At 47.4% G+C, this 72,089-nt stretch overlaps 1 non-coding gene and 17 pseudogenes across 1 annotated transcript; all 18 read right to left on the bottom strand.

Moving 5' to 3' along the window:
- Positions 1–25,499: 25,499 nt before the first annotated feature.
- On the bottom strand, positions 25,500–25,618 carry LOC143932304 (5S ribosomal RNA). The gene has a single exon (XR_013262897.1). It is a non-coding gene; the product is annotated as a 5S ribosomal RNA (ribosomal RNA).
- Positions 25,619–26,719: 1,101 nt separating this feature from the next.
- Positions 26,720–26,838, bottom strand: LOC143931127 (5S ribosomal RNA; annotated as a pseudogene).
- A 108-nt stretch (positions 26,839–26,946) lies between these two features.
- Positions 26,947–27,065, bottom strand: LOC143931224 (5S ribosomal RNA; annotated as a pseudogene).
- Positions 27,066–27,173: 108 nt separating this feature from the next.
- On the bottom strand, positions 27,174–27,292 carry LOC143931190 (5S ribosomal RNA; annotated as a pseudogene).
- A 7,879-nt stretch (positions 27,293–35,171) lies between these two features.
- LOC143931974 (5S ribosomal RNA) lies at positions 35,172–35,289 on the bottom strand (annotated as a pseudogene).
- A 108-nt stretch (positions 35,290–35,397) lies between these two features.
- LOC143931236 (5S ribosomal RNA) lies at positions 35,398–35,516 on the bottom strand (annotated as a pseudogene).
- Positions 35,517–35,616: 100 nt separating this feature from the next.
- On the bottom strand, positions 35,617–35,735 carry LOC143931497 (5S ribosomal RNA; annotated as a pseudogene).
- A 561-nt stretch (positions 35,736–36,296) lies between these two features.
- On the bottom strand, positions 36,297–36,405 carry LOC143931914 (5S ribosomal RNA; annotated as a pseudogene).
- Positions 36,406–36,732: 327 nt separating this feature from the next.
- On the bottom strand, positions 36,733–36,861 carry LOC143931502 (5S ribosomal RNA; annotated as a pseudogene).
- Positions 36,862–36,966: 105 nt separating this feature from the next.
- Positions 36,967–37,085, bottom strand: LOC143931981 (5S ribosomal RNA; annotated as a pseudogene).
- A 106-nt stretch (positions 37,086–37,191) lies between these two features.
- Positions 37,192–37,310, bottom strand: LOC143931651 (5S ribosomal RNA; annotated as a pseudogene).
- Positions 37,311–37,390: 80 nt separating this feature from the next.
- LOC143932123 (5S ribosomal RNA) lies at positions 37,391–37,499 on the bottom strand (annotated as a pseudogene).
- Positions 37,500–38,231: 732 nt separating this feature from the next.
- On the bottom strand, positions 38,232–38,350 carry LOC143931825 (5S ribosomal RNA; annotated as a pseudogene).
- An 84-nt stretch (positions 38,351–38,434) lies between these two features.
- On the bottom strand, positions 38,435–38,553 carry LOC143931174 (5S ribosomal RNA; annotated as a pseudogene).
- An 862-nt stretch (positions 38,554–39,415) lies between these two features.
- LOC143931324 (5S ribosomal RNA) lies at positions 39,416–39,535 on the bottom strand (annotated as a pseudogene).
- Positions 39,536–39,880: 345 nt separating this feature from the next.
- Positions 39,881–39,999, bottom strand: LOC143932259 (5S ribosomal RNA; annotated as a pseudogene).
- A 2,843-nt stretch (positions 40,000–42,842) lies between these two features.
- On the bottom strand, positions 42,843–42,961 carry LOC143932573 (5S ribosomal RNA; annotated as a pseudogene).
- Positions 42,962–43,067: 106 nt separating this feature from the next.
- LOC143931457 (5S ribosomal RNA) lies at positions 43,068–43,186 on the bottom strand (annotated as a pseudogene).
- Positions 43,187–72,089: the final 28,903 nt, after the last annotated feature.

Below are 72,089 nucleotides of genomic sequence, written 5' to 3'. Positions count from 1 at the left end.
TGTCCTCATTCCGGGCGCCATTTTCTTGGTGGTTTACAATACATGTGTATACAGCCGCCATTTTTTTGGAGCCCTAGTAGCTGAGCCTACTATACACATACACTGTTCATCATTCTACCTCAGTTGTACACACTCTATAATCCCATGAGGCCACTATAGTGTCATAGGAAGTGGCCATGTTTACTCTCATGCTAATGTGTCTCCCAAATGGGCGCGCCATTTTGTGGGTTATAATAGAATACATAGGGGGCTAATAATATGCTGATGTGTCGCCCGAACGGGCGCCGCTATTTTGTAGGTTATAATAAAATACATAAGTTAAACGGCTGGTTAATATCCTATGCAGAAAAAGAGTAATTAAAACGTATATTTTATTATAAGAAAAGATAAAATCGGGTGGAAGGACGCCAACTGAGATGCACATTACCTAAAATCACAACAAAAAAATTATATATAAAATAAAAACTCTATAAAAATCTTTATTAAAAGAGTAACAAAATAAAAATATAAAAATCACCTAATTAGAATTATTGGTATCAAAAGGGGGGGGGGGGGGGTCGGAAATACGGTTGGTGGAGATTTGTCAAATAATATATTCCAGTATCCACCATTAATCTAAAATTATTATTTGGGGGAAATATTTCAGAAAAACGGTATCCAGGTATCTACTATCACTCTAGAAATCATTAAGGAAACAGTTCAGATCGAATTCTATATTCATACCTCTAGGTGCAAAAGTGTCTAATGTAAAGATCCACCTCGACTCTAATTGGCTCAATGTCCTCACCTTGTGACCACCTCGCCAATGTTTAATATATGGCTCTATTCCCCAAAATTTCAACTCCGAGGGGTCTTTATCATGATGTAGAAGAAAGTGCTTGGACACGCTATGCTTATCATATCCCTTAAGGATATTTTGAACGTGCTCTTTAATACGCACTCTAAGTGGTCTTTTGGTCCATCCTACATACTGTAGACCACAGCTGCACTCTAAAACGTATACTGCTCCTTCTGTATTTATTTCATATGTGTCGCCCGTACTAGTCGATTTGAATTCAAATTTCTTTTCATTAGGACGTTTTGTTCTTTTACATGCATAACACCTTTTATAATTTTATATTACACTATTGATTTATGTAATTAGGCATTATACTTATCACCCTCGGAGGGTTATTTAATATAGGGACAGCGCAATACCAACGAGGCAGGATGCCCTCCGGGGGCCAGCTTAGGGGCAGCACACCGACTGAATCACACCGCAGAGCTCTGCCTGCGCAGAGCGCTTCCTCTGCACGTTATTCTAAAAGTTCTTTGGTGTGGGCCTTTTTTGAGACGAGTGCATCAGATCGCACCGCTGCTATTTGCAACATATGTCTCAAGCGTATCTCACGTGGCCAAAACATCAGCCGCTTGGGCACCACATGCTTGACCAGACATATGTTGACCTGCCATGCAGCTCGTTGGCAAGCGTACCTCAAAGACCCACACCAAAGAACAAAGCGGACCTCTCCTTGCCCCTCATCAGCTGGCATCTCCAACCCCACTAGACCTTCAGTCCTCTCTGAAACCTGCTCTGAGAGGAATGAAGGTGTAGAATTAGGTGTGTCACAGCCAAGTGCTTCCGGGAACTCTGCTAGTGGTACATCCACATCCGATTATAGCAGGCAAATGTCCCTGCCCCAGCTGCTGGACCGGCAGAAGAAGTTTACTCCCAGCCATCCACATGCCCAGCGGTTGAATGCTAGCTTGGCTAAATTGCTAGCACTTCAACTGCTGCCTTTTCAGTTGATAGACTCGGCCCCCTTCCGTGAGTTTGTACAATGTGCGGTTCCTCAGTGGCAGGTCCCCAAACGCCACTTTTTCTCATGGAAGGCGATTCCGGCTCTCTACCGGCATGTGGAAGGCAATGTCCTTGCCTCGCTGGACAGGGCGGTCAGCGGTAAGGTGCATATTACCGCTGACTCATGGTCCAGCAGGCATGGACAGGGACGTTACCTGTCTTTCACGGCCCATTGGGTCACTCTTCTGGCTGCTGGGAAGGATGCAGGACAAGGTGCAGTAGTGTTGGAGGTTGTTCCGCCACCACGCCTCCAAAATGCTACTATTGGTTGTGACACACCTCTCTCCTCCACCCCCTCCTCTTCTTCTTCCTCCATGGCCTCTTCCAGTGCTCTGTCCTCAGAACCAGCGGTGCTCCGTAGGCGTTGCAGGGGCAACGCAAGTACGCAGGCAAAACGATGCCATGCCGTGCTTGCGCTGGTTTGTTTGGGGGACAGGAGCCACACTGGGGCGGATGTTTTGTCAGCTCTGCAGGGGCAGGCCGAGAGGTGGTTGACGCCACGCCAGCTTAAGCCAGGAATGGTGGTTTGCGACAATGGCACCAACCTCCTCTCCGCCCTCCGACAGGGACAACTGACCCATGTGCCCTGTGTAGCTCACGTCCTTAACCTGGTGGTGCAGCGGTTCTTGGGCAGGTACCCCGGCTTACATGATGTCCTGAAGCAGGCCAGGAAAGTCTGTGTGCATTTCCGCCGATCATTTAATGCCTGTGCTCGGCTGGCTGAGCTCCAAAAGGAGTTGAACCTGCCCAAGAACCGCCTTATATGTGACATGCCCACTAGATGGAACTCAACATTGGCCATGCTGCAGCGGCTGCACACGCAGCAGAGGGCCATAAATGAGTACCTGTGCGACTACGGCACCAGGACAGGGTCAGGGGAGCTTGGTTTTTTCTCACCACGCCAGTGGGGCATGATCAGGGATGCATGCACTGTCCTGTCACCGTTTGAGGAGGCCACAAGGATGGTGAGCAGTGACAGTGCATGCATCAGTGACACTGTACCTCTTGTCCACCTCTTGGAGCATACGCTGTGTGGAATAATGGACAGGGCACTTGAGGCAGAACAGAGGCAGGAAGAGGAGGACTTCCTTGCCTCTCAAGGCCCCCTTTATCCAGACAGTGTTCCTGCTGTGCCACCCATCACACAGGAAGAGGGTGAGGAGGAGGAAGAGGAGGAGGAGGATGATTGTGTCAGCATGGAGGTGGAGGCTGGCACTCAGCATCAGCATCAGCAGCAGCAGTCTTATAGGGATGATTTACAGTCCCAAGAAACACGTGGATTTGTACGTGGCTGGGAGGAGGTAGCTGCGGATCATGTTGTCCTTAGTGACCCAGAGGACTCCGGACCGAATGCCTCAGCTAACCTATGCTGCATGGCCTCCCTGATCCTGCAAAGCCTGCGGAAGGATCCTCGTATTCTTCGGATCAAGGAGAGGGACCATTACTGGCTGGCCACTCTCCTTGATCCACGGTACAAGGGTAAGGTTGCCGACCTTATCTTGCCATCGCAGAGGGAGCAGAGGATGAGACATCTCCGGGAGGCCTTGCAGAAAGCTCTGTGCAACGCGTTCCCAGAGACTGGGAGGTCACAAACTCCTGGTTCTGGACAACGTGTTGCTGAGGCATCAGTCAGAGGGAGCGGTGGAGAAGGTGGCCGTCTGACTGATGCTTTCAGACAATTTTTTAGTCCGCAGCCCCAAGGTAGGATTGGTTCCAGCACCCATCGCCAGCGTCTAATTTACATGGTGCAGGAATACCTAGGGGCAAGGTCAGACTTGGACACCTTTCCCACCGAAAATCCTCTGGCTTACTGGGTCTTGAGGATGAATCACTGGCCAGAGCTTGCACAGTATGCAATTGAAATACTGGCCGGTTCTGCATCCAGCGTTCTTTCGGAACGCACCTTCAGTGCTGCTGGTGGCTTTGTTACCGATCACAGGGTGCGCCTGTCCACCGAATCAGTTGATCGACTGACCTTCATCAAGATGAATCAGTCTTGGATCACCCACAGCTACCAAGCACCTGAAGCTGATGTAACCGAATAATTTTTTTTTAAATATCACATCCCTTCAAGACTGCCTATGCTGATGCTGAGTGACTGTCCTGTTATGTTGATTGTCTATCCTCTTCCTCCTCCGCTGATATGTTGGAAGAACATTTTTGGTTCTGGGTGATGCCAGCAGCCCAATTTTTCTGCCCCTGTTTAACAGGGGCGTTTAAGTACAATTTTTGATGCAATGCTTTGCAGCAGGGCTAATTCCTGCAATAAAACTAGAGTATATGGCAGAGGTTGCAGTGTGATGGCACCAGCACCAGTGTCTAAGGCCCAATTTTTCTGCCCCTGTTTAACAGGGGCGTTTAAGTACAATTTTTGATGCAATGCTTTGCAGCAGGGCTAATTCCTGCAATAAAACTAGAGTATATGGCAGAGGTTGCAGTGTGATGGCACCAGCACCAGTGTCTAAGGCCCAATTTTTCTGCCCCTGTTTAACAGGGGCGTTTAAGTACAATTTTTGATGCAATGCTTTGCAGCAGGGCTAATTCCTGCAATAAAACTAGAGTATATGGCAGAGGTTGCAGTGTGATGGCACCAGTGCCTAAGGCCCAATTTTTCTGCCCCTGTTTAACAGGGACATGTAATTACAATTCTTGATATAATCGTTCACAGCAGGGCGCTCCAGCGCCCACCAAGAGTCACTTTGAGGGCTTACAATGTTGTGGCAAAACCAACACCTTGTTCCGCCATTTCTGCAGAGCATATAGCCCCTACTTTCAAACATCCAACTTACAAACATCTCCTACTTGCAAACGCAAGGAGACAGCAGAAAGTGAGATGAAAAAAGATGGACGACAAAACAAATTATACAGGGGTGATAACCCTTCCCTATGTTTTCCAAAAAGCTTAAAAAATGTTTTTTTGACTGGAGCTACACTTTAAAAATGTACCAGTTGAAAATTACAAACAGATTCAACTTAACACAACAAACCTACACAGTCCCTGTCTTGTTTGCACCGCCTGTATACTGCTGTTCTGAGTATATAGGGCCTGGGGGCCACACGCATTTCCTTTTTTTAATATGGGTACAGGGTTCCCCTTAATATGCGTACAAGACCCAAATAGGCTGGTAATGGGCAGGGAGGGCTACCCATGCCATTTTTCTGAATGATTTTCAACCATATTGCAGGAACCAGATATAACATTAAAACCGCAAGCAGTTTTAAATGGTGTTATTTCCGTTTAATGTCATCTTGTGCAGGGACTGTTCTAAACACGGGAAACACGTGGCACTTCACAGGCATACTACAGACACCCCCCAGGCACCATATTTAAAGGAATATTTCACTTTTTTTTTTAACTTTAATCGTCATTAAAATCAGTGCTCCCGCCAAAACGGCCGTTTTTAAAACTTTATTTTGCATTGACCCATGTCCCCTGAGGCAGGAGTCAGGTCCCCAAACCCTTTTTAGGACAATATCTTGTATATTAGCCGTTAAAATTAGCACTTTCCATTTCGAACGTTCGAGTCCCATAGACTTCAATGGGGTTCTAACGTTCGTAACGAACGTGGGGTCCGTTCGAAAGTTCTGGTGCGAACCGAACCGGGGGGGTGTTCGGCTCATACCTATTCAAGATGCCCTTGTATGAGCAGGAAAAATTCCGTTGCCAAGTCTCCAGGTTCCAAGATTGGGCTAAATCATCTTCCTAGGCCAGCATGTATGAGGTTTTGGACTGTTTGCCTGAAAGTGCCCTGTAAATCAGTGAGATCCCACCCCTCTGCTCGATGCCCCGCCACACCATTGTTCATAAGGGGTAATTTGCGGGCCATCCGGGAGGGATCTGCATTTTTTGTGAAGGAACGCGGAAATCTGTGTGAATCTAAAGAATTCAGACCTGGGCATATCCAGTTTACTCACACAAAATGCTTTCGTTAGAGGGCCTAAAGGTCTGAGAAAGTGTCCTATTCTGTAGAGCCCTTTGTCCAGCCACCACTGGAATGCTCTGATATCTAGGCCTAGGTAGAAATCTGGGTTGTGAAATAAGTGTTTCAAGGGTTCTAAGGGGGAGATTAGGTGTGTTACTTTTTAGGGAGTCCCACAAAGTAAATGAGTGGGACGAGGGGGGCGTGACCGGAAGTCGACGGGAGCGGACGTGCTGTGCCAGAGCTCCGACACAGCCGCCGCTTCATCCGCCAGCATCGGGATGATATCCGAGCGGGGAGAGAGCCCTGGACTCCCCCCGCTGAGTGCCAGAGCCCTCCCGCTCCATCCCGGGAGGTTTTTGTGACTTTTCTCGGCCGATCGAGCCCCATCCGGGCTCGCGGCCTACTTTCGCCCGCCGGACCGCCACCGCCATCTTGGGGCCTACCCTATACCTGGACCTCCACGCCATCCCGGGGACCCTGCAAGGAAACTGAAGTCCCTCTGCGGCCACCGGGGATTGCGGCGACCGGCGGGGGTGACTTGAACCGCCCCTGAAGGCTCCGGCCATGCTGAGGCCTACTGCGGAGCCTCTTCCACACGAGGCCGGCCGCCATCTTTAGGCCTCGAGCCTACTCGACCTAACTGCCTAGCGGAGGTGCTGGTGACTGCCGTGGAAGGGGGCTGCATCTACCCTCATCCCCCATCTGTTGTGCAACCTGCCAGAGGTCCCTGGAGGAATCCGAGCTGCTCTTTCCCACTGTGCTAGCCTCCACCTGGACTCAAAGATACAAGAAGCAGTGCTCTGCCATCTTATCAGGTACCTTTCTGCTACCACCCCCTCCACCATCCCCCCCCCCTGTGCCCCTGTCCCCCCCACGTCCACCTGGGCTGACTGTTGTGCCCCCACCCCCCCCGAATCTCCCTACATCTCCCTTGCCCCCCCCTTCCACTCCTGTGCCTACTGGCACAAGCCTATTGACTGCCAGAACATGTGAGCACCCCTTTGCTATGGCAACCATGTAATTTTGGGGCCATGCCCCCACCTCCGCCTTCCTGAGGCTCCTTCTCGCAAATTTCAGCTTTACTACCTCCGGGAGCCGCATCCACACCCCCTCAGCCCGGCCGTGCACCCCATGGGGAAGATAGGAGATCAAAGAAAGTCCTACGCTTCTGTGCTTCTCCCCCAAACTTCATCCACCATGGACCGTTATCTACATAAGTCCATCCCCTCCTCCCAAATGGAGGGAGACCCTGCATTAGACCCTTCAGCCCGCCATGAACCTGATTTGAACTGTCCGGACGCTCCCTCACCCACTCTTGACCAGGGGTCCCCTACTTTGCTGACGGCAGATGTCCTGGACGCTAAGCTCCAATCCCTGCTGAAAGCTATCACTCACTCCATAACTCAGGAAATTGGGAAACAGGCCAAGGAGCTGAGGGGTGAGATTGACCAACTGGGCGGCCGCACGGACACCCTAGAGACTAAGTTTGATGAACTGGTCCAATATGTTCAAGTGTTAGAGGACGATAACGCCGCTGTTAAACACTCTGTTTCTCAACTCCAAACACATCAAGAAGACCTCGAGAATCGTGAACGCAGGCAGAACCTGCGGATTAGAGGCATTCCTGAAGTGGTGGAAGACAGGGATCTCCGTTCCTACCTTCTCAGCCTGTTTAACGTGGTGGCCCCCCAAATTTCAGATATTGATTGGCGACTAGACAGGGCCCATAGATCGCTGGTGCCTAAACCCCCTGCAGGTGCTAACCCGAGAGACGTGGTGGTTCGGTTCCACTACTTTGACAGTAAAGAAGCACTTACACTTGCCACTCGTAACCAATCTAAGCTGGACTTTAAAGGTGCCAAAATTCTAATCTTCAATGATCTCTCACCAATCCCCTTGGCACGACGAAGAAGTCTGCGTCCCTTGACGCTTCATCTCCAAACCCACAAGGTTCCATACAGATGGGGTTTCCCCTTTCGCCTCTCAGTGACTCGAGAAGGCACTCAGTTCTCTCTTCGTGACCTACATGAAAGCGACGCCTTCCTGCATAGCCTTGGACTCCCCCCTCTCCCAGACGAAGAACCTACTCCGCTTCCCTCTACACCTCGGCCGTCCGCACTTCCTGCCCGGATATGGACCCCAGTTCGACCAAAGCCTTCTAGATCCAACCTCACCCCTCAACGGAGACCTTCCTTCAGACCCCTGACTTGAGGGACACTGCATCGGATCAAGTCTGAGCTTACCTACCCCCCTGGATGGGGCCTTGTTGGATTTTCCATGGTGCAGTTTTATGTTATTATGCCATGGCGGATCCCCCACACTTATTCCCCGACACCCATGGGGTGCACTGTTTATTGTTTAATGCTCTTTTTTCCACTGTTTGCAACTTCAGTATATTGCTTTTTGTCTGTTATGTTATTATCCATCCTGTTGCTACGTTTGCTTTTTGAAAGGTGGCTGAATTAATTTTTCCAGCTATGGAAGGCGTGGGGTGGCCTATGGGCTCCTCATCCCCCCTACATTAGGTGGTCCTCGTGACCCCTGTTTTGGTCCCGGGCTCGGACCTGGGCTTCCTGGAGGTTATGTTCCTCCGGGTTTCTCTACGGATGTCGTTTTTATTTTTGGTTTTTCTTTTTTTTTGTTGTTTCTTTTTTTGTGGCTACTGCCCATGCAGTCTCCCCATAGGCTGCTACTTTTTGTTGTTTTTTTTTCTTAACGTTTTTGGTTTTTGTCTACAGCCTTTTTCCGGTGATTCACATATCCTTGTGACACCGTTTATCTGTACACGAGTTTCTTCTGGGAAGTTCTTTTTTGTCAGGCCTCGGTCTCCTTTGGTTTCCTTGGTGACCGACTGCCACAATTTTCTAGATATATGTCAATGTCGATATTATTGTCGCACCACTATCTACCAAACTGTCAGGCTCTCCCTTTTTCTCTCCCCTGGTTTCTTTTTCTCCTTTTGCCTTCTCCTCCCTACTGCCTGGGACTCAACTTCCACTGACTGTTCTATGCTTCTTTCTCTGCTTTTTCACCTATCTCCTTTGATATGTCGTTGAAGTTTTTTACCTGTAATGTGAAAGGTTTAAACTCTGTTCGGAAGAGGTGGTTGGCTCTGAAAGAGTTTAAAGCTTCTAAAGCGGACGTGATACTGATCCAGGAGACACACTTCCGTCCTGGGGGTTCCCTTAAATTTGCCAGCAAAACATTTCCGACCTCCTTTCTGGCTTCGGATCCGTCTGGCAAGGCGGGCGTGGCGATCCTGATTGGCCGCTTCTGCCCGTTGCGAATTCAATCTTCTTACCTGGACCCCCAGGGCAGATTTATTATTCTGGATTGCATGTTTCAGTCTCAACCTGTCACGATCCTAAATGTATATGCTCCCAATTCTGGTCAAGTTCGCTTTCTCAATGCTGTTTTTGTCATGTTAGATAAGTATGCACACCCTTTCACAGTGATTGGTGGAGATTTTAATATGGTTATGTCCCCAGGTAAAGACAGACATGTTTTGTTCCTCACTAAGACCCCCTCCAATGCGGACGCCCTCTCCAAATCGTTCCGCAGACTTATTAGGGCCCGACGTTTATTAGATATATGGCGAATTAAACATCCTACTCAGAAACACTATACTTTCTACTCCCACCCCCACAAACTCTTCTCTAGATTAGATCACTTTTTCATCTCCACACCCCTCTTGACAGCTGCAGTATCCTCAGAAATTAATCCTGTCCCATGGTCGGATCATTCCTCTGTCCATTTAGAACTCTCCCTATCCTCGGCCTTCCCCCGCTCCTGTCACTGGCGGCTAAATGAGACCCTCCTACGTAACCCTGAGACTAAAGCTCAACTGACCACATGCCTTAATGAGTATTTTGAGCTTAACGCTGGCTCCGTCTCTGAGCCCTCGACACTGTGGGAGGCGCATAAACCTGTATTCAGGGGGCATTGTATTGCAATAAGCTCCCGACTCAAAAAAGACGCCACACACCAAAGAGCCTCGGCTCTTCTCAAGCTTCGTAAAGCTGAAGACCGTTTGTTCTCCTCTCCCACGGTGTCAGGGCTTCGGACTGTTGTCTACCTACGCAACTTCCTTAGATCACTTGATATGCAGAAGATAGACAAATCCCTCCTATGGTCAAAACAGAAGTTTTACGAGTACTCTAACAAACCCCACCGAATACTAGTAAACAAACTTAAACCTCAACCTTTCCAAGCCTATCCTGACTCCCTTAAACAACCCGACGGTTCCTCCACTTACTGCCCTCTCACAATGTCTAAGACGTTTGGTAACTTCTACCATAAGCTGTATAACTGTCTACTCGCTGATGATCAATACACTTTCACCCAGGAGAAGTTTAACTCCTTCGTGGAATCACTGCCCCTCCCCCAGCTTTCCCCTGACCACCTCCCGTCTTTAAACTCTCCTATCTCCCCTGAGGAACTAGCTGCGGTTGTGGAGCATCTTCCCACCCAAAAAGCTCCTGGCCCCGATGGCCTACCTTACTCCTACTACAAAACTTTCCTTCCATTGCTGAGTCCGCACCTTCTTTCCCTATTCTCCTTCTTATTGAAAGGCACCATTCCTGACCCCCAGTTTCTCCATGCTCACGTATCTGTGATTCCGAAACCAGATAAAGACCCCTCCCTCCCAGACAATTACAGGCCTATCGTGCTGTTAAATTCCGATTACAAAATTTTCACTAAAATATTGGCAATCAGGCTGTCCCATTTGCTACCGCAACTTATCCATAAAGACCAAGTCGGTTTTGTACTGGCTAGGCATGCGGGAGACAATACTAGACGTACTATAGATTTGATTGACTTACTAAACAAAACAAACCGCCCAGCTCTTATATTGAGCCTTGATGCTCAGAAGGCATTCGATCGACTCAGATGGCCATTTATGTTTGCCACGCTCTCTCACTTTGGCATTGCAGGTCCCTTCGTCGCCGCCTTGAGGGCACTGTACTCCAGACCCTCTTCGCAAGTTCAACTCTCCTCCTACCTATCGCCATCCTTCTCCCTTAGTAATGGCACTAGGCAGGGCTGTCCACTATCCCCCTTGCTCTTTATTCTCTGTTTGGAACCCCTGGCAGCGGCTATCCGTAACCACCCTGATATCCGAGGGGTGCAACTACGCCAAACAGAGTATAAATTGTCTCTATATGCTGACGATATTCTACTGACTTTAACCAGACCCCTCACCTCCCTTCCCTCCCTACATGCTCTCCTGCACCAATTTAGCTCAATCTCTGGATATAAAATCAACACTACCAAGACGGAAGCTCTACCTATCCTTATTCCCCCCGTAGATCTTGCCTCTTTGCAGCGCAATTTCGCTTACCGTTGGTGTACGGGCTCCCTCAAATACCTAGGGGTTAACCTTACCTCTTCCTACTCTAGCCTGTATCATGCTAATTTCCCACCACTCTTTCGGGACATCGACCGACTCTTGCGACAATGGGACTTGTATCCCATTTCCCTCTTCGGTCGCATCAATGTCCTGAAGATGTCCATCATGCCACGACTTATACCTATTTGAAACATTGCCAATTCCCATTCCCATGTCCCAACTCAAAGCGACTCAGAGGTCCTTCCTTAACTTTATCTGGCGCTATAAGGCCCACAGGATAGCTAGTTCCGTAGTGCTCACCCCCAGAGCTAGGGGGGACTGGGGGCCCCAGACCTCCTTAAATATTATTATGCTACGCACCTGAAACCGGTTATAGTATGGTCTCATAGAATGTCATCCAGTGTATGGTCTGACATTGAAATGAGCATTACCACCCCGGTCCACCCCTGCTCGCTGATTTGGGCGGAACTGGAAACCTCCATACATCAACTTAGGAACCTTTCTCTCAACCCCATGCTCTTTACACTTTCTATTTGGAAGAAATGTGCCCAACGTTTCTCCCTGGCCTCTCCATGTTTGCCATTATTAAACGTATTGTTCAACCCTGACATCCCGGACAGCCTGTCTTACCCACGCATGCTCCCTTGGACGCGTACAGGCGTTTTCCAACTTCGTAATTTGGTGCATCCACTTACACATTCGCTCCTGTCCTTCGCTGACATTCAACGTAAATTCCAGGTCCCCAAGGGTTTGTTCTATTCCTATCTTCAAATCAGACATTACTTTAGCTCCAAAAACCCAACCCTAACCTTGAATAACCCTACCCCTTTTGAACTTCTCTGCTCCCAAGGTCCAAACCAAACGAGACTCATCTCTGAGATCTACAAGTATTTACAGGCCTCTCCCTCTTTCTCTGGCCCAGGTCACCTCTATATGCGTAAGTGGTCTCGGCTTCTTGGCCAGTCCATTACCACCCCCCAGTGGCTGAAGATTTGGGAGACTGCCTCTAAATCATCTCGCTGTGTAGAACAGAAAGAGACAATATATAAAATCCTAATGTTTTGGTACAGGACCCCACAGCTCCTACATAAATACGATCCTCGGGCTTCCCCACTCTGCTGGAGATGTCGGAAGGCTATTGGATCTCTTTTTCACATTTTCTGGGAATGTTCGCTCATTAAACCTTTCTGGTCCTCGGTCCATGTATATTTGCAAGAACTGTCCGACACCATCCTTCCTCTAACCCCAATCCACTTTCTGTTAGGCTTACCCTTTCCTGATCTGCCTGCCAATGTTCAGAAACTCTTAGGCTATATTCTATTGGCAGCAAGACGGGCCATACCAGTCAGATGGCTGTCGCAGTCCCCGCCAACACTCCCACAGATATTGCAAACACTGGAACAGATCCGCAGGATGGAGCACCTTACCGCTGTTATTCATGATACTTTGCCTAGGTTTTCCCGAGTTTGGGACTTATGGGACCATTCCCACCCCCACCTTAATCCGGGACTCCCTACAACCCCCCCCCCCCCGAGGTTTAACTGATGTCTTTCCTTACCCCCCCCCCTCGCCAGTATATGTTCTTTTCCCGGGGATGCCTCGGTCTGGTATAGGCTCCTCCCCGGAAAGAGCGTACTCCAGATCCAGTGGTTGGCTATGCCTTTCTTGCAGACACGTAGCTATCTGCCCTACCCCCCCCATTGGACTCTCTCCTGCACCCCCCCCCCTCCTGACTCTTCCCCCCCCCGTTTCCCCCGTTGCTAGATGCACTACTGCTTTAACTGAGCCTGTGACTTGATATTGCCTGACCATTATACCACTGTGCTTATTTTCTGTTTATTTTCTGCTTATTTTTCTTTTCTTGCTCTTTGGCCTACGGCCTGTACCATTGTTGACACTGACAATCATTTGTTGTTATACTTCCCTCTGTAAATTCTCTCTGAAAATGTTCAATAAAAATACAATTGAAAAAAGAAAAAATTAGTGGGACAGCGTTGGTGACATAATTGGGGGTCTGGATCTTCTCGGGCTCCATAGGAGGAAGTCCAGGGTATGAAGTGGGACTGCCAGCCTTTCAATGTGTACCCAGTCAGGGTGTTCCCAGCGTGAGTAGATCCCGGAGAGCTGTGAAAGTTGTGCTGCTTGGAAGTACCAGAGCAAATTTGGCAAACCCAGTCCCCCCTCTGTCCTGGATCTATATAAGACAGACTTGGCTAATCTATGACTGCCTTTCCCCCAAATGAATTTGATGACTCTGGCTTGGAAGTGCCCAAGGTGACTTTTGTTTATTGGGATCGGAAGGGTTCTAAAATAATAAAGTATACGCGGGAGTAGGGTCATTTTGATTGCATTGATCTTTCCTAACCAGGACATAGGGAGCCCTGACCACCTTAAGAGGTCCCCCTCTAGTTTTTTGTATAGTGGTGGATAATTAGCTTGGTAGAGAAGATCCACCCTTGGAGTCAGTTTTATCCCCAAGTATGTGATGAACAAGTCATTCCAGGAAAACCTGAAGTTCTCTCGGAGCCTAGAGAGGAGTGAGCCCGTAATATTAATGTTAAGTGCTTGAGATTTGTTGTAGTTAACCTTGAGTCCAGATACCAAGCCAAAGTCATCTAGGAGGCGATAAATGTTAGGGAGAGATGTGAGGGGAGAGGAGACAAAAAGTAAGATGTCATCCGCAAATAATGCGCATTTGTGAGTTTGTGAGCTGCAGGATATGCCCTGGATATTAGGGTCGTTCCTGATAGAAATTGCTAAAGATTCAATTGCTATGGTGAAAATAAGTGGGGATAGGGGACATCCTTGTCTTGTCCCCCTCAAAATGGGGAAAGATTCAGAGTAAAATCCCTGCAGACGCACCTGGGCTGAGGGGGTTGAGTAGAGAGCCCGCAGAACATTGAGAAAGGGTTCTCCAAATCCCCAACGCTGTAAAGCTGAAAAAATAAATGGCCAGTGAATGGAGTCAAACGCCTTTTGCAGGTCCAGAGAAAGAAGGCAGCCTCGTCTTGGAACTCCTTTATCCCAGTTAGAATTTAGAATAGAAATCAGGTCAATGGCTTTACGTGTCTGGTCAGAACCTTGTCGTCCTGGTATAAAGCCAACCTGATCTTTATGGATGTACAGACTAATGAAAGAGGCCAGGCGATCTGCAAGGATTTGAGTCAGAATCTTTAGATCATTATTGATGAGGGAAATTGGTCTATAGTTGGAAACTGCGCTAGGGTCCTTATCTGGTTTTCGGGATAACTGTTACATAGGCCATATTAGAGGAGGCTTCTAATGCCGTGTACACATGACCAGACTTTTCAACATCAAAAGTCTGACGGAATGATTCCGGCAGACTATTCGATCGTGTGTGGGCTGCAGCGGACTTTTGATTTGCAAAAGTCTGACAGACTTTAGAAATGGAACATGTTTCAAATTTTTCCACCAGAACTCTGCCGGACCCAGTTCCTACCGAGAAATCCGTTCGTGTGTGTGCTAGTCCGACGGACAAAAACCGATGCGAGGGCAGCTATTGGCTACTGGCTATGAACTTCCTTATTCTAGTCTGGTCGTACGTCATCACATTCGAATCCGTCGGACTTTGGTGTGATTGTGTGTGACCAAGTCCGTTCATTCGGAAAGTCCGTCAGAACTCTGTCAGAACTCCGTCAGAACTCCGTCAGAACTCCGTCAGAACTCCGTCGAAAGTCTGTCGGACCTAAGTCTGGTCGTGTGTACGCGGCATAAGGGACCCCCTCTCCTGAGCTCATTGTAGAAACGAGCCAGGTATGGGGCTAGAGTGGTGGAGAAGGATTTGTAATAGGGTATAGAGAAGCCATCCGGGCCAGGAGCAGAGTGGGACTTTAATGTTTTGATCACTGCACAGACTTCTTCCTGTGAAATGGGGGCATCCAAAATCTGGCGGTGTGAAGTTTTCAAGATTGGGTTCTGTACCGTGTTTAGGAACTGATCGACCTGCGCTTGCGTCGGGCAGTCCTTATTACTATAGAGGGATTGGTAGAAGGAATGGAATTGTTCCATTATGCGTTGGGGGTTTTGGGAGAGGGTACTACCGTTTATTTAGATTTTGGGAAGTGCAGTGGGTTTGCTTTTTGGGGAAGGTCTATGTGCTAAAAACGTGCCTATCCTATCGCCTTGGCAGTAAAATCGGGATTGATTCCAGCGGACCCATTTTTCAGCTCTAGTAGTGAGTGCCAAGTTTAGAGAAGTATGGGCTGCATCCAGGGCCGAGATGGGAACCTCAGAGGGGTGAGCCTTATGCCTTTTGGATATAGCTGCGAATTCCTGTTCCAATCTGGCAATTTCGGATTTTTGTGCTTTGTTAATTTGAGAAGCAATTTGGATAAGGTGTCCTCTGAGAACCGCCTTATGAGCAGCCCAAAGGCATGAGGGTCCAACCTCTGGGGTGTTAATTTGAAAATAAGTTTTAAGTTTGAGGTCAATCTCTGCTTTTCTACTAGGATCGCTCAAAATAGATTCATTGAGGCGCCATCTCCTACTGGGTTTAACAACCCCAGGGCGCTGGAAGGTCAAGACCACCATAGAGTGGTCTGACCAGACCACGTCTTTAATGAAAGCTCTGTTCGTTAACGGAATGGTAGGGGATGTGACCAAGATGTGATCTATTCTCGAGAAAGATTGGTGGGGATTGGAGAAATGGGTGAAGTCCCGCAGGGATGGATTAATTTCTCTCCAGATATCAATCAGCCCATGTTGAGAGATTAGTTTGGCTATACGCAGACTTTGTTTAGTGGGTCGAACAAGGCGTTTACCCAGGGGGCGCGCCTTGTCCATAGCCATGTCAAATGCCGTATTCGAGTCACCCCCAAAAACTACAGTCCCCTCTAATAAAGGTGATACGGTGTCCAGCAGATGCTTAAAGAAGGCATATTGTCCCCTGTTGGGAGCATAATATGAAACGAATGAATAAAGGTGTTCATCCAGCTCTCCAATCACTAGAATATATCTACCTTCTGGGTCTTTAAGTTCTGATTTGAGGGAGAATTTACATCTATTGGAAAAAAATATACCCACCCCCTTTGTTTTATCATCTGCAATAGCCAGCGAGAAATAAGGGAATTTGGAATGAATAAAGGAAAGATGGAAGCGTTTAGGGAAGTGGGTTTCTCGTACAAGTGCTACATCAACTTTTTGGGAGTGAAGATGTTGAAATATTTTCCGTCGTTTAGCCGGGGAATTTAGACCTTGGGCATTATGAGAGATTATCTTAAGGGGCGTTTTATCTGGGTCAGTTACCGCCATCGAGCAGAGGAGTGAGGATACCCCGATAAACAAAGGCACTTACCCTTCGTAGTCTCATAGTCCAGGATAACAACAGACCAACTGGTGACTTCAGCGTGCATGTGTGGTGACCGTGTGCTCATCCTCCGGACGACTTCTAGAGGTAAGAAAGAGCAGAGAGTAAGCAGGAAAAAGGAATAGAGAGACAGAGAAGAGAAGATGGGGGACAATCATGACCCCCGATGCAGGGTGGGATATAGTACCACCCGCAAAAAAAAATACAAAATCCTCCCTAATCTCAATCCCAAAGGGGGGAAAGAGACAGAGTAATCCTGACCAGTGAAGGGCAAAAAGCCAAATTCACTAGACAGGATGGGGTGCACGAGTACCACCCCGGCAGATAGGACCTTATAAGAAGATTCAAACAAAATGAAACTTTCAATTAAGGCCCCAGGGCCAACATTAACATAAGTAATCGCCCAAACCTCCCTATTTTCCAGAAAAAAAAATAAAAAAACAGAAAAGGAAAAAATACTTGAGTAGGGTGATGTAAAGGGAGAAAAAAGGTTGACCAGCCCCCCCTCACCACAGAAGGAGACCTTGAGAACCGCCTCTTCCTAGATGGGGAGATATTTCTCAGGCGTATCCCCTGCCCAAGGCCCCTGAAAGGGGACTAGTACCCCACTAAAGTCATATACAAAAAACAGTCCATATTGGATCAAGGAGGGGACGTTGTCCTTCGACATCTTGTGTCTTGCAGATTCCCACATCGGGTTCAGGGGACTGGAGGGGCTGGAAGGGAGTTGCCTTTTCGCCGAGTGAGGAGAGGGCTCCTGTTGCATAGCGATCGGGTCGTGAGAGACGCAGGAAAAGCTTTTCTCCTTCTGGGAAGTTAGCTGAAAGTGTAGGGCTTGCCTTGGAAGAGCATCTTCAGTTGGAATGGAAAGAGCCACCAATATTTAATTTCCTTGTTTGTCAAAATTTGAAGTAGCGGCTTCAAAGTGCGTCTCTTTTGAATGGTGGATGGAAAGATGTCAGCAAAGACTTGTAGTTGATGTCCTTGAAAGATGATTTTGGACATAGATCTGGATTTTTTCATGACTGCTTCTTTCACTGTGAAATGATGAGGCTTCACCACAATATCACAGGGCAGGCCATCTTCCCTGGGGGGCCTAAGGGCCCTGTGAGCCCTATCAAGCTCTAGACGGTGTTGTGGGATGTCAGGAAGCAGTTCTTTAATGAAGGCCTGTATGGTCTCAGGAACATCCTTGTAAGATTCAGGGAGTCCCCTGACTCTAAAGTTACACCTCCTATTTCTGTTTTCAAGGTCATCTATTTTGGCGTTGGCAGTTTCTAGTTGCTCTTGTAAAACTTGTAAGCAAGCAGAATTTTGATTCGTTCTAGAAATGGTTGCATCCAGATTGGATTCAATAGTCTCTATGCGAGATCCTATGTTCTGGAGGTCTGCCTTAATGTCATTTGTGATTTTGATAGCCGTATTATGTAAGCCCCTGTCCAAAAGATCTGCAAATTTAGCAAAGAGTTCAGCCATATTGATCGGCTGCAGCAGGCCCAAATCCCCAGGCTGTAGTAGGTGTTGGGACGGGGGGGGGGGGGGGGGGGTTGGCTCCTAAGGGTGGAAAATCCATGTCTGGGAAGGATTGCTCCAGAAGGGACACTGGAGGCTGGGGATGCCAGGTCAGAGTGAACGGTACCTGTCGTTCGTTGCTGGGTAGGTGAGGGGGAAACTGCCAGCTGTGTCCCGGCCGAGTAGGCCGCGTCTGAGCGGTGAGGCGCGGCCGCCATTTTCGCTTCTTCCTGAGGAGAGCGGGCTGCCTCGAAAGTGGGTTTTTCCCCCTTGTTACCCAAGGTGACGATCTTGGTGTTTGTCAAGAGAGTTGAGGGTGCCCAAAGCAATTGCCTATGGCCACATCAACCTGAAAGCACCCCATCTCATCGCATCTCTGAGGCTAAGCAGGGGCGGGCCTGGTTAGTACATAGATGGGAGACCGCCTGAGATTGTCTATGGCCTCATCACCCTGAAAGCTCCAAATCTCGTGTTATCTCGGAGGCTAAGCAGGGTCGGGCCTGATTAGCATCTGGAGGAGAGACCGCCTGGGATTACCAGGAGCTGCAGTCTTCTTCTTTTTTTTTTTTTGCGTCGACTTGGTTTTTTCCCTGGTTTCCCAAGGTGACGGATTGATGTAGTACAGGAACCTTTTCTGAAGTCGGAGCGACTTCAGTAGTGTACATTAAGACAGCTCTCATTCACTTACATTGATTTTATCATGTTGCGCGACTTGAGGCAACTTGGGATGACTTCAAGTCGGATCCAAAGTTGCTCCTGTGTGAATGGACTGTTAGCCCTTGTACACACGATCGGAGATTCCGATGGAATGTGTCCGATCGAAGCGTTTTGTTGGATATTCCGACTGTGTGTGGTCTGTATCGGACTGTTTCCGTTGGAATATCCGTTGGAGCAAATTTTCCAACTGCCCTGTTTACTGCCCTACTGACACCGTTTACTGCTCTACTGACACCATTTACACACACCCCTCCCCCCACCATACACAGCCCTCCCCCCACAATACACTATACATACACCCTCCTCCATACACTATCCATATATACAGTCCACCCATATATACTGTTCTCCACTCCCCAGACAGCATCCATATATACAGTTCTCACCGGGTGACACTGTCCTCTGCCCTACTGACACCGACCTCTGCCCTACTGACACCGTCCACTGCTCTACTGACACCGTCCACTGCTCTACTGACACCGTCCACTGCTCCACTGACACCATTTACTGCTCCACTGACACCATTTACTGCTCCACTGCTCTACTGACACCATTTGCTGCCCTACTGACATTGTCTACTGCCTGCCCTACTGACACTGTCCACTGCCCTACTGACACTGTCCACTGCCCTACTGACACCATTTACTGCTCTATTGACACCGTCCACTGCTCTACTGACACCATTTACTGCTCTACTGACACCGTCCACTGCCCTACTGACACTGTCTACTGCTTGCCCTACTGACACTGTCCACTGCTCTACTGACACCATTTACTGCCCTACTGACACTGTATACTGCCTGCCCTACTGACAGTGTCCGCTGCTCTACTGACACCATCCACTGCTCTACTGACACCATTTACTGCTCTACTGACACCATTTACTGCTCTACTGACACCGTCCACTGCTCTACTGACACCATTTACTGCCCTACTGACATTGTCTACTGCCTGCCCTACTGACACTGTCCACTGCCCTACTGACACCATTTACTGTTCTATTCACACCGTCCACTGCTCTACTGACACCATTTACTGCTCTACTGACACCGTCCACTGCCCTACTGACACTGTCTACTGCTTGCCCTACTGACACTGTCCACTGCTCTACTGACACCATTTACTGCCCTACTGACATTGTCTACTGCCTGCCCTACTGACACTGTCCACTGCCCTACTGACACCATTTACTGCTCTATTGACACCGTCCACTGCTCTACTGACACCATTTACTGCTCTACTGACACCGTCCACTGCCCTACTGACACTGTCTACTGCTTGCCCTACTGACACTGTCCACTGCTCTACTGACACCATTTACTGCCCTACTGACACTGTATACTGTCTGCCCTACTGACAGTGTCCGCTGCTCTACTGACACCATCCACTGCTCTACTGACACCATTTACTGCTCTACTGACACCATTTACTGCTCTACTGACACCGTCCACTGCTCTACTGACACCATTTACTGTTCTACTGACACCGTTTACTGCTCTACTGACACAGTCCGCTGCTCTACTGACACCGTCCGCTGCTCTACTGACACCGTCCACTGCTCTACTGACACCGTCCACTGCTCTACTGACACCGTCCACTGCTCTACTGACACCATTTACTGCTCCACTGCTCTATTGTCTGTGGCCATCTCAAATGTCAGGGCCTGCCACCTCCCCTTTTCTTCTCCTTCCAAGGTGACTGAGGTGACTCTCAGGCCAGAGGATCCTGAGTTTGGACCTTAAAGTCCACCTTTTGAAGAGTTGCAAGACCCTCAATCTTACCTGCTGACAACAGACCCCTAAGACTTTCCATCCTTCATTGAGGAAACTGAAGCTGATATGCAGGAAGAAGAAGAGACCAGTGTACCTGTAACCCCAGGACCTAAAGAACAGCAAGAGCAAAGGGTTATTCACCCACCCAAAAGACTGCTCTGAGGAGGTCGTTCTCATTGTAAAAAGGACTCTTGAAGTAACTGACCCTTCCACCGCAGATTTGGTGGTGGCAGGGCTGGTGCAAGGACTTTTGACATCCTAGGCAAAAAGACCTTTTGCCACCCCGGGCTCCACCCCTGACTCCACCCCTTTCCCCTGCCCATGTAAACCTCACCTTTTTAATGAAGTGCCCATCGAATCCAGCCTCACCAGCGCCCATCAAATGCAGCCTTACCAGTGCCCATCAAATGCAGCCTTACCAGTGCCCATAAATGCTACATCGCCAGCGTCCATCAAAAGCAGCCTTACCAGCATTCATCTATGCAGCCTCACCAGCGCCCATCAAATACAGCCTCACCAGAGCCCATAAATGCAGCCTCACCAGCGCCCATCAAATGCAGCCTACCAACGCCCATCAATGAATGTTTGCTTGCTTCAATTCATTTGTGAGATGAGATGCAGCACAGTATACACCTGTATCTACCTTTTATTGCTGGTGTTCTCTAATACAGGTATCTGCAGGAGTTAAAGTGGGTGTTGTGTGCCTCCAGCACAGTATACACCTGAAGATACCCCTTATTGCTGGTGTCGTCTGTTGCTTATCTTGCATATTAGCCTTTAAAATTAGCACTTTTGATTTCGAACGTTCGAGTCCGATAGACTTTAATAGGGTTCTAAAGTTCGTACAAATTTTTGGTCCGTTCAAAGGTTCTGGTGTTCGGCTCATCCCTAATACAGAAGGATAAGGAGAAGGAGGAGAAGGAGAAGAACTGAGATAGAGAAGGAGAAGGAGGAGAAGGAGAAGAACTGAGATAGAGATAGAGAAGGAGAAGGAGAAGGAGGAGAAGGAGAAGAACTGAGATAGAGATAGAGAAGGAGAAGGAGAAGGAGGAGAAGGAGAAGAACTGAGATAGATATAGAGAAGGAGAAGGAGGAGAAGGAGAAGAACTGAGATAGAGATAGAGAAGGAGAAGAACTGAGATAGAGAAGGAAAGGGAGAAGGAGAAGAACTGAGATAGAGAAGGAGAAGGAGAAGAACTGAGATAGAGAAGGAGAAGAACTGAGATAGAGATAGTGTCAGGGCTGATTACCGGATCTGGTTAATGAACTGTGGACTGGCTGACTACCCGATCTGGCTACAGGATTCTGGCTATGCTTGACTATGCTTTTTTCTATTTACCTTTTTATTTTTATTAATAAACAAGTTTGATTTGATTGTACTACTCTCTAAGTCTGTTTCATGGTTTCTGACAGTACACAAAAGCCATGAATTCAGAAGATACAGTCAATCCGCTTGTTGGTAATATTTTTTCCAGATTAGATAAGCAAGATCACTGCATGGATCAGTTTGCCTTGGCGTTAAAAACGCTCCTGAATCGCACGGCTCACCTGGAATCCCCCACGGTGGCTGCTCCGTCCCTGCTGCTGCGCCAGTCTCTGTGCAAGCACACGCCTCGAGTATTACCTCTAAGAGGTATGTCTGGTTCTGCTCCACTTCCCCAGTGATTTGGGGGTGATCCAGTTCAATGCAGAGGGTTTCTCAATCAGGTTGAGATATACTTTGAAATGCTGCCCCAGGCGTTTCCCACGGACAGAAGCAAAGTAGGTTTCGTGATATCTTTTCTTTCTGAGAGAGCCTTGGCCTGGGCTAATCCTCTATAGGAGACGCAAAAACCTGTTTCCTGAGTTACCCTCAGTTTGTGGCCTCCTTTTAAAAGCCCGAGATATACCCACTGAGCTGGAGAGCTTGATCTCGTTTGCCATTCTCATTGACTCCAGACTCAGAGAAAGACTTTCTCTTAAGGAGCGCTTGCGGAAGCCTCCTGTACGTTTGCCTCCGAGCTTTGTAGTCCCACCCATGCCTCCCTCACCTCCCATGCCTCCTGGTACCAAGTTGGTCAGTGAAGATGAACCCATGCACCTGGGCTTCACGCGTCTTTCTGCGGATGAGAGAGCCTTTAGGAGGAGGGAGAGATTGGGCCTTTATTGTGGCCAGGCAGGTAACTTTTTGAGGTCTCGTCCTACCCGTCCAGGGAACGCCCGAACCTTGAGGTCCTGTCATGGACAGACCTTAGGGGGCGTTGTTTCGTCCCCAGTTATCCAGAAGGATAAGCCCCTGGTTTTGGTCACCCTTTCTTGGGCTGAGTCGTCCATCGAGATACAGGCTCTAATCGACTCTGGGGCTGCAGGCCTGTTCATTGATGGTGCATTTGTTTCGCAGCACTCGATTCCGCTGCAGCTGCGTGACACTCCACTTGCCATTGAGGCTCTTGACGGGAGACCTTTACAGCCTGCCCATGTGACTCATGAGACGGTTCCGTTGTCTATGGCTGTAGGGGCTCTTCACCAAGAGATAATCCAATTCCAGGTTATTTCCTCACCCAGATTTCCGCTGATTAGTGGTTAACCTTGGTTACAGAGGCACAACCCCTCTTTTGATTGGCTCCGTGCTGAGGTTCTCTCCTGGTCACCACAATGCAGTGAGACATGCTTCCTGAAGGTATCCATGGTCCTGTACACCGCTTCACTCCCCTCCTTGCCAGAGGAGTACCGTGATTTTGGCGATGTCTTTGATAAAGGTCAAGCTTGAAGTTTGCCTCCACACCGGCCTTATGATTGCGCAATTGACCTTCAACCTGGTGCCATACCTCCTCATGGCCGGGTTTACCCTTTGTCGGTCTTGGAGGATAAGGCCATGGAGGAGTATGTTGCTGACGCACTTTCTCAAGGTTTCATCCGCAAATCCTCGTCTCCTGCTGGTGCTGGTTTCTTCTTTGTGAAAAAGAAGAGCGATGAACTGAGACCTTGTTGAAATTTTAACAAAAAATAAATAAATAAATTATATATATATTTATTTATTTTTTTAATTAACCATTGTACAGTTTTAATAATTTAATTAAAAGTTTTCCTTTAAAAAAATTATAAATATTTTATATTTAATTATAATTTATAGAACTAGTTATTTAAAAAAAAAAAAAGAAAAGAAAGAATATTACATAAAAAATATTTAAAAAAAAATTATAATAAAAATAATTAAATGTGAGAATTACAATATAGATTAAATAATATATAATTACACACTATTTGTGGCATTTCTTTTAATAGATAAAAGATGAAAAAAAATGAAATAAAAAAAAAATCGAAGAATTTTTTTTTTCTAATTATATGTGCATCGAGTTTAAAAAAAGTAAAAAAAATAACAAATAAAAAATATATATATATTTTTTTTATAATCAAGGCAATATGAAATACAATGCATTTTGACATTTAATACAATACTTTATTATTTTAAAAGAACTAATTAAACTTACTTTGATTTTGCAGATTGTTGGTTGGTTTCTTTGTTGAATGCACGCTGGAACACCTTGCTCCTCGTGGTCCTCATTCTCTTCTTGCTCTCAGGTAATAATGATCAGGTATACTGGTCAGTATTACCTTTTTCCCTCTTTTGAAATGGCGGTTTTTGAACCGCCCTCTGAACATGACTGTCATAATGACGTCACTTCCGCTTTCTAAATCACACCATAACTCGCGCCTGGTCCGCCGCACAGACTCCTGGGAACAAGAAAAGGGGATCCCAGGAGACAGTGCGGCACAGAGAAAGTATAGACCTAGAAGCGGCAACCCCGCCCACATCCGCAGCAACAACGCCCATATCCGCAGCGACCAGAACCCGGAAATGGCCTGTAAAAAAAGACTGAGCAAGTCACCAGAAAGGTACAGGTCCTCTTTATATTTCACAGAGAGAAATAAGTATAGGGAGATAGTGATTATAATTCAAGGGGAGCTCCGCTTTGACTTCACGGTTCACACAAATACATTTTAAATTCAAACTGTAGCAATGACGCAAGTCATTTTTTTTCCACAGTACCGTGACAATCCCTCCACCTCCGGTCTAACTAATTACTCTCACCTTATGGCATGGACCCCTGTGCAAACAGGTGGTCATGCAGGTGGGTATCAAAAGGGTTAACACGGACCATAAACTTCTCTCACATCTCACAGCTTAAGTATAAGATGATAAAAACAAAGCATGTAAAGCCGACAATCGTGTTAGCTCCGTAGGGCAGCAGTGGGTGACGTCATTTGTAGCTCCTCCTCCGTACGCTTTATGTTCAACCAGAACTTCGACATCACCGGACTCCTCCCCCTTCCCTTCGTTAGCAGACAGAGGCACTTGGGGAAAGGGGGAGGAGTCCAGTGACGTCACCAGATCTCCGACGGAAATCCCTGAAGACCTGGAAGCTGGCGGAGAGGCGAGTACTGATCAAAAGAAATTTGATTGATCAAAAAAATGAATCAATTAATCAAGGAATTAATCTTTAATTTCCACAGCCTATACTGTACATATACACACACATATACATTATATATATATATATATATATATATATATACACATACATACATATATACACATATATATATATATATATATATATATATATATATATATATATGTCAAGGCTTTCTTAGCCCTTCTTCCTCTAGGCTGGCCGCTCAGCTGTCGGCTAATAGCCAGTTCTCTTCTCTTTCCACAGTTACCAGCTGTTCCTGATGATGCTCGTCTGACCTGCCTATTTAAAGTCTTCCTGCTCACTTTTTTATTTGCCTTTGCGTTGGTCACATCACAAGGAACCATCTCCTGCTGCTTGTTTCAAGACTGGCTTGCTGACATCCCTCCTGGCTTCTTATCCTGCTTTCAGTTGCTCTCCTTGGATCCCAGGCCCGACCCTGCTTAGCATCCGAGATTAGACGAGATCGGGCGCATTCAGGGTGATTTGGCTGTAGGCAATCTTGCTGGCCACTCTCAACCCTCTTGGCAAACGCCAAGATGGTCACCTCGGCAAACAAGAAGAAAAATAAAACAGGTCGTCGACGCCAATATCATATTAAAAAAAGCCTACGGCACCTGGTATTCCCAGGCGGTCTCCCATCCAGGTACTAACCAGGCCCAACCCTGCATAGCATCCGAGATCAGACGAGATCGGGCACATTCAGGGTGATGTGGCCATAGGCGATCTTGCTGGCCACTCTCAACCCTCTTGACAAATGCCAAGATGGTCACCTTGGCAAACATGCAGAAAAATAAAACAGGTCGTCGACGGCAACAACATATTAAAAAATGCCTACGCCAACTGGTATTCCCAGGCAGCCTACCATCCATGTACTAACCAGGCCCGACCCTGCTTAGCAACCGAGATTAGACGATATCAGGCGCATTCAGGGTGATGTGTCCGTAGGTGAGCTTGCTGACCACTCTCAACATGACCCGTGTAGATAAGACGTACCTCCTTGTTGACTAACCTGCTGTACCTTCGCTACACCCCACCCAATACCCCTATCAACGTAACTATAAAAACGAGACCACACTTTCTTTTTGGGGTATAACCGGCCATAGCAGCCTTTTATTTAAAATATATAAAATATATAAAACATGTATCAAACTTCAAACCATAAATAACAAACTTCAGAAAATATTAGTTTACCAGGTGGTCTTGTACGGCACTTCCCCACATAAATTTTACCACTTTTACACTGCGGGCTGGCTAACGTACTAGGCTTCCGGCTGTGATAACTTCAGCCCGGAGACAACTCGCTACCTGCAGTGTCCACCTTCCATCCTCCGCTAACCCTTGTTAACTGTAATCAAAGGGAGCCCATGTCCCTCATGAGTCTTCCACACTTCCATCTCCTGGGTCAGTTACCACCATACAAGACCACCCCACCGCCGCAAAGAACGCTGCCATAACGAATCCTCCAGAACACCTGAAAGGCAATAAAATTAAGACAAGACACAACACCTACAACATTCAGGGAGGGTGGGCGGGAATTTCCTCTCCTTCACCTCAGGAGTGAAGGCTCTATTTCCTCCCCCTTCCTTTCCTTAACTGCAATCTCCTCCCCTCCAGTTCTTTTCTAGCCACCCCCACCTTCTAACTCCTTACTTCTTAACCCTTTCTGTACCCTTACCACACTGTCATGTAGGCCCTTTACCTATCTCCGCTTCGCTCCTCTGGTTCCCGGGCCTCTCTTTCTTGACAAATGCCAAGATGGTCACCTCGGCAAACAAACAGAAAAATAAAACAGGTCGTCGACGCCAACACCATATTAAAAAAAAGCCTACGGCACCTGGTATTCCCAGGCGGTCTCCCATCCAGGTATTAACCAGGCCCGACCCTGCATAGCATCTAAGATCAGACAAGATCAGGCGCATTCAGGGTCATGTGGCCGTAAACAATCCTGCTAGCCACTCTCAACCCTCTTGAAAAACACCAAGAAGGTCACCTCGGCAAACAAGCAGAAAAATAAAACAGGTCGTCAACGGCAACAACATATTTTAAAAAAGCCTACGGCATTTGGTATTCCCAGACGGTCTCCCATCCAGGTACTATGCAGGCCTGACCCTGCTTAGCATCCAAGATCAGATGAGATCGGGTGCATTCAGGATGATGTGGCTGTAGGCGATCTTGCTGGCCACTCTCAACCCTCTTGACAAACGCCAAGATGGTCACCTCGGCAAACAAGCAGAAAAATAAAACAGGTCGTCGACGGCAACAACATATTTAAAAAAAGCCTACGGCACCTGGTATTCCCAGGCGGCCTACCATCCATGTACTAACCAGGCCCGACCCTGCTTAGCAACAGAGATCAGACGAGATCGAGCGCATTCAGGGTGATATGGCCGTAGGCGATCTTGCTAGGTATGTAATAAGGGCACTGATAATCAGTGCCCAATTCCAATTGAGTGCCCACCAGTGCCAGCAATCAGTGGCCAATAGTGATCCCAGTCAGTACTGGTTATCAGTGCTGCCCATCAATGCTCATCACTGCTGCCCATCAATGCCACGCATTAATACCCACCAGTGCCAATGGTGATGCCAGTCAATGCTGGCTATCACTGCTGCCCATCAGTGCCGACAATCAGTGCCCACCAGTGCCACCCATCAGTACTCATCAGTGCCACATATCAATGCCACCATCAGTGTCCATAAGTGTGGCATATTCGTGCCTCCTCATCAGTGCAGCCTCATCAGCACCCATCAGTGAAGGAGAAAAATTACTTATTTACACAATTTACTGACAGAAACTAAAAAAAAAAACTTTTTTTTTCAACATTTTTTGCCTTTTTAAAATTTATTTTTTTAGGGAAAAAAAAAAAAAACAGGGGTGATTAAATGCCACCAAAAGAAAGCTCTATTTGTGTAAAGAAAATGATAACAATTTCACATGGCTAAGTGCGACGGCGCTGAAAGCTGAAAAATGGCCTGGGCAGGAAGGGGGTGAAAGTGCTCGGTATTGAAGTGGTTATGGACCCTGCTTTGTGCACTGGTCCAAATCATTTGGTGGAGGGGGGATTATGGTTTGGGTTCGTTTTTCAGGGGTTGGGCTTGGCCCCTTAGTTCCAGTGAAGGGAACTCTTAAAGGTGTCAGCATACCAAGACATTTTGGACAATTTCATACCCTCAACTTTGTAGGAACAGTTTGGGGATGGCGCCTTCCTGTTCCATCATGACTGTGTACGATATATACAGCAGCAAAGCGGCTCCTCTGCACAGAATCACGTACCTGTAGGTGCCCTCAACAACCCCATTTCCGCTGTAATTGGACACAGAGGGAGGCAATCAGTGGGTCCAGCAGATGAGATCCGATCGTTCCCAAGAGAGACAGAAAGGTGATCTACCTATGTAAACCAGGCAGAGCACCGTTCTGTGAGGAGGGAAGACAGTGATCCTGTGTTTCTCAAAACAGGAACATGGATCTCTGCGACCCACAGTACAAGCACCTCCCCCACACAGTAAGCACTCCCTAGACCAGTGATGGCAAACCTTGGCACCCCAGATGTTTTGGAACTACATTTCCCATGATGCTCATGCACTCTACAGTGTAGTTGAGCATCATGGGGAAATGTACATCCAAAACATCTGGAGTGCCAAGGTTCGCCATCACTGCCCTAGGAACACATTTAACCCTTTGATCGCCCCTTGATGTTAACCCCTTCCCAGCCAGTGTCATTAGTACAGTTACAGGGCATATTTTTAGCACTGATCACCATTGACCACGTAAGCCCCGCAAGGTTCACTTTCGCTTTCTTTTGTTGGTATTTGATCACCTCTGCGGTTTTTATTTTTTGCACTATAAACAAAAAAAAATTTAAAAAAAATACAATATTTTTTTTTTTACTTTCTGCTATGAAAAATATCCAAAAAAAAAAAAAAAGTAAGAAATCTAATTTCTTCATCAGTTTAGGCCAATATGTGTTCTTCTACATATTTTTGGTAAAAAAAAATCCCAATAAACGTATATTGATTGGTTTGAGCAAACTAACTAAGGGATATTTTTATGGAATTTTTATTGATTTTTTTTAACTAGTAATGGTGGCGATCTGTGATTTTTAGCGGGACTGCGACATTGTGGCAGACAGATCAGACACTTTTGACATTTTTTGGAGACCAGTGCTAAAAATATGCACTGTCACTGTACTAGTGACAGTGGAGGGGAAGGGGTTAAGATCAGGGGCAATAAAAGGGTTAAACTTGTTCCCTAAGGGGTGCTTTCCAACTGGGGGGGTTGCTGTGACTGGGGAAAGAAAGAGATCAGAAACAAAAGAACGCTATCTTTCCCTCACAGATTGGCAATCTGCCTTGTTTACATAGGTAGACTGGAAGCGGTTAATTCCACTGGTCCCTAAAAAAAAGTGTCAAAAGTGGCACTTAGTGTCCGATTTATCCACCATGTACTTATTTATTTTTTTACCAAAAATATGCAGCAGAATACATATTGGCCTAAATTAATGAAGAAAATTTTTATTTTTTTCCATTTTTTTTATTGGATATGTTTTATAGCAGAAAATTAGATTTTTTTCCCCCAAAATTGTCAGTCTTTTTTTTGTTTATATTGCAAAAAAAAAGAATAAAAAAAAACAAAACAAAAAACGCAGAGGTGATTAAATACCACCACGAAAAAGTTTTATTTGTGGGAAGAAAAAAAGGAAATGGACAATATTTGGGCACGACGTCGCTCTTACTGTATGCAAATTTGCGTTCGTGGCTTGAAGGGGTTACTTTTTTTTTTTTTTTTGAAAAAGTGATAACAACCAAAGGCGGCTAAAAGCCGTTCGAGAGGGGACATCCAACCCTCCTCCCGCCGCTCTTCTTGTCCCACTGGTAGACTTGAACCACCAGTCGGCACGTCCGCCGCCTAGGCTGAGACCTGAACAAAGCCAGATTTGGTTTGGATGGGGTCTCCGATGTAAAATCCCAACGGCACCGATTTATAAAAAAAAATAACAGTATTCAGAATCGCTGATTTTGGCTTTCTGAATACTTGTAAGTGCAAAAGGAGGGTCTTTTAGATTTTTTTTTTAAAAGACCCCCTTCCGTCTTCGCATGCTTGCGCAGCAAAGAAAACGCATACGCAAGTCCCGCCGCATATATAAATGGTGTTCAAATCACAGATGAGGTATTGCCACAATCGTCAGATTTATTAGGTACCTTAGTTTGTCGCCATTCCAGTAATGTTCACAAGCATGACATGTTAGGTATCTATTTAATTGGTGTAACATCATCTTTCACATTATAGAAAAAAATTGGGCTAACTATGGGGTTTTTTTCATAAAAGTGTATTTTTTCCCCCAAAAAAATGTGTTTGAAGGAGCACTGCACAAACATCATGAGACAAAAACAAAACAAAACAATTTCAACGATCACCAATTTATTCGCTAGGGTCTCTACTAAAAAATGATATATATATATATATATATATATATATTGATGTTTGGGGGTACCACGTAATTTTCTAGCATAAAAAAAATGATTTTAACATGTAAGCAACAAATGTCAGAAATAGGCTTCGGGATGAAAGGGTTAAAGTAACGCAGTGCCATATTGCAAAAAAATGGCCTGGTCATGAAGGGGGGTAAACATCACATACATTAACGTGTATATATAACACATCCTGATACAAAGGGGTCAAGGAGGCCTGAAGATAATTTAGTTACACACAGCATTTGGCAAAACTCTCCTCCAAAGTAAATTTACAAGCAGCACCATAGTATTGTACATTAGACTGTAGCAATGTAGAAGTTTCATCAATAACTACTAGCCGATATACGTCGGCACAACGGCAGCAGTGGGCAAATGGGTGTACCTGCAAATCCCCTTTAACTGTACGGGCTGGGCTAGCGCGCACAGCATGACCGTGCCCGCGGAACTGGAAAACTTGATGTCCACCGGTCTCTCGGCGATCGTGTCACGGAGTAGCAGAATGGGGAAGTGCCTATGTAAACAAGGAATTTGTCTGTCATCGGGAACAGTGATCGCTGTCATGTGAGTAGTAGCCCCCCCCCCCACCCCACATTTAGAATCACTCCCAAGGACACACTTAACCCATTCATTGCCGCCTAGTGGTTAACCCCTTCCCTGCCAGTCTCATTTACACAGTAATCAGTGCATTTTTATAGCACTGATCACTGTATAAATGCCAGTGGTCCCAAAGTAGTGTCAAAATTGTGTCCGCCGTAATGTTACAGTCACAATAAAAATCACAGATTTTATTGCTCTGGTCAGGAAGGGGGTAAAATCTTTCAGAGCTGAAGCTGTTTTATTTAGGTTTTCATCAATGAGTAATCAGTAGAGGAAAATCAACTGTTTCAGAGATAGTTATTGAAATCTGAATGGGATCTGAAGCTCTGAATGCCACTTTGTGGCCATAAATTGCAAATGAGTAGGCAATGTGGAGACTAAGGATGAGCTCAGACGTGTTCGCACGGTCCACGTGCAGAGCCTGCCAGGAAGTCGGCGCAGCGCTGCACTAATCACAGGCAGTGAGACATTGCCCCGATGCGCGGAGGCAGAGATCGGGCAATGTCTCACTGGCTGTGATTAGCAAAGCGCTGCGCCAACTTCCTGGCAGGCTCTGCAGGTGGACCATGCAAACGCGCCTGAGCTCATCCCTAGTGGAGAGGCTGATACAGGGACAAGGTTGCAAGCCAAAGCTTTGAACTTTTACTATATGCTGCAATGGTATAACTTGATATAATATACAAAGCTTGGTTTGGTTCCATGGTGGTGGCTGGATGGAGGGTAAGCATACTTTATTGAAAGGCGTGAGCCATAGTACATGGAAATACAGTTTGTGATCCAAATCTAACATTGTCTTACCTTCTTGAAGTCAGGTAGCCATTGTACCCTTAGACTAACTGAATGTGAGGATCCACCTTCTCCAACACATCCCTGAATCAGTGAGTGAGTATCTAATTCATTACTGGTGTTGATGTTGCTAAGGTTAACCCTATAACCCAGCACAATGTTCTGCCAGATTTGTTTCTAGGTCTTATAATATAAATACTATATTGTCAAAAGTATTGGGACACCTGCCTTTACACGCACATGAACTTTAATGGCATCCCAGTCTTAGTCTGTAGGGTTCAATATTGAGTTGGCCCACTCTTTACAGCTATAAAACTGGGTTCACACTAGTGTGAACTGGAAACGGGTTTCCCCACTGCCAATTTGCATATCAGGAGATTTCTCTCTATGGAATAGGGTTGCCACCTCATCCCTGTAAATTTGAACACATATTAATTGCAGAGTTTGTGTGGCTGATTAAGGTGATAATTAAACTCACTTGGTGCCTTATCGGCATGAAATTAGCCTCAGAACCTGTGTAATTCATATGTGTTCAGGTTTAAAGGGATGAGGTGGCAACTCTACTATGGAGCTTGTTCACGTATCTCCGGTGGCTGTGGAGCGGCTTGCACAGGGGTCCTGTGCGTCTTTGGCTCCCTTTTAGGGCAGAATTCAGGTACAAATTTGGCCTCACTGGACCTAGAGTTGCCACCTCATCCCTTTAAACCCAAACACATATGAATTACACAGGTTCTGAAACCAATTTAATGCAGATAAGGCACCAAGTGAGTTTAATTACCACCTGAATCAGCCACAGAACCCATGAAATTCACATGTGTTTGGTTTTAAAGGGATGAGAGGGCAACTCTAGTGCCGCGTACACACGAGAGGGATTAAGTCTGACAGACTTCCAACGGAGTTCTGCTGGAGTTCCGACGGAGTTCCGACAGAGTTCTGGCGGACTTTTCGACCGAGCGGACTTGGCCACACACAATCACACTAAACTCCGACGGAGTCGAACGTGATGACGTACGACTGGATTCGACTAAGGAAGTTCATAGCCAGTAGCCAATAGCTGCCCTAGCGTCGGTTTTAGTCCGTCGGAGTAGCACACACACGAGCAAATTTTTCGAAGGGACCGGGTCCGGCGGAGTTCCGTGGGGAAAATTTGAAGCATGCTTCATTTCTAAAGTCCGTCAGACTTTAGCAAAGCTAAAGTCCGTTGCAGCCCACACACGATCGAATAGTCTGACGGACTCAGTCCCTCGGACTTTGGATGTTGAAAAGTCCGCTCGTGTGTACGGGGCTTAAGAGTCCATTCACACAGGAGCAACTTTGGATCCGACTTGAAGTCGCCCCAAGTTGCCTCAAGTCGCACAACATGATAAAATCAATGTAAGTGAATGAGAGCTGTCTTAATGTACACTACTGAAGTCGCTCCGACTTCAGAAAAGGTTCCTGTACTACTTCAATCTGACTTCTAGGTAACTTGTACCCATTGATTTCAATAGAAGTTGCCTCCAAGTCTGATCCCCTGTCTTAACTGAAGCAACTTTCCAGGAAGTAAAAACAGGCAAACCCCTCCCTCCCACAGAGCTGATTATTATGTGATTGACCACTGGTAAAGTCCCCTGTCCTGGAAGCAACTTCAAGTTGCCTTATAAGTTGCCTCAAGTCGTGCTGTGATTCATACTCAAGTCGTGTGCAAGTTGCCTTCCAAAATCTTCCCAAAGAACATATGTCAGAGGCTCTTTAGCTCGATCGAAGATGCGGTATGTCAAACTGACACACCACACCACCGATCGCTGCGATGCACGCCCTCACGGGCACACGATCGCTTCTTATCCTGTTGGATGTCATATGTCGCCCAGTCAGGATAATGAAACCACTTCTCATATGTAATTTTGTTATATGGTGGGTGGGAAGTGGTTAACCACAAGCTGACCGTGCTATAGCCAAAATATTGGTCTTGTGTTTGTGGACTTAGGAAGGACACACTACACTATAATCCCACTATACTGACACAGTACACTATACTCACACCATACTGAAACCCTACACTGAAACTACACAATATTGACATACTATACTCAAATTATACTCACACTATACTAACACTTTCCCCTGAGCCACAATAACACACTAACTCTCTAGTAGCAAACTGAGCCCTGCTCTATCTATCGCCACTCCAACAACACACTGCAAAAGCTTCCTGTGGGAAGGAACCTTTTATAGTGTGGGGTGGGACTATGATCACTGAGAAATCATTGAGCAAAGTCTTCATGACTTTGTCCAATCATGGCTCTGACAGTGTTCTGTGCACCGATTAGGTGAAGCTTTGCACCTGACCAGTGGTCAGATGCATTGCTTCAGCCAATCAGGGCCCTACTATGCACTGTGCATTGTAGGGTTTTTGGCAGGGGGAAAATCCCTGAGAGAGCCCTGCAAATTCAGGTGTTCGCCAAACAGGCGATGTTCGGGCCGAACTTTTGCTTGGCTCAAACTGTTCACCAAACTCTAGCTGCAAACAAGGGTCTGCTACCCCTTAAATTCCTTTCTTGTGGACTAGTTCCCTAATCTGCTTCCAGTAATATTCTCCTGGAGAAGATCCTTGGGTGAGGCCTAGTGTCATGTGGCATCACTACTGTGGAGGGGCTCCTCCTTCACAAACTTTTATGTACAAAGTTTTTTTTTTGCCAGCAGGATTATAACTTCCTGTTAGCAGAATGTACAGATAATTTGTTTAGTCTGAGGATGTACTTTCTTCTGTTTCTTACAGTACCATGATGAACGGCTGTCCTCTAGTTCTGGACTTTTAGGACTGTTCCTGATATTCTTACAGTCATGCTGGGAGGGCTTCTCTTTTGGGGGAGGTGCTCCAGAAAACATGTACATTAGGGATGAGCTGAACACCCCCCGGTTCGGTTTGCACCAGAACTTTTGAACGGACTGCAAATTCGTGCGAACTTTAGAACCCCATTGAAGTCTATGGGACTCGAACGTTCAAAAATAAAAAGTGCTAATTTTAATGGCTAATATGCAACATATTGTCCTAAAAAGGGTTTGGGGATGAGATTGGGCTCATTCGGGGTGATGTGGCCGTTGGCGCTCTTGCTGGCCAATCTCAACCCCCTTGACAAACGCCAAGATGGTAACCTCGGCAAACAAGCAGAAAAATAAAACAGGTCGTCGACGCCAACAACATATAAAAAAAAAAGCCTACGGCACCTGGCATTCCCAGGCGGTCTGCAATCCAGGCACTAATCAGGCCCGACTCTGCTTAGCATCCCAGATCAGACAAGATCGGGCGCATTCTGGGTGATGTGGCCGTAGGCAATCTTACTTGCCACTCTCAACCCTCTTGACAAACGCCAAGATAGTCACCATGGCAAACAAGCAGAAAAATAAAACAGGTAATCGACGCCAACAACATATTAAAAAAAAGCCTACGGCACCTGGTATTCCCAGGCCGTCTCCCATCCAGGTACTAACCAGGCTCGACTCTGCTCAGCATCCGAGATCAGATGAGATCGGTACATTCAGGGAGAATTGGCCACAGTTGATCTTGCTGGCCACTCTCAACCCTCTTGACAAACGCCAAGATGGTCACTTCGGCAAACCAGCAGAAAAATAAAACAAGTCGTCAACACCAACAACATATTAAAAAAAAGCCAACAGCACATGGTATTCCCAGGAGGTCTCCCATCAAGGTACTATCCAGGCTCGACCCTGCTTAGCGTCTGAGATCAGATGAAATCGGGCACACTCAGGGTCATGTGGCCATAGGAGATCTTGCTGGCCCCTCTCAACCGACGCCAAGATGGTCACATCGGCAAAGAAGCAGAAAAATAAAAAAGGTCGTCGACTCTCACAATAAATTTAAAAAAAAGCCTATGGAACCTGGCATTTGCAGGCGGTCTCCCATCCAAGTGCTAACCAGGCCCGTCCCTGCTTAGCATCCGAGATCAGACGAGATCGGGCTTATTCAGGGTGATGTGGCCGTAGGCGCTCTTGCTGGCTACTCTCAACCCTCTTGACAAACGCCAAGATGATAACCTTGGCAAAAAAGCAGAAAAATAAAACAGGTCGTCGACGCCAACAACATATTAAAAAAAAAGCCTACGGCATCTGGTATTCCCAAGCGGTCTCCCATCCAGGTACTAACCATGCCTGACCCTACTTAGCAACCCGAGATCAGACGAGATCGCTTGCATTCAGGTTGATGTGGCCATAGGGGATCTTGCTTGCCACTCTCAACCCTCTTGACAAACGCCAAGATGGTAACCTCTGCAAACAAGCAGAATAATAAAACAGGTCGTCGACGCCAACATATTAAAAAAAAGCCTACAGCACCTGGTATTTCCAGGCGGTCTCCCATCCAGGGACTAATCAGGCCCCACCCTGCTTAGCATTGGACATCAGACAAGATTGGGTGCATTCAGGGTGAATTGGCCACAGGTGATCTTGCTGGCCACTCTCAACCCTCTTGACAAACGCTAAGGTGGTCACCTTGGAAAACAAGCAGAAAAATAAAACAGGTCGTCGACGCCAACAACATATTAAAAAAAAGCCTACCGCACCTGGTATTCCCAGGAGGTCTCCCATCCAGGTACTAATCAGGCCCCACCCTGCTTAGCATACGAGATCAGGCACATTCAGGGTGATGTGACCGTAGGCGATCTTGCAGGCCTCTCTCAACCCTCTTGACAAATGCCAACATGGTCACCTCGGCAAACAAGCAGAAAAATAAAACAGGTAGACGACGCTAACAACATATTAAAAAAAGCCTACTGCACCTGGCATTCCCAGGCAGTCTCTCATTCAGGTACTAACCAGGCCCGACACTGCTTAGCATCAGAGATCAGACGAGATCGGGCGCATTCAGGGTGATGTGGCCGATCTTGCTGGCCACTCTCAACCCTCTTGACAAACGCCAAGATGGTCACCTCGGCAAACAAGCAGAAAAATAAAACAGGTCGTCCACGGCAACAGCATATTAAAAAAAGCCTATGGCACCCGATATTCCCAGGTGGTCTCCCATCCAGGTACTAAGCAGGCCCGACCTTGCTTAGCATCCAAGATCAGGCGAGATCAGGTGAGATCGAGTGCATTCAGGGTCATGTGGCCATAGGCAATCTTGCTGGCCACTCTCAACCCTCTTGACAAACGCTAAGATGGTCACCTCGGCAACAAGCAGAAAAATAAAACAGGTCACCGACGCCAACAACATATTAAAAAAGCCTACGGCACCTGGTACTCCAAGGCTGTCTCCATTCCTGGCACTAACCAGGCCTGACTCTGCTTAGCATCTGAGATCAGGCGAGATCGGGTGCATTCAGGGTGATGTGGCCACAGGCGATCTTGTTGCCCACTCTCAACCCTCTTGACAAACGCCAAGATGGTCACCTCAGCAAACAAGCAGAAAAATAAAACAGGTCGTTGACGCCAACAACATATTAAAAAAGCCTACGGCACCTGGTATTCGCAGGCGGTCTCCCATCCCAGTACTAACCAGGCCCGACCCTGCTTAGCATCCAAGATCAGACGAGATCTGGCACATTCAGGGTGATGTGGCTGTAAGCGATCTTGCTGGCCACTCTCAACCCTCTTGAAAAACGCCAAAATGGTCACCTCGGCAAACAAGCAGAAATATTTAAAAAAAAGCCTACGGCACCTGGTATTCCCAGGCGGTCTCCCATCCATGTACTAACCAGGCCCGACCCTGCTTAGCAGATGTGATCGGGCACATTCAGGGTGATGTGGCCGTAGGCGATCTTGCTGGTCACTCTCAAACCTCTTGGCAAACAAGCAGAAAAATAAAACAGTTTGTTGACGCCAACAACATATTAAAAAAAAACTGTCAGAAAAGGTTCCCTCCGCTGGTAATATCGATCATTTGGCATGCAGTACTGAGATCCACCAGCAGGTGTCTCCTGGCAGTTTGGAGCTGTCAGAAGAGCTTTTCCATGCTGGAATTTGTAATCTTTGGTCCGCAGTACTGGCGTCCACCAGCGGAGGGATCCTGGCTGTGTGGAGCAGGTATTACCTTCTGCAGTTAGGCGTCACATGACTGAAAGCAGCCATTGTATAAATACCCGACAAGTACACACACACCTTGCCTTGATATTGTGCTTGTGCCCTGGCCTGCAGCCTGGATACCTGATACCTGATACCGATCCTGAACCTGTTGTACCTGATCCTATCTACTCCTGCATCCCTGGAACCTTATCCTGCAACCTGATCCCTTTCTCCTTTTCCCTCCATCTGCTGACCTTCTATTATTGACCCTGGCCTGACTATGATTCTGGTACTCCCTTTTGCTACATATGTTGGTTTGTTTGTTTATCTTCACTGTTTGGTTGTTTGGTTTGTTCACTCAGTTTGTATTGGTGGTGTATTCACATTTATATGCATTTACTCTAATAAAATTACTTTCACCTATTTACGTCTGGTTCACTCTGTCGCAGTCACACAGTTCTGGTCACTTCTAGTTTATGACAAAAACCCTCCAGCACCTGGTATTCCCAGGTAGGCTCCCATCCAGGTACTAACCAGGCCCGACCCTGCTTTGCATCCGAGATCAGATGATATTGGGCGCATTCAAGGTGATGTGGCCATAGGCAATCTTGATAGCCACTCTCAAACCTCTTGGCAAACAAGCAGAAAAATAAAACGGGTCATCAACGCCAACAACATTTTAAAGAAAAGCCTACAGGACCTGGTATTCCCAGGCGGTCTCCCATCCAGGTACTAGCCAGGCCCGTCCCTGTTTACCATCCGAGATCAGACGATATCGGGCACATTCAGGCTGATGTGGCCGTAGGCGATCTTGCTGTCCACTCTCAAACCTCTTGGCAAGCAAGCAGAAAAATAAAACAGGTCGTCAACGCTAACAACATATTAAACAAAAGCCTTCGGCACCTAATATTCCCAGGCGGTCTGCAATCCTGGCACTAATCAGGCCCGACCCTGCTTAGCATCCCAGATCAGACAAGATCAGGCGCATTCTGGGTGATGTGGCCGTAGGCAATCTTACTTGCCACTCCCATCCAGGTACTAACCAGGCCCGACCCTGCTTTGTATCCGAGATCAATCGATATCGGGTGCATTCAGGGTGATGTGGCCGTAGGCAATCTTGCTAGCCACTCTCAACCCTCTTGACAAACGCCAAGATGGTCCCCTCAGCAAACAAGCAGAAAAATAAAACAGGTTGATGACGCCAAAAACATATAAAAAAAGTTTACGGCTCCTGTTAATCCCAGGCAGTCTCCCATCCAGGTACTAACCAGGCCCAACCCTGCTTAGCATTCAAGATCAGACCAGATCAGGCGCATTTAGGGTGATGTGGCCGTAGTCGATCTTGCTGGCCACTCTCAACCCTCTTGACAAATGCCAAAATGGTCACCTCGGCAAACACGCAGAAAAATAAAACAGGTCGTCGACACCAACAACATATGTAAAAAAAGCAAAAGGCACATGGAATTCCCAGGTTGTCTCCCATCCAGGTACTAACCACACCCTACCCTGCTTAGCATCCGAGATTAGCCGAGATCCGGCTCATTCAGTGTGTACAGTAGGTGATCTTGCTGGATACTCTCAACCCTCTTTACAAACGCCAAGATGGTAACCTCGGCAAACAAGCAGAAAAATAAAACAGGTCGTCGATGCCAACAACATATTAAAAAAAAGCCTACGGCACCTGGTATTCCCAGGCGGTCTGCCATCCAGGTACTAACCAGGGCCGACCCTGCTTAGCATCCAAAATCAGACGAGATTCGGGGGCATTCAAGATGATGTGGCCATAGGCGATCTTGCTGGCCACTCTTAACCCTCTTGACAAACGCCAAGATGGTCACCTAAGCAAACAAGCAGAAAAATAAAACCGGTCGTCGACGCCAACAACATATTTAAAAAAGCCTATTACACCTGGTATTCCCAGGCAGTCTCTCATCCAGGTTCTAACCAGGCCCGACCCTGCTTAACATCCAAGATCAGACGAGATCAGGAGCGATCAGGTGCATTCAGCGTGATGTGGCTATAGGCGATCTTGTTGGCCACTCTCAACCCTCTTTGACAAACGCCAAGATGGTCACCTGGGCAAACAAGCAGAAAAATAAAACAGGTCATCGACACCAATAACATATTAAAAAAAAGCCTACAGCACCTGCCATTCCCAGGTGGTCTCCCATCCAGGTACTAACCAGGCACGACCCTGCTTAGCATCCGAGATCAGCCGAGATCGGGTGCATTCAGGGTGATGTGGCAGTATTCGATCTTGCTGGCCACTCTCAACTAGGGATGGCCGAACTGTTCGCCCGGCGGTCGGTTCGTGGCGAATTTCGGCTGTTCGCGATTCGCCTGATCGGCGGACTATTGCCGATGTTCGCCCGGCGGACTTACGTGTTTACTGTGTAAAAGAACTTTGACCTATGATGACACATCCATCATGGGGTACAGGACAGCCAATTGAGACATTACAGCACATGGACAATTGGACATTCCCCCTAACTTATAAATAGACCCGATCCGGCGGCCATTTTACATTCTTTCTACTGTCACTATAGGGAGAGGTTGCTGTGTGGAGCAGGGAGAGACTGCAGTGACCCAAATCGCTAGCTATTAGAACCACAAAGTCCTTTTAAGGACTGGTATGGTATAGGTGTAGTTCAGGATATAGGTTTGAGGCACTGCTATTCATGTCATTGTTGCAGCAGATTGTCTTTTGTCAGTGCAGATAGGGACAGACAGGACGCTGTGTGTAGCAGTGAGGGACAGTCAGTTTAATTATTAGCTGTTACTATTAGGTCCACAAAGGTCCTTTTCAGGACTGGTATGGTAATAGGGTTGTACACGTATAATATTCTTTCTTCCAAATATAGAAAGAATATTATACTTGACTGCTGCCCTTCTGCTGCAGTAGTCCTTTATCGGTATAGGGACTGAGGTACAGTCTGCTAATCACACCCTACTAGTTCTACAAAGGTCCTTCTAAAGACTGGTAAGGTATAGCATACTACAGTATATAGGGTTGAGTGAGGTACAGTCTGCTAATCCTTAAGGACTGGTATAGGTCCACAATATATAGGGTTGAGGTGCACTACTGCTGACTGCTGCCCTATTCTGCAGCAGTCCTTTATTAGTATAGGGACTGAGGTACAGTCTGCTAATCCCTAGCTACTAGTTCCACAAAGGTCCTTAAAGACTGGTATAGGTGCACTATTTGGTGTGCAGTATATAGTTGTGTAATACATGTATACGATACTTGCACATACTTGACTTTCTCCTGGGGCTGCTTATTATGAGGGGCTCCCACCATCCCTGTGCTGTGCTGACTTCCTCCTGGGGCTGTACCTCTGCTGTGCATATTATGAGGGGCTCCCACCATCCCTGTGCTATGCTCATTATGAGGGGCTCCCACCATCCCTGTGCTATGCTGACTTCCTCCTGGGGCTGCTTATTATGAGGGGCTCCCACCATCCCTGTGCTATGCTCATTATGAGGGGCTGCCACCATCCCTGTGCTATGCTGACTTCCTCCTGGGGCTGCTTATTATGAGGGGCTCCCACCATCCCTGTGCTGTGCTGACTTCCTCCTGGGGCTGCTTATTATGAGGGGCTCCCACCATCCCTGTGCTATGCTGACATCCTCCCGGGGCTGCTTATTATGAGGGGCTCCCACCATCCCCGTGCTGTGCTGACTTCCTCCTGGGGCTGTACCTCTGCTGTGCATATTATGAGGGGCTCCCACCATCCCTGTGCTATGCTGACTTCCTCCAGGGGCTGCTTATTCTGAGGGGCTCCCACCATCCCTGTGCTATGCTCATTATGAGGGGCTCCCACCATCCCTGTGCTGTCCTGACTTCCTCCTGGGGCTGCTTATTATGAGGGGCTCCCACCATCCCTGTGCTATGCTCATTATGAGGGGCTCCCACCATCCCTGTGCTATGCTGACCTCCTCCTGGGGCTGCTTATTATGAGGGGCTCCCACCATCCCTGTGCTATGCTCATTATGAGGGGCTCCCACCATCCCTGTGCTATGCTGACTTCCTCCTAGGGCTGCTTATTATGAGGGGCTCCTACCATCCCTGTGCTATGCCGACTTCCTCCTGGGGCTGTACCTCTGCTGTGCATATTATGAGGGGCTCCCACCATCCCTGTGCTATGCTCATTATGAGGGGCTCCCACCATCCCTGTGCTATGCTGACTTCCTCCTGGGGCTGCTTACGGTGCAGGTGTCAGTGCTGTATATCACGGTGCTGATGTCAGTGTTTTATGTCACGGTACTGATGTCAGTGCTCTCTATCACGGTGCAGGTGTCAGTGCTCTATATCACGGTGCTGGTGATCATCTCCTGCACCCTCTTCTTTGCCTACCCTGACCTTCCCTTGCCTCCATTGCCTTCATGCGCTCCTGAGTCCTGCATTGTCAGAATTTCACATATAAAAAAAGAATGCTTGTAGTTGTCGATCCCAGATTCACCTCATACATGTGTTAGGTCATTGGCCATGTGGTGGGACTATGTGTGCACAGCTAGTAATTATTTTGTGGCTGCAATTTTGACCTGTAGGTTTGTAAAGTTTGCCTCCCATTGAAGTCAATGGGGCCCGCCGCAAACGTTACGGTTTGCGGTCTATCGGCCGCGTTCGCGTTTCACGTTCGTGAAACATCCTGTCGGAAGTTCGTCCATCACTACCAGGCAGTCTCCCATCCAGGTACTAACCAGACCCGACCGTGCTTAGCATCCAAGAAAAGACGAGAACAAGCGCATTCAGGGTGATGTCGCTGTAGGCGATCTTGCTGGCCACTCTCAACCCTCTTGACAAACGGCAAGATGGTCACCTCGGCAAACATGCAGAAAAATAAAACAGGTCGTCGACGTCAACAACATATAAAAATAAAGCCTACGGCATCTGGTATTCCCAGGTGGTCTCCCATCCAGGCACTAATCAGGACCGACCCTGCTTAGCATCCGAGATCAGGCGCATTCTGGGTGATGTGGCCATAGGTGATCTTTCTGGCCACTCTCAACCCTCTTGACAAACGGCAAGATGGTCACCTCGGCAAACAAGCAGAAAAATAAAACAGGTCGTCGACGCCAACAACATATTAAAAAAAAGCCTACGGCAACCGCTATTCCCAGGCGGTCTCCCATCCAGGTACTAACCAGGGCTGACCCTGCTTAGCATTCGAGATCAGACGAGATCGGGTGCATTCAGGGTGATGTGGTCGTAGGCGATCTTGCTGGCCACTCTTAACCCTCTTGACAAACGCCAAGATGGTCACCTAAGCAAACAAGCAGAAAAATAAAACAGGTCGTTGACGCCAACATATTTAAAAAAAAGCCTACGCCACCTGGTATTCCCAGACGGCATACCATCCAAGTACTAACCAGGCCGGACCCTGCTTAGCAACCGAGATCAGACGAGATTGAGTGCATTTAGGGTGATATGGCCGTAGGCGATCTTGCTAGGTATGTAATCAGGGCACTGATAATCAGTGCCCAATTACAATTGAGTGCCCACCAGTGCCAGCAATCAGTGGTCAATAATGATGCCAGTCAGTTCTGGCTATCAGTGCTGCCCATCAACGCTCATCACTGCTGCCCATCAATGCCACAAATTAATTCCCACCAGTGCCAATAGTGATGGCAGTCAGTGCTGGCTATCAGTGCTGCCCATAAATGCCCATCACTGCTGCCCATGAGTGCCGACAATCAGTGCCCACCAGTGCCACCCATCAGTACTCATCAGTGCCACATATCAATGCCACCTATCAGTGTCCTGAAGTGTGGCATATTCGTGCCTCCTCATCAGTGCAGCCTCATCAGCACCCATCAGAGAAGGAGAAAAATTACTTATTTACAAAATTTACTGACAGAAACTAAAAAAAACTTTCATTTTTTTCAAAATTTTTTGCCTTTTTAAAATTTATTTTAGGAAAAAAAAACAGGAGTGATTAAATGCCACCAAAACAAAGCTCTATTTGTGTGAAGAAAATGATAACAATTTCACATGGCTACAGTGACAGCACTGAAAGCTGAAAAATGGCCTGGGAAGGAAGGGGATTTAAGTGCCTGGTATTGAAGTGGTTATGGACCCTGCTTTGTGCACTGGTCCAAATCATTTGGTGGAGGGGGGGATTATGGTTTGGGGTCGTTTTTCAGGGGTTGGGCTTGGCCCCTTAGTTCCAGTGAAGGGAACTCTTAAGGTGTCAGCATACCAAGACATTTTGGACAATTTCATACCCCCAACTTTGAAGGAACAGTTTGGGCATGGCGCCTTACTGTTCCAACATGACTATGTACGATATATACAGCGGCAAAGTGGCTCCTCTGCACAGAATCACGTACCTGTAGGTGCCCTCAACAACCCCATTTCCGCTGTAATTGGACACAGAGGCAATCAGTGGGTCCAGCAGATGAGATCCGATCATTCCCAAGAGAGACAGAAAGGTGATCTACCTATGTAAACCAGGCATAGCGCCGTTCTGTGAGGTGGGGAGACAGTGATCCTGTGTTTCTCAAAACAGGAACATGGATTTCTGCCTTCCCACAGTACAAGCACCTCCCCCACACAGTAAGCACTCCCTAGACCAATGATGGCAAACCGTGGCACCCCAGATGTTTTGGAACTACATTTCCCATGATGCTCATGCACTCTACATTGTAGTTGAGCATCATGGGGAAATGTACTTCCAAAACATCTGGAGTGCCAAGGTTTGCCATCACTGCCCTAGGAACACATGTAACCCTTTGATCGCCCCTTGATTTTAAGCCCTTCCCAGCCAGTGTCATTAGTATAGTTACAGTGCATATTTTTAGCACTGATCACCATTGAACACTTCAGCCCCGCAAGGTTCACTTTCGCCTTTCTTTTGGTGGTATTTGATCACCTCTGCGGTTTTTATTTTTTGCGCTATTAAAAACAAAAAAAGACCGACAATTTTGAAAAAATAAACTATATATTTTTTTACTTTCTGCTATAAAACATATCCAAAAAAATTTAAGAAATCTAATTTCTTCATCAGTTTAGGCCAATATGTCTTCTTCTACATATTTTTGGTAAAAAAAAAATCCCAATAAACGTATATTGATTGGTTTGAGCAAAAGTTATAGCTTCTACAAACTAAGGGATATTTTTATGGAATTTTTATTGATTTTTTTAAACTAGTAATGGTGGCAAGCTGTGATTTTTAGCGAGACTGCGACATTGTGGCAGACAGATCAGACACTTTTGACATTTTTTGGAGACCAGTGACACCAGTCCAGTGATCAGTGCTAAAAATATGCACTGTCACTGTGCTAGTGACAGTGGAGGGGAAGGGGTTAACATCAGGGGCGATAAAAGGGTTAAACTTGTTCCCTGAGGGGTGCTTTCCAACTGGGGGGTGGGGGTTGCTGTGACTGGGGAAAGAAAGTGATCAGAAACACAAGAACGCTATCTTTCCCTCACAGATTGGCAATCTGCCTTGTTTACATAGGTAGACTGGAAGCGGTTAATTCCACTGGTCCCCAAAAAAAAATTGTCAAAAGTGGCACTTAGTATCCGATTTATCCACCATTTACTTATTTATTTTTTTACCAAAAATATGTATCAGAATACATATTGGCCTAAATTACTGAAGAAAATTTTCATTTTTTTCCATTTTTTTATTGGATATGTTTTATAGCAGAAAATTCGATTTTTTTCCCCCAAAATTGTCAGTTTGTTTTTGTTTATATTGCAAAAAAAATGAATAAAAAAAAAAAACGCAGAGGTGATTAAATACCACCACGAAAAAGTTTTATTTGTGGGAAGAAAAAAAAGGAAAAGGACAATATTTGGGCACGACGTCCAAACGTACACAGAAATCAGGTGACATTTCAGACAAGGATTTAGACCTTGCCTTTCTTAGACTGCAACGTCTACTTGAACGGAAAGTCAGAATTTTCTGGCATAAAAAATATTTTCAAAAGTATATAGATAATTCTACTGTCCCCTTTGGACTACGTATTCAGATTTTCCCTAATATTAAAAAAATTGATGATATTATTAAATCTAAATGGGAAGAAAACCTACAGACATGCTCATTTGGCATGATGTCTCTGCTGTGTATTCAGTACGAGCATGAACTTTCTGTAATAGATGGTCTAATTTCACATTGGTATGAGGATCATGAATCTAGAATATCAAGTACGAGATTTCAGAAAAAAGAACAGGATCTTCAAGTTCATATTGAGAAATATACTTTAGAAACTATTCACACCAAAGAAAACAAATTTGTCAGGGATAATTCTGCCCACACTAATGGCTATGCTTACAAATGGACTCGCGACTTTAAATCCAAATTCACTAGATCCTCGAACTCACGCACAACTAGAAACAATGACAATATTCCTAATGTTTCTTCACCTTCTTTTTCTTCCACACAGTCGACCACATATCGTGATCTTTCTGAAGATAGAGTACCAAAAAAACGAAAAGGAAACTCTGAACATGTTTCCACTGAGTCTCTGCGGAATCAATTGGGCACCGCACTCTCTCGTCGAGCACCACCTTTTTAGTCTAAACCTGTGCCCGCGCGCACACTCGCTATGTTTCATCCTTCTCACTCTCTTTCCTCGGGTTCTCGAGGGACACAATCCACGATAAATCAAGGCACGGCCCCTTTGGCCCAAGCAATATCCTCTGTAATTTCTTCACAATCTGCCAATCCATTGGTAAGGACTGCTGATGTCATTATTTCTCCCTTAGGTACCGCGCTACCTGCAGATTTTAAATTAGCACCCATTTTTTTAGGGAAAGACTCAGCCCCACCTGCGATCTAAATTACCTTCCTGCACGGAATAATATTGATTCTTTGACAAATGAGCTGTCGATAATTAATTTATCGTCTCAGTCTATCTAAATCAGAATTGGAGGTCTTGAGGTTGGGATTAACTTTTTGTCCCGACTCTAATACCACCAAATTCCAATTCATCAAGGATTTACATCTCTTTGCTTGTAGATTGTTGTACCGAGTTATATTTGATAAACTTGTTAATGCATGCCCACATTCAGTGGACCATGTCCAACTACATGAAAATATTGTTGAACACCATGCCATCAACAATTTGATGGAATTATGGGAGGAGGGCAACGCCAGTGATGACGACTCCGAAGCAATCTTGGCTCCGGGCCTGTCAATCCCTGGTGTTTCTTCCCCCCCCTCAATCCTTTAAATGCAAATCTAGAGCATTTCCTTTGCTTAACACAAACCCAAACATTTGGGCCTTCGTCCAACAAACATCCATGGAGATTGAAAAGTTGTCCTTTGAATCACCTTCAATAACTAATCTTTCTTTAGAACATAGAGCAGCCATCACATCTTTACAAAACAACAAGAACCTAATTATCAAGCCTGCCGACAAGGGCAGAAATTTGGTGATTATGGAAATTGCACAATATACTTCCATGTGTTTAAATATACTGTCTAACAGAAACTGGTACCGTCCTATTTCTAAAACTGTTATAATGTTTATCTTAACATTATTTTCAAGGCGTATGAAAAAGGGGGTCATTGACCTCAACACATGGAAATTTTTAAACACTAAGGACCCTAACATCCCCACCTTTTATGCATTGCCTAAAATACATAAATCACAAACTAACCCTCCAGGACGCCCTATCATCTCTGGTTGTTCTAGTCTAACCGAAAATGCAAGTGCACTAGTCGATAGTTATTTAAGTCCGCATGTTATTTCCCTTTCATCTTATGTGAAAGACACAATCGATCTGTTGAGAATGATCAAAGGAATGTCTCTTGCCTCTAATTCATGGCTGGTGGCTTTGGATATTGAAAGTTTGTACAACACAATTCCCCACGATAAGGGAGTTGAGGTTGTACGTAGGTTCCTCTCTGAAAGAGGTTCATCTTTCTCTCAATACAGTGCTTTTGTTGTAGATCTTCTTGAATATATTTTGAAACATAATGTCTTTATCTTTGACTCTACCCACTACCTCCAGGTGCAGGGGGTTGCGATGGGGACTAAATGTGCCCCATCGTATGCCAACCTGTACCTGGTGGGGGTGGGAAAAAGACATTTTTTCGAGAGATGATCTGTTGCCGTTTCTGGACAAAATCGTCTCTTGGTTTCGCTATATCGATGATGTTCTCTTTTTCTGGTCAGGTATGGAAGTAGAACGAAACAATTTTTTTGAATCTATTTCTAGCAACAATTTTAATCTAAAATTCACTATGCAATACATTCAATCTAAAGTAAATTTTTTGGATTTAACTATCTCCTTAGATTGTGAAGGGAGACTTAGTTCTTTTCTATTTAGAAAACCTTCTGCTGGAAATACGGTTCTACATGCTACTAGCTTTCATCCAACTTCTTTGGTCAATAGTATTCCCTATAGTCAATATTTACGTTTAAAGCGAAATTGCAGTAAAAATTCTGATTTCCAATTAGCAGCTGATGATCTGTATCAGAGATTGAGAACAAGAGGCTACAGTTGTAAATGCTTGAAACAAGCTTATAATCGTGTTAAACCCAAAACTAGATCGTCTCTCATTTTTTCCACCCGACGCTCAAGTACTAATGAATCAGTTAGAATTATTACCCGCTATTCCAATCAGCATCAGAAATTCAAGAAAATCTTACATAAATTCTGGCCACTTTTATTGGCAGACCCCACCACTAAGAAATACATCAAAGATTTTCCTGAAGTTACCTTTAAAAGGGTCCCCTCCCTTAAAGATAAACTGGTACACAGTCATTTTGAACAAACAGACTTGAATATTAGAATGGTTACCAACGGCACTTTTCCATGTGGAAATTGCAATGTCTGTTGTTGTTGTTGTCTGCTGTCAATTCCCATACAAAATTTAAACTGCCCAATGGCAGATGGCATTCCATTAGACACCGAGTTACATGCCAAACACGGGGCGTAATTTATCTTGCCCGCTGCCTCTGTGGAGGATTTTATGTAGGCAAAACAAAGCGACAATTTTGCATCAGAATTAAAGATCATATGAAACCTATCATTAAAAAGAAAATGGAAATGGCCATCAGTCGTCATGTTGGTCTTTTCCATTCCTTTAATCCCAGATTTATTACTTTCTCTGCATTAGAACATATCCCTTTGGAGGGGGCAGTGTAGATAACATTCTGCTCCAGCATGAATCTGAATGGATTTTCAATCTCAGGGCTACAGTACCTCCCGGCCTTAATGAAAGTTTAAGTTTTAAATTTTTTTTGTGAACTCTCACCCCTGGTCCTCGAGCTTTAGTGACTGCCGTATGGAAGGGAGGAATTATTTTTTATTTATTTTTTGTTTTTGTTTTTCATTTTTTTAGTAAATTATATATGTGTTTCTTTATTAATTTATTATTTATTGTTTATTAATATGATAATTATATGTAATATTATGATGTGCAGCCTTGAGAACAATTAAGATGGCAACTCCCTTTAATCTGGGGGAGCCTCTGTTTTGTTTTGTGATTTTTCCTTTTTAGGCCCATCGCGTCTGTCCACCTCTCGGGTTTTCCATCATTGCTGCTCGCACGGATGCCCGGGGGCATAGGTGCTTTAATGTGCCGCTGCCCCCTTTCAGCGCTGCGATTCTCTCCTTTGGATGGTTCAGAGGGATCTGCCATATTCAGGCCGCCCCTCCCCTCCCCTCCTGTGTCTCCATCACCCATCCCCTTGTTCCTTTGCACCTCGGCGGGCGATTGGTTGGATGGCTGCGGTCCTGCACGTCACCGCCCCCTTGTGAGGGCTGTGACATGGGCATCGTTCGTCTCCCCCTCCTCCCGCCCGCCGGTGCAGGGCACTATGGGGATTGTAGGCTTGGCAAGCCTTGTCCCACTGGCGAGCATGCGCAATAGCGCTCTTGTGTCCGCATCAGGCCGGCAACGTAAGATGCCGGCTTGATGGCGGGGCATATAAAAAACCGGCATTTTCGCCGTCACTCCTTGCTATCTGCAGCCAAGGGTGACGCTTACTCTCAGGATGTACCATTCATTAGTAAGTGTGTTTCTCTATATTTAACTTATACTATCTCAGTTCAAAACTAGTATTTGCCTGGCATTTAGTTTATATTGTTCCTTATCTTTTACACACTTGCACGGTTATTACTCTCTTACAGGATCTTTCTAATTCACTTGTCCTATGCTGCCTTATCTATTTTAGGCTTTTCAGACACTATTTTGGTGCCCTTACCCCCCACTTATATTATCACTATTTTAATTCTTTTTCCCTCCATGTCATTTTTTGAGGGTTTTTTTTTTTTTTTTTTTCTATAACCCTTTGCACATTCTACTTTATTCATTCATTTTTTATTTCACCCATTTCATCTAAATCTAATCTTCCTTTTTTTTTTCCTAGTTTCTTTGCTCTTGCATTTTTATTATTATAATTCAGCTCCTTTTTTTTTTTTCATTATTTTTTTTGTTCAGCTGGTACTTTTTCGATAAATTGTCCTTTCGAGTACCAATATCTATGATTCGCTTATATCTCTACTAATTTTCAACCTACGTAAGTACCCATCGACAATTTTTTTATTTTATTTTAAAACAAATTATTTTTTCCTTTATATTGGAGGGTTGTTTACCCCCTTAGGTTGACTTATTTTAGCAACCTTTTACCCAATCGTACTTTCTAGTTAATTTTTTCAGTTTTGTCATCAATTCATCTCAAGCCTGTACTTTTTGATTTGTGATATAATGTTGTAAATTATCTTGTTATTATATTTTCTTGCATTTTGATCTAGATTTCTCTGAAAAATTCACACATCCCCTGAAGAAGCAACTCACTGCAAAACATGTTGGGATTGTATGTCTAACAAGAATAACCACTGCATTGTATTGTCCTGTGTTTTTATATCTCATTAATAATTATTGTTAATGAATTTTAACTTTGAATTTAATAAATAATTGTAGTCTAACTTTGTATTCTATCGAACAATGCTCATTTAGTCATTATACGCACCGCCAAAATCCCTATTTCCCTTTCGTGTCTCTGATTTATGCTTCAATTTTCAGGGATGTGGTGCCTTATCCTTTAGGTGTTTTTTGATGTTGAACCACTAAAATGTTCATGTAGCAGAATACATATTGGCCTAAATTACTGAAGAATTATTTTTTTTCCATTTTTTTTTATTGGATATATTTTAACCACTTAAGGACCGCCGCATGCCAATGTACGTCATTACAATGGCATGTACAGGCACAAGCACGTACATGTACGTGCTTGCCTTCCAGCGGGTGGGGGGTCAGATCGGACCCCCTCCCGCTGGATGCGGCGGTCCAGTTCGCTTCAGGAGCGATCCGGGATGAGGGGATGGCCATTGGTTTCTGGCCATCCCCTCTCGATTGCTCCTGGTGAATGAGAAGCTTCCTCCCACTGTGTATTGTATACAAAGGCAGGGAGGAAGTGATGTCATTCTCCTCAGGGCGGTCTTATTGAGCGGACTACGAGGAGAAGACACAGTAAGTCTGCACCAAACACTACACTGACACTAAATAACACATAGGCACACAATCCCCCCCGATCACCCCCCCGATCGCCCCCCGATGTCCCCCCGCCCCCCCCTCCCCCTCCAGTCACAATGTCACTGATTGCAGTGATCATTTATTTACTGATCACTGCATTCAGTGTCAGTTGTAAAAGTAAAAACTGTCAGGGCAATTAGTGTTAGGTCCAGGGTAGCCCCCTACCACCCCCCAATAAAGATTTAACCCCCTGATTGCCCTTAGAGTTAACCCTTTCACCCCCTTTTGCCAGTGTCACTAAGCGATCATTTTTCTGATCGCTGCATTAGTGTCGCTAGTGTCGCTAGGTAGCTAGTTATTTTTTTTGGTTCACCGCCAGGTTTCTATAGCGCTAGGTACCCCGATATACTACCCAATAATGGTTTTAACCCCCTGATTGCCCCTAATTAACCCTTTCACCCCCTTTTGCCAGTGTCACTAAGTGATCATTTTTCTGATCGCTGCATTAGTGTCGTTAGGTAGCTAGTTATTTTTTTAGGTTCACCGCCAGGTTTTTATAGCGCTAGGTACCCCGATATACTACCCAATAACGGTTTTAACCCCCTGATTGCCCCTAGTTAACCCTTTCACCCCCTTTTGCCAGTGTCACTAAGCAATCATTTTTCTGATTGCTGCATTAGTGTCTCTAGTGTCGCTAGGTAGCTAGTTATTTTTTTAGGTTCACCGCCAGGTTTTTATAGCGCTAGGTACCCCGATATACTACCCAATAATGGTCTTAACCCCCTGATTGCCCCTAGTTTACCCTTTCACCCCCTTTTGCCAGTGTCACTAAGCGATAATTTTTCTGATTGCTGCATTAGTGTCGCTAAAGTCGCTAGGTAGCTAGCTATTTTTTTAGGTTCACCGCCAGGTTTTTATAGCGCTAGGTACCCCCATATACTACCCAATAATGGTTTTAACCCCCTGATTGCCCCTAGTTAACCCTTTCACCAGTGATCACCGTATAAGTGTTACAGGTGACTCTGGTTAGTTTGCTTTTTATAGCATCAGGGCACCCACCATTTATTACCCAATAAAGGTTTAACCCCCTGATCACCCGGCGGGTGATATCAATTAGGTTTTAGGGCCAGGGTCTGCGTCGCCCCAGGCAGAGCTAGGTTAGTGCCAGTACCGCTAACACCCACGTGCAAAGCATAAACCTCCCGTAGTGGTATAGAATCTGAACAGATCAATATCTGATCTGATCAGATCTATACTAGCGTCCCCAGCAGTTTAGGGTTCCAAAAAAACGCATTGTTAGCGGGATCAGCCCAGATACCTGCTAGCACCTGCGTTTTGCACCTCCGCCCAGCCCACCCAAGTGCAGTATCGATCGATCACTGTCACTTACAAAACACTAAACACATAACTACAGCGATCGCAGAGTCAGGCCTGATCCCTGCGATCGCTAACAGTTTTTTTTGGTAGCGTTTTATATTTAAATCCAGAAGGCAGTGCTTGGTTTTCGGGGTCCCGTACGTGGCTAGGCTCCCAAAAAGTCCCCCACATGTGGTATCCCCGTACTCGGGAGAAGCAGCAGAATTTATTTTGGGGTGTAATTTGACTTATGCCTATAGCATGTGTGAGCAATATATCATTTAGTGACAACTTTGTGCAAAAATAAATTTTTTTAATATTCCTGCAACTTGTGGCAAAATATAAAATATTTCATGGACTCAACATGCCTCTCAGTAAATAGCTTGGGGTATCTACTTTCCAAAATGGGGTCATTTGGGGGGGGGGGGGGGGTTTGTGTTATTTTGGCATTTTATGGCCTTCGAAACTGTGATAGGTAGTGAGGAGTGAAATCAAAAATTTGCACCCTTAGATACCCTGAAGGCAGTGATTGGTTTTCGGGGTGCCGTACGCGGCTAGACTCCCAAAAAGTCCCACATATGTGGTATCCCCGTACTTAGGAGAAGCAGCAGGATATATTTTGGGGTGCAATTCCACATATAACTATGGCATGTGTGAGCAATATATCATTTAGTGACAACTTTTTGTAAACTTTTTTTTTTCTTATAACAAAAAGTAGAAAATATATTTTTTTCTCGAAATTTTCGTTATTTTTCCATTTATATCGCTAAAAATAAAAATCGCAGAGGCAATCAAATACCACCAAAAGAAAGCTCTATTTGTAGGAAGAAAAGGACGCAAATTTCGTTTGGGTACAACATTGCATGACCGCGCAATTACCAGTTAAAGCAGTGCAGTGTGAAATTGTAAAAAGACCTCTGGTCCTTAGGCTGTTAATTGGTCCGGGGCTGAAGTGGTTAAAGCAGAAAAATTCTTTTTTTCCCCCCAAAATTTCAAGTCTTTTTTTGAAAGAAAACAAAAAAAAACAAAAAAACAAACAAAAAAAAAACAAAAAAAAAAAAAAAAAAAACGCAGAGGTGATTAAATACCACCACCAGAAAGTTTTATATGTGGGGGAAAAAAAAAGGAAAAGGACGACGTCGCTCTTACTTACTCACTTACTTTTTTTTTTAGAACGGGCGTTTGGCTTTTTAGTGAACAACCAAAGGCGGCTAAAAGCCGTTCGAGAGGGGACATCCAACCCCCCTCCCGCCGCTCTTCCTGTCCCACTGGTAGACCTGAGCCACCAGTCGGCACGTCCGCCGCCTAGGCTGAGACCTGAACAAAGCCAGATTTGGTTTGCATCGTATCTCTGATTTGAAATCCCAACGGCACCGATTTATAAAAAAAAAATAACAGTATTCAGAATCGCTGATTTTGGCTTTCTGAATACTTGTAAGTTCAAAAGGAGGGTCTTTTAGACCCCTGATCCCTCCATAAAGAGTACCGGTCACATGCCTATTACTGTCACAAGGGATATTTACATTCCTTGTGACAGCAATGAAAGTGATCAGAATTTTTTTTTTTTTAAAGGGACAATGCAATAAAAGAAAAAAGAAAAAAAATAAGATTTTTTTTTTAAAGCACCCCCTCCCGTCTTCACATGCTTGCGCAGAAAAGAAAACGCATACGTAAGTCACACCGCATATATAAATGGTGTTCAAATCACACGTGAGGTATTGCCACAATCGTCAGAGTAAGAGCAATAATACTAACACTAGATCTCCTCTGTAACTCTAACCTGGTAACCTTTACATTATTTTTAAAAGCGCTGCCTATGGAGATTTATTAGGTACCTTAGTTTGTCGCCATTCCAGTAATGTTCACAAGCATGACATGTTAGGTATCTATTTACTTGGCGTAACATCATCTTTCACATTATAGAAAAAAAATTGGGCTAACTTTATGGCGTTTTTTTTTCCATAAAAGTGTATTTTTCCCCCCCAAAAAATGTGTTTGAAAGAGCACTGCGCAAACATCATGAGACAAAAACAAAACAATTTCAACGATCAACAATTTATTCGCTAGGGTCTCTACTAAAAATATATATATATTTTAATGTTTTGGGGTACCACGTAATTTTCTAGCATAAAAAAAAAAATAATGATTTTAACATGTAAGCAACAAATGTCAGAAATATACTTCAGGATGAAAGGGTTAAAGTAACGCAGTGCCATATCGCAAAAAAATGGCCTGGTCATGAAGGGGGGTAAACATCACATACATTAACGTGTATATATAACACATCCTAATACACAGGGGTCAAGGAAGATAATTTAGTAACACAGCATTTGGCAAAACTCTCCTCCAAAGTAAATTTACAAGTATCACCGTAGTATTGTACATTAGACTGTAGCAATGTAGAAGTTTCATCATTAACTACTAGCCAATATACGTCGGCACAATGGCAGCAGTGGGCAAATGGGTGTACCTGCACATCCCCTATAACTGTACGGGCTGGGCTAGCGCGCACAGCATGACTGTGCCCGCGGAACTGTCAAACTCGATGTCCACCGGTCTCTCGGCGATCGTGTCAAAGAGTGGCAGAATGGGGAAGTGCCTATGTAAACAAGGCATTTCTCTGTCATCAGGAGCAGTGATTGCTGTCATGTGAGTAGTAGCCCCCCCACATTTAGAATCACTCCCAAGGACACACTTAACCCATTCATTGCCCCCTAGTGGTTAACCTCTTCCCTGCCAGTCTCATTTACACAGTAATCAGTGCATTTTTATGCAATGATCACTGTATAAATGGCAGTGGTCCCAAAGTAGTGTCAAAATTGTGTCCGCCGTAATGTCACAGTCACAATAAAAATCGCAGCTTTTATTGCTCTTGTCAGGAAGGGGGTAAAATCTTCCAGAGCTGAAGCTGATCATTTAGGTTTTCGTCGATGAGTAATCAGTAGAGGAAAATCAACTGTTTCAGAGATAGTTATTGAAATCTGAATGGGATCGGAAGCTCTGAATGCCACTTTGTGGCCATAAATTGCAAATGAGTACGCAATGTGGAGAGTAAGGATGAGCTCAGGCATGTTCGCACGGTCCACGTGCAGAGCCTGCCAGGAAGTCAGCGCAGTGCTGCACTAATCACAGGCAGTGAGACATTGCCCCGATGCGTGGCTGCAGAGATCAGGCAATGTCTCACTGGCTGTGATTAGCACATCGCTGCGCCGACTTCCTGGCGGGCTCTGCAGCTGGACCAATGCGAACGCGCCTGAGCTCATCCCTAGTGGAGAGGGTGATACAGGGACAAGGTTGAAAGCCAAAGCTTTGAACTTTTACTATATGCTGCAGTGGTATAACTTGATATAATATACAAAGCTTGGTTTGGTTTCATGGTGGTGGCTGGATGGAGGGTAAGCAGACTTTATTGAAAGGTATGAGCCATAGTACATGGAAATACAGTTTGTGATCCAAATCTAACATTGTCTTACCTTCTTGATGTCAGGTAGCCATTGTACCCTTAGACAAACTGAATGTGAGGATCCACCTTCTCCAACACATCCCTGAATCAGTGAGTGAGTATCTAATTCATTACTGGTGTTGCTGTTGCTAAGGTTAACCCTATAACCCAGCACAAGGTTCTGCCAGATTTGTTTCTAGGTCTTATAATATAAATACTATATTGCCAAAAGTATTGGGACACCTGCCTTTACACGCACATGAACTTTAATGGCATCCCAGTCTTAGTCTGTAGGGTTCAATATTGAGTTGGCCCACCCTTTACAGCTATAAAACTGGGTTCACACTAGTGTGAACTGGAAACGGGTTTCCCCACTGCCAATTTGCATATCAGGAGATTGTGACCAGCTCTCTATGGAATAGGGTTGCCACCTCATGCCTTTAAAACCGAACACATATTAATTGCACAGTTTCTGTGGCTGATTAAGGTGATAATTAAACTCACTTGGTGCCTTATCTGCATGAAATTAGCCTCAGAACCTATGTAATTCATATGTGTTCAGGTTTAAAGGGATGAGGTGGCAACTCTACTATGGAGCCTGTTCATGTATCTCTGGTGGCTGTGGAGTGGCTTGCACAGGGGTCCTGTGCGTCTTTGGCTCCATTTCAGGGCAGAATTCAGGTAAAAATTTGGCCTCACTGGACCTAGAGTTGCCACCTCATCCCGTTAAACCCAAACACATATGAATTACACAGGTTCTGAAACCAATTTAATGCTGATGAGGCACCAAGTGAGTTTAATTACCACCTGAATCAGCCACAGAACCCGTGAAATTCACGTGTTTGGCTTTAAAGGGATGAGAGGGAAACTCTAAGCCCTTGTACACACGGTCGGAGATTCCGACAACCAAATCCATCGGATTTTGTCCAACGGATTTTGTCCGAAACTGTTGTATACACACGGTCAGACTAAGTTGTTGGAAAATCCGATCGTTCAGAACGTGAAGACGTTATTTCGTTACGACGGGACTACGTTTAGGCTAGTAGCCAATAGCTTTGATGTAGGAATTTGATCTGAGCATGCGTGGCACTTTGTCTCCGATCGGAATTCTCTACACATGATCGGAGTATGTCCGATCGGAGCATTTTGTCGGAAAATATTTCCGGCAAGTTGGAAAATTTGGTCCAACGGATAACAGTCCATTCACACAGGAGCAACTTTGGATCCGACTTGAAGTCATCCCAAGTTGCCTCAAGTCACGCAACATGATAAAATCAATGTAAGTGAATGAGAGCTGTCTTAATGTACACTACTGAAGTCGCTCCGACTTCAGAAAAGGTTCCTGTACTACATCAATCCAACTTCTAGGCAACTTGTACCCATTGATTTCAATAGAAGTTGCCTCCAAGTCTGATCCCCTGTCTTAACTGAAGCAACTTTCCAGGAAGTAAAAATAGGCAAACCCCTCCCTCCCACAGAGCTGATTAGTATGTGATTGACCACTGGTAAAGTCCCCGGTCCTGGAAGCAACTTCAAGTTGCCTTATAAGTTGCCTCAAGTCGTGCTGTGATTCATACTCAAGTCGTGTCCAAGTTGCCTCCCAAAGTCTTGCTCGAAGTCATGTTGCCCCTGTGTGAATGGACTATAACTGGACCCCTGCTGCGAGCCACATCTGTCTATCAAGCCTTAAGCCTCGTACACATGATCGGATTGTTGGCCAACAAATCGTCAGACTTTTGTCCGAAAGGCGTGTGCCGTGAACTTGTCCTGCATACAAGATTGTACACAATTGTCGGCCAACAAACACGAATGCAGTGATGTACGAGGAATTTCAGCTCTTGAGCGCCACCCTTTGGGTGAGCATTGATTTCGCTCATGCGTGTTTGTACTTTGGACTTTTGTGCGACGAGCTTGTGTACATACGATGCAAAAATCTGACAACAGACCGTTGTCTGCCAAAAATGTACTAGCATGTCATCTAACATTAGTTGTGATTGGACACAGCTGATCACGTGGTAAAGAACCTATGTCAGAAGCTCTTTAGCTTGATCGAAGATGCGGTATGTCAAACTGACACACCACACCACCGATCACTGCGATGCACGCCCTCACGGGCACACAATAGCGTCTTATCCTGTTGGACGCCATATGTCGCCCAGTCAGGATAATGAAACCACTTCTCAGATGTAATTTTGTTATATGGCGGGTGGGAAGTGGTTAACCACATGCTGACCACGCTATAACCAAAATATTGGTCTTGTGTTTGTGGACTTAGGAAGGACACACTACACTATAATCCCACTATACTGACACAGTACACTACACTCACACCATACTGAAACCCTACACTGAAACTACACACTATTGACATACTGTACTCAAATTATACTCACACTATACTAACACTTTCCCCTGAGCCACAATAACACACTAACTCTCTAGTAGCAAACTGAGCCCTGCTCTATCGCCACTCCAACAACACACTGCAAAAGCTTCCTGTGGGACTGCAAAAGCTTCCTGTGGGAAGGAACCTTTTATAGTGTGGTTTGGGACTATGATCACTGAGAAATCATTGAGCAAAGTCTTCATGACTTTGTCCAATCATGGCTCCGACAGTGTTCTGTGCACCAATTAGGTGAAGCTTTGCACCTGACCAGTGGTCAGATGCATTGCTTCAGCCAATCAGGGCCCTACTATGCACTGTGCATTGTAGGGTGCTTGGCGGGCGAACATCCCACAGAGATCCCCGCAAATTCAGGTGTTCGCCAAACAGGTGATGTTCGGGCCGAACTTTTGCTTGGCTCAAACTGTTCACCAAACTCTAGCTGCAAACAAGGGTCTGCTACCCCTTAAATTCCTTTCTTGTGGACTAATTCCCTAATCTGCTTCCATTGATGTTCTCCTGAAGAAGATCCTTGGGTGAGGCCTAGGGTTGCCACCTGTCCGGGATTCACCCGGACAGTATGGGTTTTGAAACATGTGCCCGGGTCTCTGACCACCTGAGACCCGGGCACATTATTCATTTCAGACCCGTCAGTGACTCCCTTCCTGCGCGGCAGTGTCTCCTCATTTTCGGGGTCCGCAGCAGCGTAGCGCTTATTAATTTCTGCTCCTGTTTAGCTGTGTGAGACTCTGAGTACAGGATGGGAGTCGGGACACAGAGGCAGAGGCGGAGCCTCCATGGTGCTCTCCTCCAATCCCCTGGCTGGCTGCAGAAGGGACAAGGAGGTGGGCGGAGCCTCCCCATTCCCTGCTGCTCTGGAATGTGTGCAGAGATCGCGCTGGGACTGCAGCCAAGCTTGTAAGGTAAGTTTTTTCATTGTCAGGTTTTCAAAGTACTCTCACCTCTCCTCCCGCCACCATAACCCCCCTCCCCCACCATGAATTATACATACACTCCCCTCCCCCCACCATAAATTATACATACACCTCCCTCCCCCCACCATACATCATACATACACCCCCCTCCCCCCACCATACACTATACACACACCCCTCTGCCCTACAGACACTGTCCTCTGCCCTACTGACACCGTCAACTGCCCTACTGACACCGTCCTCTGCCCTACTGACACCATTTACTGCTCTACTGACACCATTTACTTCTCTACTGGCACCGTCTGCTGCCCTACTGACACCGTCCACTGCCCTACTGACGCCGTCCACTGCCCTATTGACACCGTTCACTGCCCTACTGACACCGTTTACTGCCCTACTGACACCGTTTACTGCCCTACTGACACTGTTTACTGCTCTACTGACACCGTCCACTGCTCTACTGACAGCATTTACACACACCCCTCCCCCCACCATACATACACCCCCTCCATACACTATCCATATATACAGTCCCCCCATATATACTGTTCTCCACTCCCAAGACAGCATCCATATATACAGTTCTAACCGGGTGACACCATCCTCTGCCCTACTGACACCATTTACTGCTCTACTGACACCATTTTCTACTCTACTGGCACCGTCCACTGCTCTACTGACACCGTCCTCTGCCCTACTGACACCATTTACTGCTCTACTGACACCGTCCACTGCTCTACTGACACCGTCCTCTGGTCTACTGACACCATTTACTTCTCTACTGACACTGTCCACTGCTCTACTTACACCGTCTACTGCCCTACTGACACCGTCCACTGCTCCACTGACACCATTTACTGCTCTATTGACACCGTCCACTGCACTACTGACACCATTTACTGCCCTACTGAAACTTTATACTGCCTGCCCGACTGACACTGTCCGCTGCTCTACTGACACTGTCCACTGCCCTACTGACACCATTTACTGCTCTATTGACACCGTCCACTGCTCTGCTGACACCATTTTGTTAGGACCTGGGCTTGAACCTGGGACCTCTGGTGTGTCTGGCGGTGGCTCTGCTTGCTGAGCCACCTGGAATGCTGGACAGCTCCTTGGACAGTTCCTTGGACAGCTCCTTGGACAGCTCCTTGGACAGCTCCTTGGACAATTCCTTTAGTGATCATGTCTTGAATCTTGTTTGCCTTGAACCTTGAACCCTTTGCTCCTCCCATGAACTTCCTATATAAGCCATGTCTCTGCACTTCCTCCTTGCCAGAATATTGTGCCTTTACCAGCCAATATCTTGCTTCTATCTCTCCTGCTGCCGACCGTATCCTTGCTACCTTTCGTTACCGACATTTGGCTTGCTCCTGGACTACGCTTCTGCTGAATCCCAACCTGCAACTATTGGTTACCGACTTTTGGCTTGTTTCTCAACTACGCTCCTGCTTGATCTCTACCTGCTATATCTGCTACCAGACCCCCGGCTTGCTCACCTCCTGGTGGGGCTATCCTGAGGACCGCGACCTAGCACTAACACGCAGCCAAGCCCATCTCCACCTTTGGGAGCTCTGGTGAATACCGGTTAGTGCTTAGACCCCGCACCTCAGGTGAACCCGTGCCATCAGCCAGGGTGACCTGTGTGAATATCTGCTCTGCTGCTATAGCTATTGGTCTCTGAGCCTGACTCCAGATCGTGACACATTTACTGCTCTACTGACACCGTCCACTGCTCTACTGACAACTTTTACTGCCCTACTGACACTGTCTATTGCCTGCCCTACTGACACTGTCCGCTGCTCTACTGACACCGTCCGCTGCTCTACTGACACCGTCCGCTGCTCTACTGACACCGTCCGCTGCTCTACTGACACCGTCCGCTGCTCTACTGACACCGTCCGCTGCTCTACTGACACCGTCCGCTGCTCTACTGACACCGTCCGCTGCTCTACTGACACCGTCCGCTGCTCTACTGACACCATTTACTGCCCTACTGACACTGTCCACTGCCCTACTGACACCATTTACTGCTCTACTGACACCATTTACTGCTCTGACACTGTCCACTGCTCTACTGACACTGTCTACTGCTTGCCCTACTGACACCATTTACTGCCCTACTGACACCATTTACTGCCCTACTGACACCGTCCGCTGCCCTACTGACACCGTCCGCTGCCCTACTGACACCGTCCGCTGCCCTACTGACACCGTCCGCTGCCCTACTGACACCGTCCGCTGCCCTACTGACACCGTCCGCTGCTCTACTGACACCGTCCGCTGCTCTACTGACACCGTCCGCTGCTCTACTGACACCGTCCGCTGCTCTACTGACACCGTCCGCTGCTCTACTGACACCGTCCGCTGCTCTACTGACACCATTTACTGCTCTACTGACACCATTTACTGCTCTACTGACACCATTTATAGCTCTACTGACACTGTCCGCTGCTCTACTGACACTGTCCGCTGCTCTACTGACACTGTCCGCTGCTCTACTGACACTGTCTGCTGCTCTACTGACACCGTCTGCTGCTCTACTGACACTGTCTGCTGCTCTACTGACACTGTCCGCTGCTCTACTGACACTGTCCGCTGCTCTACTGACACTGTCCGCTGCTCTACTGACACCGTCCGCTGCTCTACTGACACCGTCCGCTGCCCTACTGACACCATTTACTGCCCTACTGACACTGTCCACTGCCCTACTGACACCATTTACTGCTCTACTGACACCATTTACTGCTCTACTGACACCGTCCGCTGCTCTACTGACACCGTCCGCTGCTCTACTGACACCGTCCGCTGCTCTACTGACACCGTCCGCTGCTCTACTGACACCGTCCGCTGCTCTACTGACACCATTTACTGCCCTACTGACACTGTCCACTGCCCTACTGACACCATTTACTGCTCTACTGACACCATTTACTGCTCTGACACTGTCCACTGCTCTACTGACACTGTCTACTGCTTGCCCTACTGACACCATTTACTGCCCTACTGACACCATTTACTGCCCTACTGACACCGTCCGCTGCCCTACTGACACCGTCCGCTGCCCTACTGACACCGTCCGCTGCCCTACTGACACCGTCCGCTGCTCTACTGACACCGTCCGCTGCTCTACTGACACCGTCCGCTGCTCTACTGACACCGTCCGCTGCTCTACTGACACCATTTACTGCTCTACTGACACCATTTATAGCTCTACTGACACTGTCCGCTGCTCTACTGACACTGTCCGCTGCTCTACTGACACTGTCCGCTGCTCTACTGACACTGTCCGCTGCTCTACTGACACTGTCCGCTGCTCTACTGACACTGTCCGCTGCTCTACTGACACTGTCCGCTGCTCTACTGACACTGTCTGCTGCTCTACTGACACTGTCTGCTGCTCTACTGACACCGTCCGCTGCTCTACTGACACCGTCCGCTGCTCTACTGACACCGTCCGCTGCTCTACTGACACCGTCCGCTGCTCTACTGACACCGTCCGCTGCTCTACTGACACCGTCCGCTGCTCTACTGACACCATTTACTGCCCTACTGACACTGTCCACTGCCCTACTGACACCATTTACTGCTCTACTGACACCATTTACTGCTCTGACACTGTCCACTGCTCTACTGACACTGTCTACTGCTTGCCCTACTGACACCATTTACTGCCCTACTGACACCATTTACTGCCCTACTGACACCGTCCGCTGCCCTACTGACACCGTCCGCTGCTCTACTGACACCGTCCGCTGCTCTACTGACACCGTCCGCTGCTCTACTGACACCATTTACTGCTCTACTGACACCATTTATAGCTCTACTGACACTGTCCGCTGCTCTACTGACACTGTCCGCTGCTCTACTGACACTGTCCGCTGCTCTACTGACACTGTCCGCTGCTCTACTGACACTGTCCGCTGCTCTACTGACACTGTCCGCTGCTCTACTGACACTGTCCGCTGCTCTACTGACACTGTCCGCTGCTCTACTGACACTGTCTGCTGCTCTACTGACACTGTCCGCTGCTCTACTGACACTGTCTGCTGCTCTACTGACACTGTCTGCTGCTCTACTGACACTGTCCGCTGCCCTACTGACACTGTCCGCTGCCCTACTGACACTGTCCGCTGCCCTACTGACACCATTTACTGCCCTACTGACACTGTCCACTGCCCTACTGACACCATTTACTGCTCTACTGACACTGTCCACTGCTCTACTGACACCAACCACTGCTCTACTGACACTGTCTACTGCCTGCCCTACTTACACTGTCCGCTGCCCTACTGACATTGTCGACTGCCCTACTGACATAATTTACTGCTCTACTGACACTGCCCTACTGACACCATTTACTGCTCTACTGACACCATTTACTGCTCTACTGACACCGTCCGCTGCTCTACTGACACCGTCCGCTGCTCTACTGACACCGTCCGCTGCTCTACTGACACCGTCCGCTGCTCTACTGACACCATTTACTGCCCTACTGACACTGTCCACTGCCCTACTGACACCATTTACTGCTCTACTGACACCATTTACTGCTCTACTGACACTGTCCACTGCTCTACTGACACCAACCACTGCTCTACTGACACTGTCTACTGCCTGCCCTACTTACACTGTCCGCTGCCCTACTGACATTGTCGACTGCCCTACTGACATAATTTACTGCTCTACTGACACTGCCCTACTGACACCATTTACTGCTCTACTGACACCGTCCGCTGCTCTACTGACACCGTCCGCTGCTCTACTGACACCGTCCGCTGCTCTACTGACACCGTCCGCTGCTCTACTGACACCGTCCGCTGCTCTACTGACACCGTCCGCTGCCCTACTGACACCATTTACTGCCCTACTGACACTGTCCACTGCCCTACTGACACCATTTACTGCTCTACTGACACCAACCACTGCTCTACTGACACTGTCTACTGCCTGCCCTACTTACACTGTCCGCTGCCCTACTGACATTGTCGACTGCCCTACTGACATAATTTACTGCTCTACTGACACTGCCCTACTGACACCATTTACTGCTCTACTGACACCATTTACTGCTCTACTGACACCGTCCGCTGCTCTACTGACACCGTCCGCTGCTCTACTGACACCGTCCGCTGCTCTACTGACACCGTCCGCTGCTCTACTGACACCGTCCGCTGCTCTACTGACACCGTCCGCTGCTCTACTGACACCGTCCGCTGCTCTACTGACACCGTCCGCTGCTTGCTCTACTGACACCGTCCGCTGCTTGCCCTACTGACACTGTCCGCTGCCCTACTGACATCATTTATTGCTCTACTGACACTGCCCTACTGACACTGTCCACTGCCCTACTGACACTGTCCACTGCCCTACTGACACTGTCCACTGCCCTACTGACACTGTCCACTGCCCTACTGACACTGTCCACTGCCCTACTGACACCATTTACTGCCCTACTGACACCATTTACTGCCCTACTGACACCATTTACTGCCCTACTGACACCATTTACTGCCCTACTGACACCATTTACTGCTCTACTGACACTGTCCACTGCTCTACTGACACTGTCCACTGCCTGCCCTACTGAAACTGTCCGCTGCTCTACTGACAACATTTACTGCTCTATTGACACCATCTGCTGCTCTACTGACACCGTCCGCTGCTCTACTGACACCGTCCGCTGCTCTACTGACACCGTCCGCTGCTCTACTGACAACGTCCGCTGCTCTACTGACACCATTTACTGCTCTACTGACACTGTCTACTGCCCTACTGAAACTGTCCACTGCCTTACTGACACCATTTACTGCCCTACTGACACTGTCCACTGCCCTACTGACACCATTTACTGCTCTACTGACACTGTCCACTGCTCTACTGACACTGTCTACTGCCTGCCCTACTGACACCGTCCGCTGCCCTACTGACACCGTCCGCTGCTCTACTGACACCGTCCGCTGCTCTACTGACACCGTCCGCTGCTCTACTGACACCGTCCGCTGCTCTACTGACACCGTCCGCTGCTCTACTGACACCGTCCGCTGCTCTACTGACACCGTCCGCTGCTCTACTGACACCGTCCGCTGCTCTACTGACAGCATTTACTGCTCTACTGACAGCATTTACTGCTCTACTGACAGCATTTACTGCTCTACTGACACCGTCCGCTGCTGCTCTACTGACACCGTCCGCTGCCCTACCGACACCGTCCTCTGCCCTACCGACACCGTCCTCTGCCCTACCGACACCGTCCTCTGCCCTACCGACACCGTCCTCTGCCCTACCGACACCGTCCTCTGCCCTACCGACACCGTCCTCTGCCCTACCGACACCGTCCTCTGCTCTACTGACACCGTCCACTGTCCTACTGACTCCATTTACTGCCCTACTGACACCATTTACTGCCCTACTGACATCATTTACACACACCCCTCGCCCCACCATACACCCCCCTCCCCCACCATACACTATACATACACCCCCCTCCATACACTATCCATGTATACAGTCCCCCCATATATATACTGTTCTCCACTCCCCAGACAGCATCCATATATACAGTTCTCACCAGGTGACACCGTCCTCTGCCCTACTGACACCATCCTCTGCCCTACAGACACAGTTTACTGCCCTACAGACACAGTTTACTGCCCTACTGACACAGTTTACTGCTCTGCTGACACCGTCCACACACACCCCTCCCCCCACCATACACTATGCATACACCCCCCTCCATACACTATCCATATATACAGTCCCCCCATATATACTGTTCTCCACTCCCCAGACAGCATCCATATATACAGTTCTCACCGGGTGACACCGTCCTCTGCCCTACTGACACCGTCCTCTGCCCTACTGACACCGTCCTCTGCCCTACTGACACCGTCCTCTGCCCTACTGACACCGTCCTCTGCCCTACTGACACCGTCCTCTGCCCTACTGACACCGTCCTCTGCCCTACTGACACCGTCCTCTGCCCTACTGACACCGTCCTCTGCCCTACTGACACCATTTACTGCCCTACTGACATTGTCTACTGCCTGCCCTACTGACACTGTCCACTGCCCTACTGACACCATCCTCTGCTCTACTGACACCGTCCACTGTCCTACTGACACCGTCCTCTGCTCTACTGACACTGTCCTCTGCTCTACTGACACTGTCCTCTGCTCTATTGACACTGTCCACTGCTCTATTGACACTGTCCACTGCTCTATTGACACTGTCCACTGCTCTATTGACACTGTCCACTGCTCTATTGACACTGTCCACTGCTCTACTGACACCATTTACTGCTCTACTGACACCATTTACTGCTCTACTGACACCATTTACTGCTCTACTGACACCATTTACTGCCCTACTGACACTGTCCGCTGCCCTACTGACACTGTCCGCTGCCCTACTGACACTGTCCACTGCTCTACTGACACTGTCCACTGCTCTACTGACACTGTCCACTGCTCTATTGACACTGTCCACTGCTCTATTGACACTGTCCACTGCTCTATTGACACTGTCCACTGCTCTATTGACACCGTCCACTGCTCTACTGACACCATTTACTGCACTACTGACACTGTCCGCTGCCCTACTGACACTGTCCGCTGCCCTACTGACACTGTCCGCTGCCCTACTGACACTGTCCGCTGCCCTACTGACACTGTCCACTGCCCTACTGACACTGTCCACTGCCCTACTGACACTGTCCACTGCCCTACTGACACTGTCCACTGCCCTACTGACACTGTCCACTGCCCTACTGACACTGTCCACTGCCCTACTGACACTGTCCACTGCCCTACTGACACTGTCCACTGCCCTACTGACACTGTCCACTGCTCTACTGACACTGTCCGCTGCTCTATTGACACTGTCCGCTGCTCTATTGACACTGTCCGCTGCTCTATTGACACTGTCCGCTGCTCTATTGACACTGTCCGCTGCTCTATTGACACTGTCCGCTGCTCTATTGACACTGTCCGCTGCTCTATTGACACTGTCCGCTGCTCTATTGACACTGTCCGCTGCTCTATTGACACTGTCCGCTGCTCTATTGACACTGTCCGCTGCTCTATTGACACTGTCCGCTGCTCTATTGACACTGTCCGCTGCTCTACTGACACTGTCCGCTGCTCTACTGACACTGTCCGCTGCTCTACTGACACTGTCCGCTGCTCTACTGACACTGTCCGCTGCTCTACTGACACTGTCCGCTGCTCTACTGACACTGTCCGCTGCTCTACTGACACTGTCCGCTGCTCTACTGACACTGTCCGCTGCTCTACTGACACTGTCCGCTGCTCTACTGACACTGTCCGCTGCTCTACTGACACTGTCCGCTGCTCTACTGACACTGTCCGCTGCTCTACTGACACTGTCCGCTGCTCTACTGACACTGTCCGCTGCTCTACTGACACTGTCCGCTGCTCTACTGACACTGTCCGCTGCTCTACTGACACCGTCCGCTGCTCTACTGACACCGTCCGCTGCTCTACTGACACCGTCCGCTGCTCTACTGACACCGTCCGCTGCTCTACTGACACCGTCCGCTGCTCTACTGACACCGTCCGCTGCTCTACTGACACCGTCCGCTGCTCTACTGACACCGTCCGCTGCTCTACTGACACCGTCCGCTGCTCTACTGACACCGTCCGCTGCTCTACTGACACCGTCCGCTGCTCTACTGACACCGTCCGCTGCTCTACTGACACCGTCCGCTGCTCTACTGACACCGTCCGCTGCTCTACTGACACCGTCCGCTGCTCTACTGACACCGTCCGCTGCTCTACTGACACCGTCCGCTGCTCTACTGACACCGTCCGCTGCTCTACTGACACCGTCCGCTGGTCTACTGACACCGTCCGCTGGTCTACTGACACCGTCCGCTGGTCTACTGACACCGTCCGCTGGTCTACTGACACCGTCCGCTGGTCTACTGACACCGTCCGCTGGTCTACTGACACCGTCCGCTGCCCTACTGACACCGTCCGCTGCCCTACTGACACCGTCCGCTGCCCTACTGACACCGTCCGCTGCCCTACTGACACCGTCCGCTGCCCTACTGACACCGTCCGCTGCCCTACTGACACCGTCCGCTGCCCTACTGACACCGTCCGCTGCCCTACTGACACCGTCCGCTGCCCTACTGACACCGTCCGCTGCCCTACTGACACCGTCCGCTGCCCTACTGACACCGTCCGCTGCCCTACTGACACCGTCCGCTGCCCTACTGACACCGTCCGCTGCCCTACTGACACCGTCCGCTGCCCTACTGACACCGTCCGCTGCCCTACTGACACCGTCCGCTGCCCTACTGACACCGTCCGCTGCCCTACTGACACCGTCCGCTGCCCTACTGACACCGTCCGCTGCCCTACTGACACCGTCCGCTGCCCTACTGACACCGTCCGCTGCCCTACTGACACCGTCCGCTGCCCTACTGACACCGTCCGCTGCCCTACTGACACCGTCCGCTGCCCTACTGACACCGTCCGCTGCCCTACTGACACCGTCCGCTGCTCTATTGACACCGTCCGCTGCTCTATTGACACCGTCCGCTGCTCTATTGACACCGTCCGCTGCTCTATTGACACCGTCCGCTGCTCTATTGACACCGTCCGCTGCTCTATTGACACCGTCCGCTGCTCTATTGACACCGTCCGCTGCTCTATTGACACCGTCCGCTGCTCTATTGACACCGTCCGCTGCTCTATTGACACCGTCCGCTGCTCTATTGACACCGTCCGCTGCTCTATTGACACCGTCCGCTGCTCTATTGACACCGTCCGCTGCTCTATTGACACCGTCCGCTGCTCTATTGACACCGTCCGCTGCTCTATTGACACCGTCCGCTGCTCTATTGACACCGTCCGCTGCTCTATTGACACCGTCCGCTGCTCTATTGACACCGTCCGCTGCTCTACTGACACCGTTTACTGCACTACTGACACTTTCCATTGCCCTACTGACACTGTCCTCTGCTCTACTGACACCGTTTACTGCACTACTGACACTTTCCATTGCCCTACTGACACTGTCCTCTGCTCTACTGACACTTTCCATTGCCCTACTGACACTGTCCTCTGCTCTACTGACACCATTTACTGCACTACTGACACTTTCCATTGCCCTACTGACACTGTCCTCTGCTCTACTGACACCGTTTACTGCACTACTGACACTTTCCATTGCCCTACTGACACTGTCCTCTGCTCTACTGACACTTTCCATTGCCCTACTGACACTGTCCTCTGCTCTACTGACACCATTTACTGCACTACTGACACTTTCCATTGCCCTACTGACACTGTCCTCTGCTCTACTGACACCGTTTACTGCACTACTGACACTTTCCATTGCCCTACTGACACTGTCCTCTGCTCTACTGACACCGTTTACTGCACTACTGACACTTTCCATTGCCCTACTGACACTGTCCTCTGCTCTACTGACACCATTTACTGCACTACTGACACTTTCCATTGCCCTACTGACACTGTCCTCTGCTCTACTGACACCATTTACTGCACTACTGACACTTTCCATTGCCCTACTGACACTGTCCTCTGCTCTACTGACACCGTTAACTGCTCCACTGACACCGTTTACTGCTCCACTGCTCTACTGACACCGTCCACTGCTCTACTGAGACCATTTACTGCCCTACTGACATTGTCTACTGCCTGCCCTACTGACACTGTCCACTGCCCTACTGACACCGTCCACTGCCCTACTGACACCGTCCACTGCCCTACTGACACCGTCCACTGCTCTACTGACACCGTCCACTGCTCTACTGACACCGTCCACTGCTCTACTGACACCGTCCACTGCTCTACTGACACCGTCCACTGCTCTACTGACACCGTCCACTGCTCTACTGACACCGTCCACTGCTCTACTGCTCTACTGACACCATTTACTGCTCTATTTACACCGTCCACTGCTCTACTGCTCTACTGACACCATTTACTGCCCTACTGACACTTTATACTGCATGCCCTACTGACACCGTCCGCTGGTCTACTGACACCGTCCGCTGGTCTACTGACACCGTCCGCTGGTCTACTGACACCGTCCGCTGGTCTACTGACACCGTCCGCTGGTCTACTGGCACCGTCCTCTGCCCTACTGACACCATTTACTGCTCTACTGACACCGTCCTCTGCCCTACTGACACCATTTACTGCTCTACTGACACCGTCCACTGCCCTACTGACACCGCCCACATTCCTACTGACACAATTTACTGCCCTACTGACACCGTTTACTGCTCTACTGACACCGTCCACTGCTCTACTGACAGCATTTACACACACCCCTCCCCCCACCATACACACCCCTCCCCCCACCATACACTATGCATACACCCCCCTCCATACACTATCCATATATACAGTCCCCCCATATATACTGTTCTCCACTCCCCAGACAGCATTCATATATACAGTTCTCACCTGGTGACACCGTTCTCTGCCCTACTGACACCGTCCTCTGCTCTACTGACACCATTTACTGCTCTACTGACACCATTTACTGCTCTACTGACACCGTCCACTGCTCTACTGACACCGTCCACTGCTCTACTGACACCGTCCACTGCTCTACTGACACCGTCCACTGCTCTACTGACACCGTCCACTGCTCTACTGACACCGTCCACTGCTCTACTGACACCGTCCACTGCTCTACTGACACCATTTACTGCCCTACTGACACCGTCCACTGCTCTACTGACACCATTTACTGCTCTACTGACACTGTCCCCCTGTCTACTGACACCATTTACTGCCCTACTAACACCATTTACTTCTCTACTGACACCGTCCACTGCTCTACTGACACCGTCCACTGCTCTACTGACACCGTCCACTGCTCTACTGACACCGTCCACTGCTCTACTGACACCGTCCACTGCTCTACTGACACCGTCCACTGCTCTACTGACACCGTCCCCTGCTCCACTGCCCTACTGACACTGTCTATTGCCTGCCCTGCTGACACTGTCCGCTGCCCTACTGACACTGTCCGCTGCTCTACTGACACTGTCCGCTGCTCTACTGACACTGTCCGCTGCTCTACTGACACTGTCCGCTGCTCTACTGACACTGTCCGCTGCTCTACTGACACTGTCCGCTGCTCTACTGACACTGTTTGCTGCTCTACTGACACTGTTTGCTGCTCTACTGACACTGTTTGCTGCTCTACTGACACTGTTTGCTGCTCTACTGACACTGTTTGCTGCTCTACTGACACTGTTTGCTGCTCTACTGACACCGTCCACTGCTCAGTGTGTGTGTGTAGGTCAGAGTTTGTGTGTGTGTGTGTGTGTGTGTGTGTGTGTGTAGGTCAGAGTGTGTGTAGGTCAGAGTGTGTGTAGGTCAGAGTGTGTGTAGGTCAGAGTGTGTGTAGGTCAGAGTGTGTGTAGGTCAGAGTGTGTGTGTGTGTGTGTAGGTCAGAGTGTGTGTGTAGGTCAGAGTGTGTGTGTGTAGGTCAGAGTGTGTGTGTGTGTGTAGGTCAGAGTGTGTGTGTGTGTGTAGGTCAGAGAGTGTGTGTGTGTGTGTGTGTGTAGGTCAGAGAGTGTGTGTGTGTGTGTGTGTGTGTGTAGGTCAGAGTGTGTGTGTGTAGGTCAGAGTGTGTGTGTGTGTAGGTCAGAGTGTGTGTGTGTAGGTCAGAGTGTGTGTGTGTGTGTGTGTGTGTGGGTCAGAGTGTGTGTGTGTGGGTCAGAGTGTGTGTGTGTGGGTCAGAGTGTGTGTGTGTAGGTCAGAGTGTGTGTGTGTAGG

Source organism: Lithobates pipiens, unplaced genomic scaffold, assembly GCF_037356315.1.
Source record: "Lithobates pipiens isolate NorthernLeopardFrog02 unplaced genomic scaffold, aLitPip1_a1.2 Scaffold_25, whole genome shotgun sequence".
Classification (NCBI taxonomy): Eukaryota; Metazoa; Chordata; class Amphibia; order Anura; family Ranidae; genus Lithobates; species Lithobates pipiens.
This window is presented reverse-complemented; position numbering and strand designations above follow the sequence as displayed.